Source organism: Camelina sativa, chromosome 13 (genome assembly GCF_030686135.1).
Source record: "Camelina sativa cultivar CO46 ecotype springtype chromosome 13, ASM3068613v1".
Lineage (NCBI taxonomy): Eukaryota > Viridiplantae > Streptophyta > Magnoliopsida > Brassicales > Brassicaceae > Camelina > Camelina sativa.
Window position 1 is genome coordinate 14,108,314 of NC_141892.1, and position 63,212 is coordinate 14,171,525.

The following is a 63,212-nucleotide window of genomic DNA, read 5'->3' on the forward strand; positions in this document are numbered from 1 at the left end:
TTCTTGCTTTATCACTGTTTCAATCATTCAGTTTCATTTGCATCTAGTTGTTAGTTCTTGTAGTTTATTTTCTGCATTTTACATTTTCTTCCTAGGATTGTTAGTGACAAACAATCTTTACATTTGTCTTAACTTAGATTCATATGCATATCTTAATTGTTCACAAACACTCATTTAGGATTGATACCTCTTGTACTGCAATAGCATAAGGGGAATTGAAACACCCATCCATCATTCCATTCATATCTCACCATTGCATACATCATCATTCACACCACAAAAAAAAACTTGTTTCACTTGTTCTCTAATGAAAGAGTCTCTAAAAGAACAGCCACATCACTCAATATCCGTTACGGGTTCTACGTGTGAACCTCTTTTCCAGAGTCCTACAGACCAGCCTTGTAGCAACCAAAGTCTTCATGCTTTCATTCTCCCCCTTTTTATCTGAATGTGACAACTCAAGCTCCATATGTGAATAGTACTAGAATCTTCCAAAAACATAAGCCTCAGCCACATATTCAGCTACAACATCACCATCATCACCAATATCATCATCTCATCATACTCCCCCAGCGTGAGTGCACATTCATATAAAGAAAAAGATGGAGACATATATGCAGGGGGACACAACAAGCTTCCTATCATGCCTTGTACCAAAAATAATCCTCAAGAGCTTTTATAATGTTCTTAGGTTCAACCTGTGAAACAAAACAATGTCAGCTGAACATGACGAACGGTTTGCTCAACAAATGCAACTGCAGCAGACTAATTCTTATGACCTTGCAACTGTTTAGATGTATCTAAGACTCTTGATGATTCATCATTCCAATCATTGCTATTTGATCTAGTTGATTCAGTTGTGACTTTTTCTTGTACAGGTGGTTCTGCAACATGCTTCTGTAGAACCTGAGGTTCAACCCAACATCATCTTCAGTGACTATCTTTGAGAGATTGCAACATAGGTTGATTTCCTCAGTTTCCTGGATTACTTGATTATATTGTCTTTCATTATGTTCAGAAACCTTACTGTAAAGATCCTTTTTAGCAACCCAGACTTTGCAAAAGTGAGATGGATCGATAAAGCACTTCCTAGCCATCCAAAGCTCCTTGATCTTGTTCTTAAACTTGTAACACAAAGATCTGACATGACCAAGTTTACCACAATGAAAACATTCATAAATCCTACGTCCTCACTGGGATTTAGTCCAACCTTTTTGCTCAGGAGCCGATATAGATTGAACTTGTGTGTTCCTGGTTAGTGCTACAGGGGCTTCCTGTTGAACCACTTTTCCCAAAATACTTGACTCAGCTTCATGATTTACATTGCTTCTAACGAAGCTTACTGATTTATCACGAGACAACAGCTCAACAGTCTCCTCTATGTGATAACCCAGACCTTGATGTTGAGATCCTACAATTCCCATAGATAGTATCTCATCAAGCTTCTTGCCACCATTATTCAACATCCTAATCTTCTTGTGATTCTCATTCAGCTCTTTTTCTAGACTTGTTGCTCTTTTTTTTCCAAACCATACTTTTCTTGAAGTGCCTTCAGTTTATTTTCTAATACTTCTTTCTCAGAAGAAAGAAGTTCCTCACCAGTCAATCCTTCAGAATTATTTTCGTCAAGCATATTGACTTTGGCTTCCAAACGCACCTTTTCCTTTATAAGAACCAATTTTTCATTGCACAATTGGACCCAGTTGTCGTACAAAACACAATAGCTCTCTTTTGAAATCGACTCTTCACCATCATCATCTGAGCTTTCATCAGCCATATCATCACTCTTAGCACTGTATGCAAAAAGATTCAGCATTCCTCCTTCTTTTTCATCCCCATCACTCTCTGATTCTGAATCACTAAAGCTAACATATGCCTTATTATTTCCTTTCACCATGTTTGGACATTCAGATTTTAAATGTCCAATTCTTTTACATTCAAAGCACTTCATCTCCTTGCGCTTAACCATTGGATACTCAGGTTTGTAATGACCAAAACCACCAGATTCAAGACACTAAATCTCTTTTCTCCGATCAGCTTTTTCTTTCTCAGATTTATTTGGCCTAGAACAAGACCTCTCTGTATCATTTCGATTCCAGCGAGATAAATCTCGTCCCTGTCCTTTTTTCAACACGCTTGAGAGCTTTTCCAAAGTTTCTTGCCATCAAGGACATGTTATCTTTTATCTCTTGCAACTGATCACTCATGTCATCTGCCTTGAATGCAATTCCTTTACCATAAATTCTCAGTTCTTCAGCAAATTCCATCTCCTCTGATTTTAGCATACCAACAAGATCCTCAAACTTCAAGGTGTATGTGTTGCCAGATACCCTCATAACTGCTTTATGGGCTGCATACTTAGAAGTTAAACATCCAATTAATTTCTTAACCAGCTTGGTATTTTTATAGATCTTACCAAGATTTTTTGCTTCATTAGCAATAACACTCAAGTTTGCACTGAACTGTGAAATTGACTCTTCTGGATCCATCCTTAAGACTTAAATTGAGATGCAAGTTGGTCTAATCTTGTTCTTTTGACACTTGAGTTTCCTTCATGAGTCTTCTGCAGAATGTCCCAAGCATCTTTTGCTGATTCACAACCTTGAACAAGCTTAAACTCATCATCATCAATAGCTCCAAAGATAGCATTAAGAACCCTAGCATTGTATTTAGACAAGTTCTTTTCTTCCACTGTCCAGCGTGCCTTAGGTTTAGTGATCTTGTCACCAGCTTAGGTTCTCTCATATGGAGGCTCCCAGCCTTCTTCAACAGCCGCCCAAGCATCCTCACCTATATTATGGATCAACTGAACCATGTGGACCTTCCAACAACCATAACTTTGTTCATCCAAGATCACAGCCCTTTGAAGCATCATCAACTCATTACCCGACTGCATCATTATCCCAAGATCTCAACCTGTAGCGAGTATAGAGCTCTCGTCGGTTCACTGCTCTGATAACAATTGTAAAAACGAAGATGCAACCAATATTGAAAAGACCTTCTTATCTTATTAAGAATCACTTAAACAATCTTACAAGATATATTTAATCAGATCTACACACAGTCAACATGACTTGTCACTGACCAATTTTTAATCTAACCAAAATCCCTAAGAACCCTAAAAGCTTATTCGCTTAGTTCTCTAAAATTCTTCTTAAAAAGCCAAAACAACATGTTTGCCCAATAACACAATATATAGGATACCTCCTATGACCTACTTTCCAAAACAAGGATAAGTCCAATCTTCTTAATCGATATGATAATAACTTGTTCTGTAATCAAAGAGTCTCTAAAATAACAGCCACGTCACTCGATATCCGTTACGGGTTCTACGTGTGAACCTCTTTTCCAGAGTCCTACAGACCAGCCTTGTAGCAACCAAAGTCTTCATGCTTTCACTTTTCTTCTTCTTTAATCTCTTAATGCTATCTATTTTATTCATGATTTGTGTTCTTACAATTATGTCTGAGTAGATCTGCTTGTTAGGTTTAGGGTTTCTCATTAGGGATTTCATGGATTATTAGACTGATTTATTTTATAATCGTGTATAGAGTTCAAGAACGGTGCTTATTTGTTGAATCCTGCTTGCTTAATTAATTGATTTGATTTTCCATGATTTCCTGAGAATTTCCCTAAGCCTAAGCGTTTAATCCTACTGAATTTTACAACTCTTTTATTTTTCTGTTTTATTTTGCAATTTAATTACAATATTTCTGTTTAGCATAAGTAAAAGATTATTAAATCTATTGTGTGAATCTAGAGTCTATGTGGATTCGATCCCTACGTACTACATTGATCTATTAATTTGAGAGAGTAACTCTAGGGTATATTTCAGCATATCAACTACAAATCTTTCCATAAAACTTTCTATTATGAAAACTTTCTATTTATAGAAACTTGCCATTTATAAAAACCCTGAGCTATTTCCTTTTTCCATGACACCCATCAAAAAATGAATACTCATCTTAATAATCATAAAATTTCATAACTGTTTTAACCTCAACGAAAATACATAATGAAAAATAAGATACAACGATACTAAACCAACATCCCACATCCCGAGCACCACCTCATCTTGGTTCTTAGTCGCACAACTAACCACCCCTAAGCGACCAAATATCAAGAGAGATGGGCTGGAATACTCTGTTCGCTCCAGCCACAGTCTTCTAACCATCACGACACTGGGACCAAGGTTAGGCAAGCTCAAGCCTTGACCTGCTTCTCAAACCAATTCTTGAACCTTGCCTTCATCCTCGGCTCTAACACACCGTCACAGTCCCATAGGAATCTCATCAAATGAATCTTGTTCCACCGAAGTTCCTTGTGTAACATCCGCGAACCGAAATCCCGGTTTAGGGGATTGCATCGGTCGATGCAGGTTCAGTGTTCTGCGGATTGACTTAAGTTAAACACTGCGTTTTGGGTTAGGAAAACCCTTAAGTCGTGTTTTGTCTCATTAGGCGAGTTTGGCCGCTTTTGAGAGAAAGGAAAAGGAGAAAAAGTGTTCTTGAGTGTTCTTGAGGTTTTCGGGAGATTTGAGGCTGTTCCTGTAGAGATCTGTAGTTAGGATCGTTGTATGAGCTTCCTAGGAACGTTCTCTTCATGTGTTTGGGTCGAATTTCTTCTATGGCAAAGGTAAGTGCATGACCATGGCTTATCTATGCTGGAGATTACTCTGATCTGTTTGTTTTTGTGTTGTTAGGCTTGTTAGAATGTTATTTGAGGCGTTAGGAAGCTTTCTTGTTGATTGGGATCGATTCTTGTGGTTGCAGGAACGAAGATCCGGCGAGAAGCTTCGGGGGAAAAAAATGATGCTTGGCATGTGCATCAGTCGATGGACTATGTGCGTCGGTCGATGCTAGTGCGAGGACAGTGCAGATTGACATAGGAGCATCGGTCGATGCCATGTGGAGGCGTCGGTCGATGCGATTAGGGTTTTCGCGTGATGTCGAGCATGCGTCGGTCGATGCAATGGAAGCATCGGTCGATGAAAGTTTTATGTGCATCGGTCGATGCATATCATGCGTCGGTTGATGCAGTCCCCAGGCGGTGTCGGTTGATGCAAGCCTTGTGACGGCCGTTGCAGAGTCTGGTTTGTTCGTTGTTTGTTGTTTGTGGTTAGAGTATCTCTACTGCTTGTGTGTATAGCCCAGTAGATGGGAGGATTGCCTTACTGAGTGTTTATAAAATACTCATACATTGCAATTTGTGTTTGTGATGCAGGTAAAGGCAAAGTGTGATGGTGGAATCAAGACAATGAAGAGGAGGATTTTCTAGGGACTCGATTGGATGGTGTCTGGCATTGCTAGGTTGCTAGAGTTGGGTCATTATAAACATTGCTAGAATTGCCGGTTTGGTGTTTCTTGTTATTTGGTATTTGGATATTGTTATGATTATGATATTGGTTTAATATTGGTTATTTATTGATATCGGTTATTCCGCTATTGGCTGTGATTGTGGTTAGGTGGCTAAGGGGTATGGGACCACTAGTTGTAGTTTATTATATTATTATTATTATTATTATTATTATTATTATTATTATTATTATTATTATTATTATTATTATTATTATTATTATTATTATTATTATTATTATTATTATTATTATTATTATTATTATTATTATTATTATTATTATTATTATTATTATTATTATTATTATTATTATTATTATTTATTATTAAAAAAAAACGGGTCAGGTCGTTTCACCTTGATCTGCCTCTCGCGAATCCTCACCGGTCTCGCATCAAGATTCTTGTTGGGCTGAAGATCTGTAGGAATCTTAGCCAACACCTCGTCATCATTGTAAAGACACTTCCTCAGCATCAACACATGGAAGACCTTGTGGAACGCATGCATAACCTCATACAACTCCAACCTGTATGCAACCAGTCCCACCCACTCCACAATCCTCAAAGGACCCATGTACCTCGGACTCAACTTAGTCTCTGAGATAGACCTGTTCGGACCCCGCAACACGGCCATCTTGAGGTACACTCTATCATTCACCTGAAACTAAATGTCCTTCCTTCCCTGATCAGCATAACTCTTCTGCCGATCTTGAGCCTTTCTTATGTTCAGCTTGAGCACTCGGATCTTCTCTGTGGTCTCTTGAACAAAACTCGCATCCAATATGCTCATCTCCCCCACAACGCCTCATAAAGAGCCATACCAATACTCGCTTGATAGTTGTTGTTGTAAGCAAACTTTACTAGGTTCAGGTGATCGGCCCAATGACCACCATAGCCTAGCACACACATCCTCATCAAGTCCTCTAGAGCCCAAATCGTCTTCTCTGACTGTCCATTTGTCTGGGGATGGTAAGTTGTACTCATGTGCACCTTATAGTCCAACTCTGCCTGAAATGCCCTCCAGAACGCTGAAGTGAACTTGGAGTCCCTGTCTGACACTATGCTCACAGGCACACCATGCAACCTCACAATCTCCCTCACATATTTCTTAGCCAAAACAACTGTTCCATCAGTCTTCTTAATGGCCAGAAAATGTGCAGACTTGGTCAGATGATCCACAATCACCCATATAGCATCCATAGTCCACGACACAGGCAAACCAACCATGAAGTCCATCGTTATCATATCCTAATTCCACTCTGAAACGGGTAAACTCTGCAACAGGCCACCCAGCACTTGATGCTCAGCCTTCACTAGCTGGCGTGTATCACACCTCGAGAGCCAGATAGCGACATCCTTCTTCATCCCAATCCAACGATAATACCGTTTGAGTTCACGATACATTTTGGTCGCTCCAAGATGAACAGAGAACTTGTTCCAATGAGCCTCTCTCATAATTTTTCTTCCTCAAACCCTCATCCTTGGGCACAAAAACCCAACCATGCACTAGGATAGTCCCATTAGCAAATATCTGATACTCAGAACCCACAGCCTTAGAGGCATTCACCAGCCTCACATCACTCTCTTGAGCCAACCTCACTCTACTTAGAAGGTCCGCTTTATAAGTTGCGTCTAGTCCCAGTGGCTCTTGTGAAATAGCATATAACCTTAAAGTACTAATCTCACTCACCAGAGACACCATATCCTGCTCCTGAGCAGAAGCCTTCCGCTTCCTCCTCAGAGCATCCACCACCAAATTAGCTTTACCGGGATGGTATGCTATATCCCGATCATAATCTGCCACTAACTCCATCCACCGCCTCTGCCTCAAATTCAGATCAGACTGAGTGAAGATATATTTCAGGCTCTTATGATCTATGAACACTTGTACCTCTACGCCATAAAGATAATATCTCCAAAACTTCAAAGCGAAAACCACAGCTGACATATCCAAGTCATGGGTAGGATAGTTGCCATCATTCTTCCGCAACTGTCGAGAAGCATAGGCAATGACCTTCCCCTCCTACATCAGCACACACCCCAACCCAACTTAGGAAGCATCTGTATACACCACATACAACTTATCGTGCTCCGGCAAGGCCAATAATGGTGTACTCATCAGCATTTGCTTCAGGTTTGCGAAAGCCATCTCGCACTCTGGTGACCACACAAAGGAAATGTTCTTCCCTGTCATCTTAATCATTGGTTGTGCCATACTCGCAAAACCCCTCACAAACTTCTTGTAGTAATCTGCCAACCCAAGGAAACTCAGGATCTCTGTGGTGTTCCGCGGTCTAGGTCAATCCCTGATGGCCTGAATCTTCTCTAGAAACCCATCTCCCTCTGCCAGAAACTTCACTTTCTCAGCTTAGCAAAAGCTTCTGCTCCTGCAGCTTCTCTAGAACTGCTCTCAGATGGATCCCATGCTCCTCAGCACTCTTGGAATACACCAGGATGTCGTCGATGAAGATGACGACAAACTCATCCAGAAACTCTGCAATACGCTGTTCATCAACCTCATAAACGCAGCTGGATCATTGGTCAAACCAAAGGAAATCTTCACAAATTCATAGTGCGCATACCTCATCCTGATATCCAGCTCATCTATCGGTATCTGATGGTAATCAGACGCCAAGTTAATCTTGGAGATTCAAGTAGCACCCCTCAGCTGATCCAACAAATTATCAATCAGCGGGAGAGGGTACGTGTTTTTCATAGTGACTTGATTCAGACCCTGATAATCTATACACAAGCGGAGACTCATGTCCTTCTTCTTAACAAATAACACCGGTGCTCTCCACGGTGAAGTACTAAGACGAATGAATCCCTTGCCCAACAAGTCCTCCAACTTATTCTTCAGCTCCGCCATATCTGTTGGACCCATCCTGTAGGGGGCCTCGGACAATGGCGTAGCCCATGGTTCCAACTCAATCGTGAAGGGATCAGATTGAGATGGTGGTAACCCCTGTAATGACTAAAAAAACATCCTCAAACTCTCAAACCACAGGGATCCCACCCATAATAACCTGCCCTACAGACTCCAGCATCGAAATCGTAGCCAAATACGCCTCCCGACCCTTCCTGATCATCTTTTCTGCCTGCACAACTGAGATAACCAGACTCCCCGAGGTCGGCCTCACTTCCTCATAAAACCAACTCCTTGCTTTGGGCCTCTCAAATACAACTCAACCCCGATGACAATCTAGATGGACTTTATACCATTGTAACCAATTCATGCCCAATATCACATCATACAGCTCCACTGGGCTGATAACTATACCTGCCGAAATCGACTATCCAACCACCTGAATATCCACACCTCTCGCCCGTCCATGAATATAGATCATCCCGCCTCCAGCATCCTTAACGGTCATGCACCGCTCTCTTGGATCTCCACGAATTTTGTCCTTCTCGATACACTCCGGGATAACAAAGCAATGAGTAGCTCATGATTCGAGCAACACATAGGACGAAAGTCGTCCCACCAATAAGGTCCCTACACAAACCTTATGCACTAAGAACCCTAATATTCATCACAAACACCCATAATATCCAAAATGATAGTAAACCACAAAATCGTGTTTAGACATTATACATGTGATCACGTTAGCACTGGTTCCTCTTGTTTCCACTGTTGTGTACAGACGCGGTGCCTTTGGCAATGACAACGCCGTATGTCCCACATGCTGCACTCCTGGCTGCACCGTCGCCACATCCATCAGATGCAGCTTGAGACACGCCAATCTGAGATGCCTTGCCTCCCTGCAGTGGTAACACACTCAAGTCATCGGCAGCTCTTGCTGGTTGCCCCTTTATGGACAACTCATCACCTTGTGCTCCAAGCTCCCACACCTGACACATCCCGCACCACTAGACCCTGACCTCTGCATGGTATCGAACTTCTACTTCTGCCCCTGCGCAGGCTTACCGCCCTTTCTAGGAATAGAATGCGGCTGAGTCCGTTTTGGCTGCACCAAAGGACTGACCACCACCACGTGCGACCTAAAGTCATCCTTTATCCTGGCTATAGTCTCCACCAGCTCCACTCTCGTAGCGTTGTTCCTCACCCTGCTCTGAGTCCTAAGTTCATCACGAAGAGCCAACAAAAATCTCCGCACCTGAGCCGACTCTGGCTCCAAAGCCCAGCCTGCATACACCACAAGCCGACTGAACTTCTAGTCTAGTTCACGCACAGTATGTTTCCCCTGGGTCAAACCCAGGAACCACAACTCCATGAAATTTAGTGCCTCCTGTGGAAAATACTTGGTGTTGAACTCCACCACAAAGTCCATCCAAGTCATCTCCCGTTGAACTCTCCGGGCCGTCACCAACCTCCACCAAACCCGCGCATCTCCCGAAAGGTAGTGCGCTGCCAAGTCCACCCAATACTGGTCAGGACACCGGAGCGACGGGAAGATATCCTCCATCCGCTCCCTCCACTCATCCAATGCACTAGGGTCCGTGCCTCCCAGGAAAAATCCTGCACCCACATGTCGTAGCTGCACCAGCATCTGAATATAATGTGCATCTGAATATACTGTGCATCCACTATCTTGGAACCCGGCTGCATGCTTTCCCGTCAACTCAGCCACAGGCTGCACCATTGGACCCTGCCCACTAATGACTGGCGGCACCACCAAAACCTGCCGACCAACCGTTGGCGGCACCACATGAGCCTGCACACCAGCCGCTAGCGACACCACTGCTGGAAGCCGTACAAACACCAGAGCCAGCAAGCCTGCAAAGACATCCTCCCTACCTAGAGCACCATTCGCTGAAACCCCCACACCCGGGGCAACACTGGTACCAACACCGAGCCCACTAGCCCCTCTGATACCATCACCAATGATACTAAGATTTTTGTGTCTCCTAGAAGGTTCAATTAACCTTATGTAGTTGTAATACTTAAGGTGTCAATTCTGTTGGGAAACTTCACTAACAGTCAAGATGCAATCTAGAAATCACAAGTCAAGCCAATTTAAAGAGAGTGTTTGTCTAACATTCCTAGAATTATAAGAATGCAAAACGGAAATGTGTTCTAGGATTAGAAATGAAAATGCATGACAAGAAGCAAAAATGAATAAAAACAAAAACGAGTCTAAGCATGAACTAAAAGGCAATAAACGAAACAGTCTCAGGAATGTAATTAAAATCAGAAAGAAAGAGGTCCTAAGGATGGGAGTAATTGATGTAGGTGGAGTCTCCTAGTCTACAGAGTGTTTAACATGCCACAAGCGATCCATCCCTAAACAATGAACATCACAACTTAGCTAATCCAATCTCTTGGCAAAAGCTACTCAGACTCAACCACTTCCATACCCAGCTCTCGCTAGAGAAACATGGTTGAGCAGGCATGACAAACAAGTTCGTTCATGTCAACAAACATCCTAGACAACTAATCTCTTAGGCTAGGAACGTAAGTCTCTGGCACTAGTTGGTCAGACATTTCATCAAACACCTTTTGGGTGTGGAAATGTCTCGAACCTAGTTCCAATAGATCAGAGAGAAACTAGCATTTCTAACACTAGTCCAGAAGGGAATCAATAAAATCAAAGCTTAAACACTCTACATCCTAAGATCCTCCACCTAATCTATCCCATCCTCAAGGACTACTACACTACTCAGATCCGAAAATCATTATCAAGGACGCAAACACAAAAAAAACATTGAAACAAGCATTATTAGGTAGATAAAAAATAAGATGAACAACTTTGTAGAAGGAATCAAATGAAAATACTGAATAAACTCAAAGGTGTCGGAATACAAAGTCTGAGAACGTTTTTTGGTGGCTACGGTAAAAACCTTCTCGGAAAGAAAACAATACAAGAATAAATGATAAGATGTTCCCCAGCCAAGACTTAACAAAACGTATTTATAGTAAAAACATGTCAATCCCTAAAACTTAAAACGACAAGGTGAAGAGTCGGTTTGGGAATCTCCTAAAACGTGTAAGACGGAACGTCTTCCTGACATGTTCGAACGAGTCGGTGTGCGTCCAGTCCTCGATTGGTATATGAAAGTGGCTCGAATGGTGTGAGTGAAATTGGCTCGAGCGTGGTCGGTGAAAGTGGCTCGAGCTGGGTGATAACTCTTTAACAACACCTTCGATTGGTTTGAAATAAACGGCATTGGAAAGATGACTCAATTCTACAACTTTGGTGAAGACGTCGAAAGCTAAATCCCATTCGAGTGGAACGGCTCGAACGGAGTGGCTCGATCGAGCGGATGAGACTTGCTCGAGAGACGGTGCAACTCAACTGGTGACTTGAGAGTGGCTCGGTCGGACGCTGGGGAGCATGGCTCGGACGGACGCTGGGGAGCATGGCTCGGACAGACGCTGGGGAGCATGGCTCGGACGGACACGCTGGGGAGCATGGCTCGGACGGATGCGCTGGGGAGCATGGCTCAGACGGATGCGCTGGGGAGCATGGCTCAGTTGGATGTGCTTCCAATTGTCTCCTCAATACCTGAAATACTCCGAAATGCACAATATATGCAATGATGATGCAAAAACTACCTAGACATGCAAAGAGTATAGAAAAGACTAGAAAATGATGCAAAACAATCAGTTATCCTAGCTAAATGCATGATAAATATATGCTAAGGAGAGGCAAAATATAGACATGTCAACCAGCCACGTCTCTAGGCACTCTAAGATGAACCGGCAACTCTGCCACCTCCTCACTGGCCATGCTCTAGGTCACACTCACACTGGCCTTGGGAACTCTTCCCCGGACCACGCCCACGCCCACAACCATGACGACGCCCGCGTCCACGACCAGTAGTTCCCTCACCTCTAACCATCTTTACCACCAAGAACATAAGGCTAAGCAAACAAAATGACTCCTACTACACAAAGAACACAACTCACCGTGGAATTACAAAGCATGCTCGAAGAGGATGTTCTAGGACCCCATGCCACACACAAGAATTCAGTCCAACATCCACAGCACAAAGCACACAGCTAAACCCAAACCTAGAACCGTATTGGCTCTGATACCAAACTGAAACAACCCGACCCGTTTTTTTTTTTATATATCCTACTAACTAGTGATCTCATACTCACTAGAAACCTAACCCCAATCAATAACAACAGCGGAAAACACATGAACCATTCCAATAAACCAATAACAAATAATGAATAACATGAAACCAATTCCAGCAACAATCCAAAACATAACAAAGTCATAGAACTAGCAATCCTAACAACCGTTCTAGACAACTAAGTTACGCTCTAACATCCTATCTAATACACAGAGAAAAAAACCGAACCTCTAGAACATCCTCCTCTTCATAGCCTTGATTCCACGAGCACACTCTGCCCTTACATGCATCACAACACAAAAGAGAGGCGTAAGTATTACCAGAAAAACTTAGTGAGGCAATCCTTCCATCTACTAGGCTATACACAGAAGCAATAAGATCTCTCATGCTACAGTCAACAAACAATTAAAACAATCCAGACAATAAACAAGACATCATCATTCGCTGCCAACTGGCGAAGGTTGTGTCGACCGAGACACGACATTCGACACCGAACACCTTGCGTCGACCAACACACGCCTTGTGTCGATTGATGCATGCTCGACATTTCATGAAATCCCTAATTACATCGACCAACACCTCCACATGGCATCGATCGATGCTCGTAGGTCAATCGCGCCATCCTCGCATTAATGTCAACCGAGACAAGCCTTGTGTCGATCGACACTCATGCAGAGCATCGCTTCTTCACGACCAGAAACTCCAAATCTCGTCTCGAAGCTTCTCCCTTTCGTCCTACACGATCTCAAGACCAGATCTAAGCCTCAAGAGTCACGAAAAACGCATAGAACTCACAAGAAAACAATTACACATCACACAAAATCAAAGAAACAAAGATCTTAGCTTAGATAAGCTATGGTCATGCAATCACCTTATCTAAACAACGAGATCTAGCACCACAGAAACCTTCTCACACGTCTCTAGCCTTAAAACCTCATTCTCTAGGAAGAAAACCACTAACAAGGACAAGAATCTCCAAAAAATCAAGAACACTCTTTGGAAAAACTCCCCCTTCTCCTTTTTCTCTCTGTAAGTGTGTCGACTTTCCCTTTTAAACTAGGTTCTAGGGCTCTCCTAAACCAACCATTCAAACTGGAGAAATTATAATCGAACCAAACACCCGATCAAACTCTGTGTCGATCGACACCACTAACTGTGTCGATCGACAAACCGCCCAAAATTCCACTTTTTGGTTCACGGGTGTTACAAGGGTAGTAGGGTTAGGAAAACAGAATGTATTCTAGGAAAGGGTACCCAGCTCACTGAGTAATACTAGATTACTCATGATAATATTTGTTTTACAGGAAGCCTAGGTTAAGTCTAGAGCTTGGAGCAAACAATAGGGTGTCGGATAGGAAGTTTTATGTGTTTTTGTACAAGTATATTTTTCCTAATATGTATTCCTTGGAAAGGATCCGACTTAGTATGGCTTTGATAACTTATTTGATTGTAATAATTTACTATAAATAATATAAATGATTTCTGGGAAACATGACAAGTGAATTTAATATTTGGCCTCGTTCGGGTTAACACAACACACCAGACTGCAAGGGTTGCAAAGCCTAAGCATTCTTTGTCGTGGGTGGAATTGTGTCAAAGGAAAACCAGATGGGAAACGGCAGCTTCTATTCCTCGACTAAACCACCTCGGTGCAGTTTTTATCGTAGCGTCTCGTAGCTGTCTGTTTGCTTGTCCGGTCATAGAACGGTTCAGGGACGTTATATGTGGGAGAGAAGAATTCTTCATGCTTGTTTTGTTAATAAATACTGATTAAACCCCTTTAAGCTTTCAAACTTAATTCTCCTTTATCATTCGTTATATGTAATTTATTCCAACTTAACCAACAAATCTTCTTTTAGTGTTCAAAAGAGTTCCGCCAAAGGTTAGACACGACATTAATTACTTTTGAACAAGCGGTTTTTAGCAGTTTGAATTAAGTCATGGCATATACTTGAGCCATTGCTACTGCTTTAAGGAAGACATCCTTTCCACTGAAAGAAGAACTCCTTTCCACCCAAAGATAAGGTGCGATCAAAACAACCATGTAACATAAACTTTTAGTCTATCAAAGTTATAATCTAGAATTTTTAAACTAATCAATCTAATCATGAATAAATGCTGACACATTTCAGAAGCGTAAAAAAATTATAAGCCTTCAAGTTCAAGAGATGTGATGAAAAGACTTAAAGAAGTTAAGGAATATAAATTAAAAGCGTGCATCCGCATTTAATGCTTAAGTTTTCCAAGCTAGACAGCTCGCGATAATTTGGGGCCAAAGGTTGGACCCGGATCCTTTATTAAAGCCTTTTACCAAAAGGAGAGTAACATGTGTCACCTGAGGTGTCAAAAAGACAACTCGAAAAGGGGATGGTGGAGCTTATAAGGGCCGAGGTGCTTGGGAGATTAGCGAACTCTTAGAAAGCTGGGAGAAACCGAAGTCAATGAGATAAAGTGCTCGAAAATGGGTCTTGAAGGAGATGATCTGGAGGAAATCAAGTCGATTTAAATCCGAGCATTACAAAGTAATTGTGGAATCAAAACAAGCGCATTTATGGAGATCTAATTACATTTCATGTCTAAATTAATTGCTTGTTATAGTATAAATACCATGCATTATATTCCCAAAAAGGATATTCGATCACACTCGGAAAAGCTTAATACAACATAATTTGTTTATCAAATTCATGTTCTCTTTATAGGTTGTCCTTTATTTATAGTATTTTAATTATTTGTTACTTTTAAACAGTGTTCAAGAAAGCGCTAGGCGGTATCTGGGCGGTGACCCAACGCCTAGCGCCTAGAACACTTAGTCGGAGTCTAAACGATTTTTAGGCGGTTTAGGCGTTTACAACATAAAACATTATATATAATTATATTAAAATATATGTTATAAAAATAAAAAATTTATAAATTATAAACAACGGTAAGAAAAATATATTTATTTAAGTTATATTAACAACATATAAATGTTTATAATTACATATATAGATATAAAACATAATAATTTAATTATATGTAATTTAAAAATCAAAAATAAATATTAAAATAAAATGTATGTAAGTTTAAGCGGGTTAGGCGGTCATCTAGGCGTCTGCTGAGCGCCTAGCGCCTAGACGGCGCCTAGGCGGCCGCCTAGACCGCTTTCTTGAACACTGCTTTTAAATATCTAATCTTTTCTCAACCAATGAGAGCATCAAGTGTGGGATCCGATATCCACACATACCAATCAGTATGTGGCATCATGGTACCGACCAGTTACAGCAAAACACCGTTTCTTCTCCAAAACACTATCTTTTCACCAATCGTGTGTAGCAATCTCTAAAGACTCAAAAGTATCAAATACACAAATTCTCAATAAAAAGACTCATGATTTAAATATAAATAGACTTTAAAAACCATTAGAAATATGACTTAACAATATCAACTAATAAATTTAAAACTATTTAATAATAATAAAAATTTTCAGTTTAATACTATTATTTATTATATATAATAAGAGAAGGTTTCTTCTAAACTTTGTTTAGACGATGACATCTGGCGCTTTATATAGCTGACACGTGTCCTCATATTAAGTTCAATTTATAATTTATTATACACAAATGTTTAAGATCCATTGCTAATTAAATATGGCCACAATTGTCAACTTAATCCCTTGGTAATTAAAAAAATTGCCTAACAAACAAACAAATGGAATCTGAACTTGATGCCCCTATGTTTCTCTTCGTCCCATACGGTATTTAAATTGAAGCTCAAATTTAGTTTTAGTTTTGCATTCTGCTTTTGAAAACGTAACGTCTTGCCATCAAAGTAAAATAAGTAATTTGATAATTGCTTTCTTATTTATTTCTAATTAAATATTAGTAATCTGTTTTCCATAAAATTATACAATATAATTCAATATCTGATTACTTTTATTATTATTATAATCTCTTTCCCTCACTACTGGGAATCAACACCCCCACACACTAACTACAATTTTAAAAATGGTACAACCTTAAAATATTGCTCTCTACTCTACTCTAGAGTCACTCTCTAACGATGACCACCGGTAGAAATAGGATTGTTTTAGGGAAGCTCCATACTTTAGAAGAAACAATCTTTTACTCAGCTTTAAAGGTCTTTTTCCAGACAAAAATGTAAATCAACTACCTAATCCACACCACACCTATCTCACCTACTATATATTAAAAATTTCCACTCTAACTAATTTTTTACTTGCTTTCAGGCATGCAACTCGCCTATCTAAGTTCGCAGATCTGTTGATTCGGGGAAAGCAGTGTCTCTCTTTGGGAAAAACTTGCCATTGAAACACATGCCAAACTTCTTACATTTTGGGCAGACTATTTATATTTGAATGCAACATCGTCAACCCACATGTATTTTTAACTTCAACAATTCTGGTAAAGGTATTATATTTCATATACATCTGGTTAATTCTGTATTTGTTTTTTCCCCATTCTCCCACATGTAATATATATTGCTTCCAATTAAATCAATTTTTGTCTTACTTTTCACATCAGTTTTTCCTAATATTCTTACAATAATCTTCTAAAATGAACAACAATCTTATAGTCTTTAATATTTTCCCTAGTAACTATTTCAAGGCAAGTAATGTCCCGTCAATTTTAGTTGACAACATTTATTTAGACCCAAAAGATTTGTACGTGATTGACCAAATAGAGACTTACGTTAGACAACAACGATGGAGGCCAGGTAATATGACCAATTTTTATTTTATTTTTACTACTATTACTTAAAACATTGTCTTGATGTTTTTAAGGAACATTTTGTTTTTGGTGTAAAGCAAAAGTGGTTGAAGTTGTGTATTGTGCAATGGGTGGCATTACATTTCATGCACAAACTGTAATTTGAAGATGAAAAAATCTGGTTGAACCATCACATGTCACATTTTCCTCCATCCGAAGCTGTGGGAATACTCCGGTGTGTTGTTTTCAATGAGTCTGGAGTGTATCAATCCATTGTTTCATAGTTCTTTTCATATTTTTTTTATTTTATTTTGTGTACGTACTAACTATTTGAAGGTACTATTCAAACTAAAGAAACAACGTTCTGCCAGATATTAAAATAAAAAAATTTCCGTTGTGTTGTTGTTCAAAAAAAAAAGAAAATGTAATTCATATTTAATTTTAAATTTTAGTTATGCCTTCACTCACTCAACAGGAAAAACAAAGATGAAGGTGATTTTGCCCTTATCAATGTCGAAGAAAGAACTCCCCAAAAGGTGATTATCTCTAAGACAATATTTCTTCTAAATTAGGAACTTCCCGATAATGGATGATCCGAACAACGATACTATTATTACCGGTATTTTGTTGTTCGTTGGAGATGAATCGAGGATAGAATAGAAAGTAAATATTTTAGTTTTCACAATAGTCTGAAAGAGGATGTGTTTGTATGGTAATATGTTGTTTTTAGAAAACTAAACTTTATAGAATGTTTGAGCCTTTAAGAAGGAGAAGGGATTGAAATCAAATATTAATGATCATAAATTCGCAAGTATTTCAAAATAATAAGTTTTAAAATGAGAAGTAATATAAACAAAAATGAAAATTGAGGAAAATAGTGGGTATAAGGCAATGCACAAAATGATGGTATTATTTCAAAACATAACTGATTAAGTTCATAATTTATTCTGAAATTCCTAATATGAAACTTCTAAATTTTATGTAATTCAAAAATACCAAAACGTTTGAAATAATTAGTGAGAATCGAACTAAAAATTATAGATAGATCAAAACCATATCATAATCTTACTTAATTTTCCAGAAAATAAGCTCAAAATTTTAATTTTATATAAAAAAAAATTTAAAAAAATTAAACTAATTTACTTAAATAATACCTACCTACCATATTACTTATTGATTCCGTTTGTGCCTGTGAAAATTATAGAAGATTCAAACACAGAAATTAAACCCAAGAATTCAAACCTATAAATTTAATTAAATGTTGGTAAATCATCTAGAGGGGATGTGTTAGAGACCTAATCAAATTTAAGTTCCAAGATGAAACCACCCACAGACTGATATAAGAATGAAGGATATGTAGATGAGTTTTTTTTGGGGGTTGCATATGTTTCTAATTAAAGAATGAAGGATATGTAGATGAGTTTTTTTTTTTTTTTTTGGATTTATGGGCCTGTAGTTAATTAGGTTTAAACTATAGTTAATTAGGTCCAAACAAAAAATACAGGTGTCAGAAATATAGTAAGCCAAATGTCATCTCCTTAGTACAGTAGTTAGAAAAACCTTCTCATATTTTTTTTAATTAGTTAGAGAGGAAGTTTTTAATATACAGTAGGTGAGATAGGTGTGGTGTGGATTAAAACCACCACCCCACACACTAACTACGCTTTTAAAAATGTTACAACCTAAAAAAATTGCTCTTTACTCTACTCTTGAGTTACTTTCTTATTCATTTCCAATTAAATATTAGTAATCTGTTTTCCATAAAATTATAATCCAATAGAATTCAATTTCTGATTACTTTTATTATTATTATAATCTCTCTTCCTCAATCTACTGGGAAGCAACATCCCCACCCCACACACTAACTACGCTTTTGAAAATGTTACAACCTAAAAAATTGCTCTCTACTCTACTATAGAGTTCCTCTCTAACGATGACCACCGGTAAAAATATGATTGTTTTTGGGAAGCTCCATACTTTAGTAGAAACAATCTCTTACTCAGTTTTAAATGTCTCTTTCTAGACGAAAATGTAAATCAAGTACCTAATCCACACCACACCTATCTCACCTACTGTATATTAAAAACTTCCTCTCTATCAAAATATTTATTCACTAAGTAAATAAAAGCCACTAAATGGGGTTTGATTGGGTTTTAACATTACTGGTCTAATGTTGATAGGAAATACAACAACAAAAGTAAAACAACTTCTGATGTTGGGAGAAACCAGCAGGCAAAGGGAAGAAAATCACTTGTCGTTTCATGTGCAAAGGAAAGACTTATACAAGCCATATAAAAAGAAGACAATACAAATTTCAAATTTCACCGTATATGTATTACAAATTGGTAGCATCCCAAAACAACACATTCTAATTGTAGAATAGGGAGATATTTTAATCTTTTCTACATTTCGTTATTTAATAAATTAAACAAGAGTAATTAAACATCAAGGTTTGCTTTTAGTAATGATGTGACACTCCAGTTTCAAAGACTTGCGGAGAGGTTTAAAAGACTTGATTTGGTCACCTATGTCACCAAAGTGCACTTATTTTTTTTGGTCAAGGGTCCTGAGAGAACTCCACAGTTAAGCGTGCTTATGCTGGAGTAGTCTCAGGATGGGTGACTTTCCGGAAAGTGATTGTAGGGATGGTAACAAGTCTTTAAAGCCTCTCAGATGTAGCAAACCAGTCGTCGGATATGTATGGGCTCACATGCCTAATGAGAGCATGTGAGGCCCATTAAGGAAGGTGGGCCCATGGACTGGGATTGGACGTGGGACCCACTAAGAGGTGGCGGTCGGGGCGTTACAAGTTGTATCAGAGCCGAACCCAGATAAGTGTGGAGTCGAGTTGGCTCACACTATCGGGGGTGACGGTTTTGATGAGCAACGAGGACGTTGCGATCTGTTAGTGGGGGTGAATTGTGACACCCCGATTTCAACGACTTGCGGAGAGGTTTAAAAGAATTGATTTGACCACCTATGTCACTAAAGTGAGCTTATCTTTTCGGTCAAGGATCCTGAGAGAACTCCACAATTAAGCGTGCTTATGCTGGAGTAGTCTCAGGATGGGTGACTTTCCGGGAAGTGATTGTCGGAACTGTGCGAGTGAGGACAAAACACAGAAAAAGATCATGTGGTGATTTGTAGGGACGGTAACAAGTCTTTAAAGCCGACGAATATGGATGGGCTCACGGACCTAATGAGAAGAGATAAGGCCCATTAAAAAAAATGGGCCCATAGACTGGATTGGACATGGGGTCCACTAAACGGTGGCGGTCGGGGTGTTACAACTAGAGTGTCGGTTGGAGTTTTTTTTCAATAATTCAATATATGAGGTTTAATTGTAAAACAAAAGTAAAAATTAACCCGCGCGTAGCACGGGGTAACCTCTAATACTAAAAGAATATTATTTTCAGTCTAATAATTGGTGGTGTAGTTGGAGAAGAAAACTGTTCTAGCGTTAAAATTTAAAACTACACCAAATATAATGTTATTTCAACATTAAAATCGTGTTACGGTTGGAGATGCTTTAGAATGACATATACAAATGTCCAAATATAATTTCAAGTTTTCTTTATCCCGAGGAAAGAGGCTATAGGATTCCCACGACAAGGATTGGATTTCAAGTAATAACTTTTCAATGTCATAATATCATGGGGTATGAGAACACATCCTCGTCAGTCGTCATTAATAGAACCGGTCCTATGTTCCACCTATATTTGTGAGGCCCACTGCGTTATGAGAACCCATTAAATCGATCGGTGACTTTTTCATTTTTCATAGTTTTTGACTTTTTGTATATATACATTAATGGTGAGGTGAGTTTTTATTGGATAACAAGGTACAAGTACAACTACTAGCAGGCACCAGCATTATCACCCCCTCCATCAATGATCAATGCACCTCAACAAACTTTACACATTATTCTCTTACCTTTATCACGTACAGATTTTTATTTTCTAGTAAACTGAAATGTTCATCTTTTGTTTTCTTTATATATAAGATGTGTTTCTAAATTTCTCATAGACACACTCAGACCAATATACACAGTCTCTTTTAGTTTTGTCTAACTTTTTCTAAATAAAAATGGGTATCGTCCAAGAGAACCGGGTCGAAGTCAAGTCAATGCTAACTGCGGTATCCAGCAAGCCATCTAGATCTGGTCGGGTACACCCGTTTACCACTTTAGACAACGCCATGAGTCGACACACTCTCCACGTCATCGTTTACTACCCTCGTAGTCCATTCGGGTCCTTTGACCTCGACTCCGTCCGGATCTCGTTGTCTGAGCTCCTCTCTATGTACCCGCCTGTTGTTGGTCGGGTCGCTAAAACCCCGGACGGGATCTTGGAGGTGAAGTGTAACGACGCCGGACTGCGAACCTTGAAAGCCAAAGTCTGTGTTGGTATTGATGAATGGCTAAGATCAGCCGATGGACATGATGAAAGTGATTTAACGGCTTGGGAAGATATGCCAGAAGATCCGAGTACTTGGGCACCGTTTCGTCTACAGGTTCATTTACACATAATATAGTATAAGTTTGTTTGTCTAAGTTCATCAGTTTGTTTCGGTTTGGAACTTCTAAAAATTGGATTGAGAAAGTTCTGTCAGTTTTCACCAAACATAATCTAGGTTCTGTCTGGTTTCATTTTGGTTTAGGGTGATAAAAGAATAGTAATTATTATAAAACTATAAATTTGTTTTGGTTTTTAGGTAAAATTTCAGTTTTTAAGTATTTTAGGTATATTTTGGTAAATTGACTAAATTCAAAGTAATTTTTGGATCTTGGGAGCCAAAGTTTTTGTTGGTAAATTGTACTTCTATATCATGAATTTGGTAAGTTTAAATCTTAGAAGTTATTTGTGCTGATAAAATGCTTAGATGTTATAAGTATGGCCTGGTTTATCAACCGAGATTTATGTACAATCAAAGATATGTATATAAGTTACGGCTTATTTTGCACAATAACTTCGTAATCTCTATATCGAACCAAAAACCGAATACTATTGATTTCCCAGCCTTTGATATTTTTAAATTTTTTGTAACGATTTTGGCAGATAAACGAATTTGAAGGGGGAGGAGTAGCAATAGGCCTAAGCTGCCCACACAGGCAAGCAGACGCAACAACACTTACTGTTCTCTTAAAATCATGGACAGAAGCCCAACGCCGTCGATGTCTCGTCCATCCTCCGTCCTTCTCACCACTACCCTCCATCTTAACTGATGATACTGACGCCGTTAAACCCAACAGTGCGTCCATTTCTGAGCCCATTTCAACAAAAACAGCCACCGCAACGTTTCGTTTCTCTAGCTCCGCCTTCAAGAAATATGTCGAAGAAGAGGGTATATTCCCCAAAGCCTCACCGTTAGATGTGTTTGCCGCTCTTTTCTGGACACGTGTCGCTCTAGTAAAGCGCAAGAGCCATGATCGAGTGTGTATGTGTGTGGACTTCAGGAGGCTTTTGCCTAATCCACTTCCTTATGGCTTCTTCGGAAACGCTTTAAACTTTTCGTCTCTAGAGATGACTAACGTGGCTGATCAGGGGATTGTACATGTTGCACGTTTGATAAACGACCACGTGACGAACCTAACCGTGGAGAAAATCAGGTCTGATCTAAACCGGGTTGGGGAACAAGAGCTGATGTACGGTAGAGATTTGACGATTGTGAATATGGAGCATATGATCGTTGAAGGAGACCCGATGATGTACGACGCTGTGTTTGAGGACGGTGTTAGGCCTGTGCATGTAAGTTACCGGATCGGAAACGTTGGTGGAGAAGGGGTGATTATGGTGATGCCGTCCCCGGAGAAAGGGTTTGGGAGGGTTGTATCGGTTACTTTACCGGAGGAGGAGATGTCGAAGTTACTTGTGGATCAAGAAATCCTTCGATTTGAGCCCAAGATTATTCTAAGTGGTGTGAAGTAATTTATAAGAAGGCTCTTTGAGAAAAAGAAATATATTATGAATATCAGAATATTGTTCTTATCAAAGGCGCTTGTGATATAACAAAGAAGGAATAAAAGAGTGTTTTTTATAAGGATTTTTTTTTTAAAAAAACGAAAGCTAACATTTTGAAAAAAAACAAATTTTTTATATCTCTATTATATATTTCCTCTATTCCTAAAAACTTGATTTTGAAAGTTTTTACATATATAAAATTAAGAAAAAAAATGAAATCATTTTTCATACACATTTTTCATAACTATATGAAATTAATATTTCAAATATTATCATTTAATATTTTCATAAATTATAAGCATTAATTAATTAAAAATGAATTTAAAACATAATAAATAGTTATACAAAAAGCATAAATCTTCTGCAAACAATATATTTTAACCGGCCGAATGGCCAATTGTCAACTCTCGAACTTCTTTACACATTTTGCGGCAATCAGAGAAATTAGGGTTTTTTCTTAGACAATTGAAGGTATCTTAGGTTCTATGTGTTAATACTGGAGATCTCTTTCGTTTCTAGAGTGGATTGGCGAAGGTTTTTCGGAGGTTTTATTTGGCAAGTCTTGATTCCGAGTGATGGGGATTTGATATGGCGAATCTTCCGATCTGGATTACTTGGGATTTCGCGGACAGATCCGGAGGATTATGGTTTTATTGTCTCTAATCTGGAATCGGATTCCTCTGGAATGTTTCGGATTTGTGGGTTTCTATTTCCATTTTTGTGCGAATGTGGTTTGGCAAGGTGGATCTGGTGTGGTGGGGCCCGAATCCTGTTTCTGTTGTTTTGGGATCGGAAACTCAGTGGGAGGTGAGCGTATCTCTGATGAAGGGGTGTTTAATGGTTAGGCTTTTATGCTATTTGCTTTCCCTTTTTGGATCTGGGATGGAGATGTCTCAGCGATTGGAGCATCTTAGGTTGCGATCTGATTTGAGCATGAGATTTGAAATGGGATTCCTAGCATTTACTCCGAGGTGGAGGAGACGAGATATAGGATTTGGGATTCTGGCTATGGTATGGTTCCAGGTTCAGGGTGTGGATTTTGTATCTTTATTGAATGGCATGTATCCTTTTTCCTTTCTTGGAAATTCTACTGGCTTTTTTGGAACTACACAGGTGGATCTTTCTCATTTAATTCCCCTGCTAGGAATGATTCTAAGGTGTTGCTCGCTATATAAAGGTTTCGTGGGAGCCTTTGAGATGAGGCAATTCTCTCTTGTTTGCTTTCCTTTCTCTCTTATTTTGGCTATGTTTTCTATCTATTCTGCTTTTTCGGGTGGGTGTTCTGGGGTAGCAATGTCACAGTCTGGTTTATTGGGGAAGGGGTTAGCTGGACAAATAGTGGGTGAGTCTCAGCCGAGACGCAAGATCAAAATCTCCTATTTTGATAACTCTGCACTGATTGCGGGATATTCCAAGACTGTTGTGGGGAGGTGTTTTAACCCACAGATGCAAGATATGAAGTCATTGCTGTTGATGTTGCCGCATATTTGGCAAGTGGAGGGGAGGGTTGCAGGTGCTGATCTGGGGTCAGGTAAATTTCAGTTTTACTTTGATGAGGAGGCTGATATTGTTGAGGTTTTGTCAATGGAACCCTTCCATTTTGACTCTTGGATGGTGTCTATGGTGAGGTGGACGCCAGTGGTGGATCTAGCGTATCCATCTTCTCTCAAGTTCTGTATTCGAATTTCTGATGTTCCCATTCAGTTTTGGGCAGAACCGACGTTTCGAGACATTGGTTCGGCGTTGGGGGTGGTCAAAGCTGTCGATATTGATATAGGTAAGATCCAAGTCACCATTGATGGGCTTAAGCCACTTTGTTTTGACATGGATATTGAATTTTTCAATGGGGAGGTCACGGTGGTCAAGCTGTTCTATGAGAAGCTTTATGGTTGGTGCAAGCGCTGTTTCAGTCTTTGTCATGATGAGGAGGTTTGCCCTTTAACCAAACGTGTGTCTCAAGAGGGGTGGTCAGTATGGAGGTGTGATAGACAGGTTTTCACCCAGGGTATCAATCCCCTATGCAATTGTAGTACAAAGGGTTATCAATCCAAATGGTTGTGTATTGCTAGCAGGAAGGATATGATCTGAACAATGCAAGTCAAGCCAAGCAATTAGGGTTTTGGCTCTAACGATTCCTAAAATAAATAAAGTAAAAGAATATAAACAAATAAACCACACGACCTAAGCACTCGATGCAAGCAATCGAGTACAAGATCGAGTGGGGTGATCGAGTATGCAAGTGAGATATGAACAACTTGAGGTATTACTCGATACAGGTTATCGTGTACCTGATCGGGTAAGTAGTCGAGTAAGTGAAAGAAATGCAAATAAATAAAATACGAAAGTTCCTAAGGATGGGGGTAATCGAATCATAAGTGTTCTATACCAGTACGGATGCCTTACATGCCTCAAACAATTATTTCCTAGACAATGAACCTCTAAGACCTTGTCACCACACTTTCGCACTAGCAACAATCAACCTTGAACACATTACCACACTGTCGCACTAGCAATATGAACAAGCAGGCATTAAGAACGATTCATTATTGTTAGTAGACTTAAACTCATCTAATTTTGTTACTCATAGTTAAGTAAACCTCTAGCATTGGCTAAATCAAGCATTTTATCTACTCCTTTCGGCCTAAAGCATTTTTAAACGCCCTAGATCTAATCTCAACCTTTCGGTCTGTTGACAGCATTAAGAGCACCAATCTAGAAGGAAATCTATCAATCATTTACAATCAACTAAAGAATCCTAACCGATCAAGAACACAAAATCATCTATCTCATCCCTAGAAACTTTACTACACTACTCGGACATAGAAGCGAATAACAAAGCAATCAAAATGAATGAAAATGACATTGTATTAAAAGATAGAGTATAGTAGAGAAAGTAAAGGTTAGAAATCTAAGAAAACTACAAAATAAAAATGCAAAACAATAAGAAAAATGTTGAGTCGCCCAGTTCTCTCACAGGAGCTCTCGCTCTCTGGTTTGAGGGTCTGCGGCGTGCTCCTTTGCAAGCTAGGGGAAGAGGGGGTTTATATATGGAAACCCATTTGACCTAGCTTCCCAGACCTGCCCGATGATCTACTCGATGGGGTACACGAGGGTGAAGTCGGGTTACTCCTCGGGTGGATCTTCGGGTTACTCGTCATGCTCTTGGATCCTCCTCGATCGTGTTGGGGTTCGGACTTGTTCTTGCAGCTCGATGGCTCCTTCGGGTACATGCTCGAGTTATCCTTGTTTTTCCCCATTTTTGGCTCTTTAGCACCTGTTTTCATCCAAAATATGCAAATGCAGAAATGCAACACCCTAAATGCTCTAAAAGTGAATTCCTACAGTAAATGACCTAAAAATGCTAAGTTAGAGGTATGAACAATGCAAAATATGGACAAAAAAGGATGCTAAAAACATGTAAATTAGAGAGTTATCAAGGTGCTCGTTCAAGGTCAGACTACGGCTCGGGGGTCCCGTCTTGGCAGAAAGGCTATTCAAAGGGTTCTTCCAGTCTAGGAGGTGCTCATGATCAACGGGGAAATCTGGTGCTGCAAGGGGACCGCCACGTCAGCGTCCTGAACATGTTTTGCCATTGGCTGCTGTTGAGGTAAGAGCACCGGTGAAAGAGGAAAGGAAGCAAAAGTCTGCGAAAAAGGCTTTGTTTTAGGAACACTTGGGTAATGATGGTCCCGGTTCTGATCTGGTAGAAGAAGGTCAAATAATGGAGGAAAAAGAGGAGGTTGTGGAGGAAGCGGATGTACCAATTGATTCCGGATCAACGGATGGGCAAGTGGTGGCAAACTCGGAGATTCTGGTGGAGGAGATTGGCGTGCAGAAATTGGATCCAACACTAGTCATTGTTGTGGGTGAAGTGGAGGCGAACAGGGAGGGTGATGTGGTCTTGAAGGCAGGAGAGGGTTTCGAGCAGAGTGGCTTGTCTCAGGAGTTGTTGCTATCGAATTCAAATGGCGGGGGCAAGGTTGACACCGCTGCTACTATTGGTCATGCCATGGGGAGCATTTCGGTGGGTGAAGCAGTCGATGCAGAGGTGTCTACGGGAATAGATGGGGAGGAAGCGGATATGGAGGTGGAGGACTCTTGTTTGGAGGAAATGCTAGTTGATCCATTACTAGGTGGGCAAGCGGCTACCGGAGATCAAGGTGGTGATGTGGTTATTGTGAGTGCAGATGTTTCTCAAGGAGGGTCTAGCAAGGTGGTGATGGGAGGCAAAGGGAGGAAGGGGAAAGGTGCCTTGGTGCTAAGAGGGATCTCTACTAAAAAGCGGAATGCTAACATGCTCTTGTCACCACGGCGGAGACCTCCTTCCAGTGTTCAGGATCCTGGTGTAAGCGGAACTACCCTGAAGGCTCAGGAAGGCGCTGTGGGTGGTCACGGTGGGGCAAAACCACCTAAACCAAACATTTTAAAATGAATATTCTAAGTTGGAATTGTCAGGGGTTCGGAAATAAGGCTACTATCGGACATCTTATGAAAACAAAACAATCTTATATTTTTATGGAACAATTTGTTTGTCATTTTGGTTATAAAATTTTGAAAACGGTGGAACCTATTGGTTGTAGTGGAGGCTTGGCCTTATTTATAATAAGGATGATTTTAATATTTCAATTTTATTGGTCACAAACAGACTAATTGATATTGAGGCAGTTCATAATGGACGGGTTTTTCACATAACTTTTGTGTATGGGGATCCTGTTCCCAAAAATCGTGAGGTGGTTTGGGAAAAACTATTGTTGATTAGTTCTTCAAGGTCCACACCTTGGTTGGTGGTGGGTGATTTTAATGAATTGTCAGGGATTCATCAAAAACGAGGGGGTAAGTTGCGCCATGCTTCCTCGTTTCAGTCTTTTAACGGGATGATTCAAGATTGTGGTTTCTTGGAATTTCCTTATCTCGGTGACTTTTTGTCTTGGCGGGGCTGGCGGGATAAGAAACCAATTCGGTGCCACCTGGACAGTGCTTTAGGAACGGAGGACTGGCATGATCTGCTTCCAGATACGGTTACAGAATACTTGCCAATGATTGCTTCTTATCATAAACCTCTGGAGGTCAGTATTGGTGCCAAGCGATTGCAGGGGCGACAGTGCTTCATGTTTGATCGACGGTGGATACACAATCTCGAATGGGTGGCGTGGAGATAATGATCAGGAATACCCTAATCTTCTGACCAAAATTGGGAATTGTAGACGCGCCATTTCTCAGTGGCGTAAATCAAAGGTTCCGGTCGTTAGGGACACGATTGAGGATCTTAAACAGAAATTGGAGATTGCTCAGGCAGATGTTGCGAGTCCTCCGAGTGTAATTTATGATCTGAGCTCTCGGTTGCGGGAGGCCTATCGTGATGAGGAGATTTACTGGTATCAAAAGAGTCGGAATAAGTGGATGCGCGTGGGGGATAAGAACACACAATATTTTCATGCTCAAACCAAGCAAAGGCGGGCGCGTAATCAGATTAGTGGTTTGTATGATAAGAATCATGTCTGGTCGACGAAGGATGAGGATATTTGCACTACTGCTGTATCATATTTTGAGGATTTGTTTACTTCAATTAATCCAGCTACTTTCGAGGAGGCTTTACGTGAGGTATAATTGGTAATTACAGAGGAGTTAAATGAGCGGTTAACGGCCCCGACAACGGAGGCAGGTACAAACGGCCCTGTTCATGATACACCCGGATAAGGCTCCGGGGCGGATGGAATGACTGCTTTGTTTTTATAGAAGGTATGACATGTTGTTAAGACGGATTTGGTTTCTATGGTTAATCAGTTTTTTGAGGAGGGAGTTTTCGATAAGAATCTTAATCGCACGGACATTTGCCTCATCCCAAAGGTCGCAAGGCCGACCCAAATGGCGGAGTTACGCCCAATTAGTCTGTGTAATGTGGGGTATAAGATTATTTCAAAGATCTTGTGTCAACGGTTGAAAACAGTTTTACCAAGCCTTATTTCAGAGACGCAATAAGCCTTTGTTCTCGGGCGCTTGATCTCAGACAATATTTTGATTGCCCAAGAGATGTTTCATGGTCTCCGAACAAATCCGTCCTGTAAAGGAAAGTTTATGGCCATTAAAACGGACATGAGTAAGGCCTATGATAGGGTCGAGTGAGGATTTGTTGAGGCTCTACTACGGAAAATGGGTTTTGCGGAAAAAAGGATCTCATGGATTTTGTTTTGTATTACTTCGGTTGAGTACAAAGTCCTTATTTCCCTAATAAAAAATGGACAACCTAATGGGTTGATAGTCCCGAAAAGAGGTTTGCGGGAGGGAGATCCTCTTTCTCCCTATTTGTTTATCCTGTGTACGGAAGTGCTAATTGCTCAAATTAACAAGGCAGAAATGGACAAGCAGATCACGGGTATTAAGGTCGCTTATCGGTGTTCGCCAGTAACACATTTACTATTTGCGGATGATAGTCTTTTTCTGTAAGGTGGATAGAGATCAATGTGGGGTTATTTTGGATATTTTAGAAAAGTATGAGGCGGTCTCGGGACACAGATTAATTTCGATAAATCTTCGGTTCAATTTGGGCATCTGTTGATGAGGATACAAGAAGGGAGATGCATGGGGTACTTGGAATTTCGAATCTGGGTGGTATGGGTTCTTACTTAGGGATTCCTAAGAGCTTGGGAGGGTCCAAAATGAAGATTTTCTCTTTTGTCCGGGATAGACTTCAGAGTTGGACGACGGGATGGACGACAAAACAGTTATCCAGAGGGGGTAAAGAGGTAATGATAAAGTCTGTGGCTACTGCGGTTCCGACATTTGTTATGTCTTGCTTCCGGTTACCAAAAACAGTTACGTCTAAGCTTACTAGTGCAGTGGCGAATTTTTGGTTGAGTTCGGGCCAGTATGGGGGACTACACTAGTTAGCCTGGGAGAAGCTTTGTGGGAGTACGCAGTTGGGGGATGGGGTTTTAAGAATGTTGATGATTTTAACTATGCATTGTTGGCAAAACAATTGTGGCGGTTGATCGAGGCGCCGAAATCCCTTTTTGCTAGGGTTTTGAGGGACCGGTATTATCAGAATTCGGATCCTATGGACCTGATCCGATCATACTCTCCATCGTATGGGTGGCGGAGTATAGTCTCAGCTAGATCTTTGATAAACAAAGGGCTTATTAAACGGGTTGGTTCTGGAGAGTCCATTTCTATATGGACTGATCCATGGGTACCGACTCAATCCCCAAGACCAGCTTTGAGCAAGGGACCTCTTAAGGACCCTTCGTTAAAAATTTCTCATTTAATTGATTATGGAACAAATTCATGGCGTATGGATATGCTTCTAGCGCATTTTGATTTGGAAGACGTGGCACTGATTAGGGTTATACCTTTGGGTAGCACTCAGATGGCAGACTCTCTTGGTTGGCACTTTACGAAATTGTGGAAATATACTGTCAAATCAGGGTATGAAACGGAGCGTGCTGTCAAACAGCGAATCATCCAGGTTATTCGATATGGCCCAGATATTACTCCCCTCCTGGCGGCTGTTTGGAGGGTGTCCTGTCCACCAAAACTGTAGCATTTTATGTGGCAAGTTTTGTGAGGTTGTATATCGGTATCGGCAAATTTGAGGAAGCGGGGAATATATTGGGATTCGGGATGTGCTAGATGTGGGGCGGAAGAGGAAACCATTCATCATGCTCTTTTTGGTGCCCACCTGCCCGTCAGGCTTGGGCCTTAACTCAGGTACCGGTTGGCCAAGTTTTGTTCCCAACGGACTCGGTGTACACTAATATGGACCACTTTTTGGGTAAATCTAATCTGGGGTCTCAGGTGGAGGCTTTCCCATGACTCATGTGGTATCTCTGGAAGGCGAGGAATGCTCGTCTTTACGAGAACCAGGTAGAAAAACCGGAGGATGTTTTAGAGTTGCGGTTGGGGAGGCGGGTACATGGTTGCAGGCAAAAGTGTCAGATGTGGAGGAGGATTCTTCCATTATCCCCATTGACTCTAGGGCTCGGGTAAGGGGGCCCATGAGTCACCTTCCTATTTTGTTTACAGGTTATCGGAGTTTCGTCGATGGATCTTGGAAGGCTGGCGATGCCTTTGTAGGTGCAGGATGGGTGTGTTCATCCTTTCAAAATCCGATACCAATGAGGGGAGCCACCAATTTCCGACGAAGTCTTTCTCGATTACACGCTGAAGTCGAAGCTTTTGTTTCGGCTATGCGGTGCATGATTGGACATGATTATCGGGATGTGGCTTTTTATACAGATTGCTCAAATTTGGTGAAGATGGTGTCTTCTCCACATGACTGGTCGGCTTTCAAGACGTAACTTGACGATATAAAGATTGATAGGGAGGAGTTCTCTTCTTTCTCTTTATCTTTCATTTCAAGAAATGCAAATGTAAGTGCGGATTCTTTGGCACGTCAGGCGCGTACCTCTCCGCAACCTATTTTGTTTATAAACGATTTTTCTATTAATTGGTTTATACGAGCTAATCTTTTGTTGTCAAAAATATATATATATATATATATATATATATATATATATATATATATTTTTTAACTGTTAAATCATTCACTAAAAGTTTAATACTGTTTAAACTGTAATCGCATGCTTCTGTGTAAACTCTTATAGTCGTAACTGCTGCGTTTAAACCTGTGAAATCTATAATAGCATCTCGGATTTTATTTTTTATTTATTGAATTACAGCTAAACAAATATATTTTTTTAAGTTATACGTACGATGTGTACCAATCAAAATGTTTTTATTAGATGTCAAGTTTGAGGAGGTGTGGCATTTGGAAGTGCTGAAAAAACCTGATTTACGTGTCTCGTGAAGAGAAAAACATTTATTGTACTGATGATAAATTTATTTCTGTCATTTTATTGCTACTTTTTTCAATAATTTAATCCACGTAAGTGTATTACAGCTCCAAATTTATCAAATTAATTATAAGATAATTATTTTAATAGAAGTAAAATTAGGATAGGGGTTACGAAACCTAAGCCCCATTTTTGACTTTCGATAACACTACATAATTTCAGTAATATCTATAACAAACTCAGAAACCAATCCCTATTCCCTAGTAATCAGCTTGAACATAGTTACATACACACTGTGTGATGATTGACTTTTTCCTTTTACTTCTTCTCTCTGCAACAAATCTATAAACACCATCAAAAGTATTTTTCATTTCTTCTCAAAACCTAAGAACAAAAAAATGGACATTGAATCTTCTTCATCTCCATCATCACGTGCTCTTATTAAGAAGGAGAAAGGAGGATGGAGAGCTATCAAGTACATTATTGGTTCGTTTTTTACCTTCTTCATTATTTGATATTCTTTTTCTTTGGGTTTTATACTTAAGTAAAATATTTTTATTTGGGGTTTATGAAGCAAATGAGTCGTTTGAGAAGCTGGCGTCAATGAGCTTAATAGGGAATCTACAAGTGTATCTCACAACAAAATACAATCTCGGTGGTGTCTTCTTCGTGAATGTCATCAACATTTGCTTTGGTTCTTGCAACGTTCTTAGTCTCGCCGGTGCTTTTGTCTCTGATGCTTACCTCGGAAGATTTTGGACTCTTCTCATTGGTTCCATAGCCTCCTTCATCGTAATTTTCCCTTCCTCTCTCTTCATTTTCAACACCGTAAAAAGCAGGGACCAAAAGTGTGTGGTTAAGTGTTTGCTCTAGTGGGTAGAGCACTTTTGTTCTATGTTAAGACTAAGGAACTTTTAGGATAAGCTTTGTGGTTTTATTGAACATTTTTTCTATGATAGGGAATGGGAATAATTGCTCTAACTGCGGCTCTCCCACGATTAAGACCGGAGGCTTGCAACGATCCATCGAATTGTTCAAACCAGCCCACGAAATGGCAGCTTGGGGTTCTTTTCTCCGGTCTAGGTTTACTAGCCATTGGAGCAGGAGGAATCAGACCGTGCAACATCGCATTTGGAACAGATCAATTCGATACAAGCACTAAAAAAGGCAAAGCTCAGCTTGAAACGTTCTTTAACTGGTGGTACTTCTCCTTCACTGTAGCTCTAGTTATTGCACTGACAGGTGTCGTTTATATACAGACTAATATCAGTTGGGGCATTGGTTTTGTGATCCCCACGGCTTGTTTGGCACTCTCTATCACCACCTTCCTCATCGGTCAGCACTCTTACATTTGTGCAAAACCTGAGGGCAGTGTGTTCGCAGACATTGTTAAGGTTGTTGTTGCGGCTTGTAAGAAACGTAAGGTGAAACCTGGAGCAGAAATAACGTTCTACGTAGGCCCTTCTGATGATGGATCATCCACCACTTTGGTCCGAGACAAACATAGGTTAGTTCGTTACATTAATTAGATTATTTATTTGCTTCTAGAATAAATTAAAATTATACTTTTAATATATAAAATTTTATAAGTAGTAATTTTTATCTTCTGAAATATTTTTTTTCTTTCTAAATCAATTATTTTAGACCAAAAAAAAATTATTAATGTAAATTTGCAGAATTATTGGTATTTCCAAACGAAGAAAGTTTCTTCAAGAAACACTTGGCGATATTATATGGCTAAGACGAAAACATAATTAGGAACTTTGGTTTATCTTTGATATTTGCGGTTACAGTTTAAACAAATTTTTTATCAGAAACCTTTTTGTTGTCAAAAAAAAGAAACCTTGTTTTATGCTCGATATTTTGCCATTACAATTCTAAAATTTTCTTTTTCTTTTTGTCAATAAAATATTACTATATAAGAAGCGAAATTATTATATTTGAAAAATAAGAATTGTGTCTCACTTTATAGTGCTTGGAATTTGAAGGTTTAAACAATTACATTAATATCTACATTAACATTTTTTAAGTACATTTTGTGTTTTACCTTTTTAGTTATGGTTATTTAAATTTTTATTTACAATTTTAGTCCCTACAAAATTGGACTAAAAGCAATAAGTGAAATATGATAAATTGACAAAATCAAATTTTTTTTATAGAAACTAATTAATTCTACCTAAATTCCTTATTAATAGCAAATTTGTTTCCTATATATGTGTCCAAAAATAAAAATAAAAGAAAAAACCAATTGTTAAATTGTATACCTTAGATATTATATGTCTTAGTTAAAAATTAACAATCAATTAAACTAAATAGTTATACATTATACAAAAAATAATAGTATTCTCTTAAATAAATACAAAATATTATTCTTATTAATTATACATTATACAAATAGTAATTATTCATAGTGTTTTATCCTGATAAAAATTATAATATTTTAAGAATAATGGTGCCACAGGTTAAAATATAAAAAGACTAAAACTTAAAAATTGGTCATTTTATTACTAAATTAAATATCTAAAAATCTAACATTATTATATATAAAATTAAATAATTGACCCGTGGTTAAATTTTAGTATAAGTGTAATATGTAAAATCTCTAATCTTTGTTAGATGTTTCGGTGTGACAGGTTAAGGTTTGTTGACAAAGCATCGGTGGTAACTAATCCGAACGAGTTAAATGAAGATGGTAAGGCGAAGTATAAATGGAGATTATGTACTATGCAGCAAGTGAAAAACATCAAATGTGTGACCGCAATTTTACCTGTATGGGTCACGGGGATCGCATGTTTCATGCTGACTGACCAACAAAACATTTACGGAATCCTTCAAGCTATGCAAATGGATAAAACATTCGGACCACATAAATTCCAAGTCCCTGCAGGATGGATGAACCTCGTCTCCATGATCACTCTTGCCATTTGGATTTCACTTTACGAGTGTGTTATCATACCAATAGTGAAACGTATCACGGGGCGGAAAAAGCGGTTAACAATGAAACAAAGAATCGAGATAGGTATTAATTGCCTCTCTTTTTTTTGTTAAAATATTTACAAAATTATAGGTTTAGATATAGTAGATAGGAGTGATACAATGTCTTTCTTTTCGTTTCTGTTTTAGTTTCTCACATTTGTTGGTTGTATTAGGTATCATAATGGGAATCACTTGTATGATTGTCGCGGCATTCCAAGAAAAGAAGCGAAGAGCTTCCGCTCTAAAGAATGGCTCATTCGTGTCGCCGGTTTCTATTTTAATGCTCCTTCCTCAGTTTGCTCTCGCGGGTTTAACGGAAGCGTTTTCAGCAGTGGCTCTTATGGAGTTTCTAACTGTTAGGATGCCCGAGCGTATGAGAGCAGTTGCGGGAGCGATCTTCTTCTTGAGTTCATCGATTGCAAGTTACATATGCACGCTTCTTATAAATGTGATTGATGCCGTGACACGCAAGGAAGGGAAATCGTGGTTAGGAGACAAAGACTTGAACAAGAACAAGCTTGAGAACTATTTTTTCATAATAGCCGGCATTAAATTCGCGAATCTGCTCTATTTTAGGTTTTTTGCTTCAAGGTTTGCTACTGAGAATAAAAAAGGACACTAAAGGTTTTTTCTTTAACCTTTCTTGCGTATTTGGACTTATTTTTCTTTTAAAAAAATTATATTCAAAAGGGTTATTGGTATCTCTAAAATGTTATATTATTTTGAGATGCTATATTACTTTATGTTTTATGTAATTTTTTGTGTTACCCCATTTTAAGATCTGGTGCTAGTCAAAATGTTATGTAATCCTGTTAAATTCTAGTATATATTACTGAATACTGAATATAATGTTTGACATTTTGATTCATAAAAACATAACTTTGAAATATTATGATATTCATCAAAATTTTGGAATGTTTCAAATAAACAAACGTCGGTTATAAACTGACTCTAAGAACTTTGCATTAGTTACTAAACCGACTTAACATTGGGTGACATAAAATATATTTGCTTCACTTAAACAAACGACGTTATATTTTTTTTCTTCTGGAAGTGTTAGAGTGGTTCACAAACTTAATAAATATTGGTATAATAAAATATAAAGTCGGTTAACCAGACGACGCTAAAACCGTCCCATTTTAACGTTTTGCGTCAATTAAAGAAATGATTTAGAAATACCGACGTCTCCTAAGCATGTTTTTTGTAGTGATATATGTATATGTTAATGTTTTTTTTTAATTTGTGTGAAATATGTTAAAATAACAGAGTATTCGATAAAGTTTTTTATATATTTTTTTGACTTTTTAAATCAGCTAGCTCGCTCAAATAACAGTACCTATAAATCCATACGTTCATTTCAAACTAGGTATGTGCGGGTTGTTGTATTAGTTATGTTACTTTATTTTAGTTTATATAATAATCATAAAATTATGAGAATTTTCTGAGAAGATTTTTTAATCAAGTTTTTTAAAATGGTATTTCTGAAAAATAGTATTGAAAAATATGTATTTTTGAAATTCTCCTTAAAAATACATATCTAACAAACAAATTTCCTAAATATCAATAATTAACATTACTTATTCAAATCATAAAAATATACCAGTTATGTAAAAAAATATTGTTAATGATAAAAATAAAATTTACTATGATATTCAAAATTTACCTAAAACATTTAATAATTAAATTGCAAAAATATTTTTGAAGTATCAATTAAATAGATTTCCTACAAAATCATATGAAATGCAATTAAAATCCCAAAAATTGCAGTATAATGATGAGTATACAAATTCTCAAAAAAAAAATTGGAGGTAAGAGAGAGTTAAAAATTATGATTTAATAATCCTATTATAATAGTTAATTTTGTTAAAACATTGCATACTTTAAAAATAAAATAAATATACATGAATGAAGATGATTTCTTTATCTTGATTCCCTCGTTGGGTTTTGATTGAAATTAGTGTTATTGAATCTGCATCGATAATTGTTTGTTACAGTCACCAAAATTTTATTATACATTTGTAATTGAAAATTGAAAATAATAAGAAGAGAAAGAAGGAAGGAAAAAAATACATAAAAACAAAAAAAAAAAACTTGAACAAAATATAAGATAAATCTAACAAAATATATAATCACACTCTTACCATGAGTTTTGAACCCATGCAAGAACATAAACAAAACAAAGAAAATATTTAGAATTTGAGATATGGTGGATGATGATGTGAGAATAGTTATTTATAGGATTTCAAGGGATGCAAGTTACATTTCTAAAATATTTTATATACATAAGCAATTGAAAATTAATAATAATAAGAAGACAAAGAAGGAAAAAAGAAATACATAAAAACAAAGAAATAAAATTGAACAAAGTATAAGAAAAATCTAACAAAATATATAATCACAGAATTTGAGATATGGTGGATGATGATGTGAGAATGTTTATTTATAGGATTTCAATGGATGGAAGTTACATTTCTAAAATAATTTAGTTAGAGGAGTTACAATTATAATTTATAGTGTATTTGAATGAAAATGAATGAAAAAAATAGTCAATTCATAATTTATGTAATTTCAGTTACAATTTAGTAGTAAAGTGTGGACTTAAAATATAAATTAATGTATATTATTACATTTTTGTTTAATTAAAAATAAATATTATTTTTTAGAAATTAAATGCTAAATGGACCAATAAGGATAGAGTAAAACCTTATTTTTTTTTTTATGTATATGATTTTCAAAAATTTATTCTCATTGGATCTGTAATGGACCTGCTAATAAATTAATTATAAACTAGATAACAAAAAAGGGGCATGTATATTAAAAGACTGTTGAGCTTTGTCACAATAGTTCTTTTTAATCTCGAGAGTGACTAAAGAATATGTTTCATTCTCTATTAAGGAATCCTCAGAAGAAGAAAACACTAATCTAATCGTTGTAATTTAATCGCACAAATTTTATAAGACTTAGAGTTTAATGCCTCAGGAATCTTAAATCTTTCTGGGATTTTCATGTATATATCATTATCTAATGATCTATATAAATATGCTCTCACTACATCCATAAGGTACATTTCTAAATTCATAGAAGCCGTTAAACTCATTAAGTACATGAATGTAATTGCATCCATGACTGAAGAATATGTTTCTTCATAATCAACTACAGGTCTTTGAGAAAAACCTTGTGCAAAAAGTCGGGCTTTATATCGTGTGATTTCATCTTTCTCATTTCTTTTTTGCACAAATACCCACTTGCAACAAACAGGTTTTACATCTTTAGATGCAGTGACAAGAAATCCAAAGAAATTTCTTCTATTGAAGGAGAGCAACTCAAGTTGCATAGTATTTTTTAGAGACTGAAAAAGAGAATATTCCATTATCATTATCGGTTTCATCTCTGTACCATAATATTCCAATTTGGGCATAGTTAATAGAAATCTCATATTTTTCTGTATCGTCCTGAGAACTTTTCTCTGTATTTAGTTCTTCTTGAACCTTTTCATCTCCCATTTTCTTTTTCTTTCGAGGTTTTTATCTTTAGAGCCCATTGGCCTCCCCCGTTTCAATTGAACCTTAAGTTCATTAGCTTTGCTTCCATCGAATTCCTCTCAACGAAATTTAACTCTTGTTGGTGTATTTGCAGCGGGGATATATGACGTTGTCACACTTTTTGTATCTATGAACACATCTGATAATTGATTTGCCAAATTTTGTAAATGTACAATTTTCTGAACTTCTAGTTCACGTTGATTTGTAGGGGGATCAAAATATATTAAAGATGGTGTATACTGGAAATTCATCTTCATTAAAATGACAGTCGGCAAAACGTGCCGTAAACATATCACCAGTTTGCGGTTCAAGATATCGAATTATACTCGGTGATGCATAACCGACATATATATCCAATCTCCTTTGTGGCCCACTGAAACGACCCGACCCTTTTTTAAAAAAAAAATACTATATATATAATTAAGCATCCCATATTACTTAATTAAATCAACTCAAACCACAAAACATCATTTAAACCAGCCATAACCATCTTACACAGCGGAAACGTACAAACAATACCAAACCAACATAACCTTAATATAATAACATTCCTAACCATTCTATCCAACAACCTATCATAACTCTAACCAAGGTTCCAACACATAACCATAAATAACCAACAACACACAAATGAGACCCTAGATCATCCTCCTCCTCATCGCCTTGATTCCACGTTCACACTTGCTTTTACTTGCACCGCAGACACAAATTGAGATGCATGAGTATTTAATAAACACTCAGTGAGGTCATCCTCCCATCTACTGGGCTATACACACAAGCAACTGAGATTCTATTATTAAAGCCAACAACCAAAACACAAACAACACAACAAATCAGGAAAACAAGACTCAGTCAAGTCTGGTGTCGACCAACGCTAACGTGTCACTGGTGTCGACCGACACTAGATCGGTGTCGACCAACACTCAACCAACATGGTGTCGACCGACACCACCTTTGCAGAATCGATCTGCACGAAGCCGAACGACGAACCTCCGTTCCAAACCGCTTCCAAACCCTCCCAAACTCTTCCAAACTTCTCAGGAACCTATGGGAAGATGAAAACAACCAACCCACACAAGCAAAACACCACAAACACAAAGAAACAGTCAAAACAACAGAGATCTAAGGCTTAGATCAGCCATGGTCAAGCACTCACCTCTTTTGCAGGAAGATTCTCACTCAACAACGACGAATCCAACACTTAGAAACCTTCTCCTTCGTTCCTAACACAAGATCTTCACTCCACAGTAATAGATCTCTCAATAATAACAAAGGATCTCACAAATCTCTCTCAAAAACGTTTTCTCCTTTTTCTCTCTGCTTCTCTGTCCAAAAACGGCTAAAAGGACGAAATAAGTCGAATTCCTCTTTTAAACTCGAGTTTAGGGCTTCTCGTAAACTAAACTATGCAAACCGGACGATTAAAATCGAACCAATTGAACTGTCAGCAAACGGACAGAATTTACTCGATCCCAAACCATCATCGCATGGAACCAATAAAAAAAAGGGTCCATTCGATCTTATTGTTCGCCGCGCCGGACAGAATTTACTCGATCCCACGTGCGAATACGGGACCACTATTTTTAAGTAAAGCCGATGAACACGTGGCAAACATCGAGTGCTCTCCTCTAATTCTCCGTTCAATCTAAAACCGTTCATTGTGTGTTAGTTTGAGAACATCGTACCAACCTGTCTGCTGTTTGGAAAGTCCTATTTGTGGCCATCGAAGAGCCTTTTTTTTTTAATTATCTACTGTGACTCTGTGAGTTATGTGAATTCTAATTTTTGTATAGTTAGATTTAATTTTAATTCTTTATTGAATATTTATCTATATATATACGTCTAAATATAGATTCATTTTAGGTTGAGATTTTTGACTAATTATACCACATTCTCTAAGCATAATTTTTTTAGTATGGATTTGATTATTCATCACATACAATTGTCTAACTTATTATGTTCCGCAACATGTGGTTCCTCAATCACTAAATGTTCATCTAACCAAATTTTATGTGTGTTTGCTGTCATCAAAGAAATTTTACAAAAGTATCATTTGTTCATGTCTTTGTTCATCAGGTCACATACCCAACTTTAATTTTTATAACAACATGTCAACATTGATTGTCATAAAACAAGAACTTTAACTCTCATATTGAACAGTTTGGTTCAAAGACAAAAGTGGTAAATATATGTAAAGAGTTTACTGGATACCATGTTCTATATAGTGCTATTTTCACCTTTACAGCTCTCTTTTTTTTTTACATATAATTAACCACTTTTGAACATATTAGAACGTTGCATATTTGGAAAAAGAAAAATTCTGATCAATTCAAAAATTATACATTTTTGAGTGATATTTTTTCAGAAAGTTAATGGTAAAAGTTGATTTTATATTTAATGTGTTTCTGTTGTAAAATTATCGTTTAATTTAGCCATGACTCATGAATATTGATATACTAGATAAAATGTAGAATCCGTAACATATACAAGATTAAAGTGAAAGCTACGTTTGCATAGTTCTGGACTCATAAGCCACAACTCTAGATTTAGACGAAATTGTAAGTCATGGTTTTTATTTCTAATTTGCTAATACTAAAATCAATAATCAATTGAAAAGAACAAGTAGAGTCAATCATTTATAAGGTGGCTCCTATGCTAAAGCAACATCGAAAGTCAAAACAGTGAATTCATATTCATGGACTTAGCAAAACAATAATAAGCATTTAATAACAAATTGATGTCAGATGACTTCGCTCATCTAATCTTGCGACTACAACACCTATCAGCAGCGACCAATCTTACTCTATTCTCAAATCTGAAACTGATTAAAAAGAGTATACAAAAAATGTTTCTCAACAATTTGTATTGTCAACATCAGGGTTGTGTTTTCTTATTATTTAAAAGTTTATTAGTATATATCACAAAGCCTTACCATAAAGTAATCATACGATTAGACCCAACATACTTATACATATATACATCTACGTATCTGCTCTTTAATATAATTACTCATATAAAAATCACTGAAATATACGAAGATATCGAAGTGTTTCCTAAAGTCTCAACCATCATCGCATGGAACGAAATGACTAACATATATGATCAAAATTATAGCAGAGTTAAATCAATTGATCATCATTAAACAAACCCACATGATACACACGAACCCTAACTGTATCAATGAATCAAACATCGTATAATATCTGAAATTAAATATGCAATAAAACACGAAGAACATTTATAATCAGTCAAACACTTAAGCATAAATAAACATAGTTTAATCTTATTCATAAACAACTAGTACAGAAACAAAAGCATTGATCAGTGGATAACGTAAAAGAAGGCTTTACATTAAGCACATAATAGAGAAAGGAAATAGGAGACAATACATATAGAAAGGGGAAAATTATATAATATAATCATACAGTTGCACCCGAGTAATTAGCCATCAAAGACTGACCTTGTTGTGGCTGCTGCTGTTGCTGTTGCTGAAGCGGTATAGGCGGCTGCGTTTGCGGTTTCTGCCTATTGACTCTCTTCCTCTTCTTCTCGTAGCTAACACCGCGAGCTTTGGCCTGGAAGTCTCTAACTTCACGGAGGTATAACCTGACGGCGCGTGAGCCGAATGGGTTAGCTTCCGGAGGGCCACCGTTCTCCTCGTAGGCGGCTCGGAGACGGCCGATAAGGGCGTCGAGGGAGCCCCAGGCTTGCCGGAGAGGGCAAGGACAAGGAGCGGGAGGGTTAGGGAGGCCAAAGAAGGCACAGTTCTGGTGGTGGACCTTTGTTTTCCCGAACTGGTCGAGGTAGCGGAGGAACTCAAGCACGTGTGCGCCGCTGCACGACGGGAGAGAGAGCGGAGGACGGTGGTTCCGGAGGTACTGGCAGAAGGTGTTCCAGTCACGGCGTTTCTGGTTCTCGTACCGGCTTGAGGAAGGAGGTGTTAATTGTGTTGAGGGATTAGGGTTCTTGTTCGGTTGGTTAGAGATCAACTCCATGGCTTCTTTTTTTATTGATCTTGATTTTGGAAAAGTTGAAGAAGATGGAATCTTGATTTAGGGTTTGTTTCTTTTATATGGATCGGAAGAAAGATTAGGGTTCTTTTTTTTTTTTTGTAGATCGAGAGCTAAGATCAATAATTGAGCAAATAGAGAAAAAGTGAGAAAGAGCGGAGACTTAGCTGGTTGTGATGATGAGATTGATACTATAAAAGGTATAGATTCATCTTTTGTAGATCAAATCGAACAAACACTAGTGAGCAGAAATGGTGAGGCAAAGAGAGAGAGAAGTGAAGTTTATTTTGCTGCTTATTATAGAAGAAGATGAGAAAAGGGGATATATAAGTGGAAGAGATCCTTTTTTTTCCTTTTTATTATTTTCTAGCTTTTCTACTTTGGGAGATGATGGAGAGACAATACACAAAATCACACTTGTCAAGACTCAAAAGTGTAGTGTAGCTTCAAGACTCAAGACGAGCATTAGGAGGTCATTTAAGGAGAGAGAGACTGAGCAGATGAGTACAATAGAGGAGAGAGAGAAGAAGAGGACTAAGTGTTACACAGCGTAGAAAAGGGTAATTTCATAGCTGAAGAGAGAGAGTGTGTGTATGACCAATGGGTCAAGTGGGGAACTTGAAGTTGAACATTGACATGACATGAGGAGGGAAGAGTCTGTGTTCTTTGCCTGCAATTTGCAGCGACATTTTCATTTTATCATATTATTATTTATTTTTGTTACTTTATGCGTTGCGACGTTGCGTTTATTTACTTTCTTTTCGCATTATTCTTGTTTCCTTACTTCACTTTAATTTTTTACTTTGATAACGACCTGATTAACATATAAATATCTTCTTCTTTTTTTTTTTTCCGGAAATCATGGGTTATGAACATAGAATACACTACTTTTAAACACAAACGTTTCTTGTGATAAACGGTGGATTAGTACAATACCTCTTTGTTGACTATAAAACCGCACATAGGCTTTCGAAGCAACAACATGTGTTCAGTATTTAGCATATATATATTGATGCGTTAGTGTCCGTACCCCAGAAATTAAATTCGTTCTCAGAAACGTTTTTATTTCCTACAAGTCGATCGAGAGAAGTTTAATGTATACGGCTTTTGTCTCAATGGTAAAGGCTGCCAATTGAGCATCATGTAGACATCGTGTTAACTTTGGCAATAACTCCGACTGTATTTTTAGAACCAAAGTATTTAGACCAAACTTAACAAGTTTCTGTTGATGGATCATTAAAAAAGAATATATACTTCATAAAGAATAAATATCAAAGAACATTATTTTCTTGGTCAAAAACATGTATCCTATACTTTTAATTTAATTTAGTGGTAAGAAAACAACAACATTTTCAAAAAATCACATATAAACATTCTATGATCTTGCATTGGATTTAATAATTAAATATTTAACATCTTTAAAAACTTAGTTAAAAAAATCAATGTCAAAACCTTTCACCATTGGGTTTTGGCAGTGTGGAATCGACAATCTATAGCTCTTATCTATCGCAAGCGTAACCTATATTCTATATATATAAAAAAAATCAACTACAATACCAAATGTCACACTACCAAAGTATTCTATTTTTATTTTTTATATCATTCAATAGTTTTAGTTAATACCTACTAGTATATAATTACATTATATATTTTTCTAAGAAATACATCATAATGTCCATTACTTCAAAACATAATAATATTAAAATAGTACAATTAAATAAATTATTTTCTACATATAATATTTGAACAAATCTATTCTTTTTATCATTTATTATCTTATTTAATGTATATTTATTTTATTTTTGTTTTATTAATAAAATAAGTAAATAATATTAGGCTGTGAATAAAATCATATTAAATTGGTGTGATACTTAACATCAAACATATGTAAGAGTAACTCTAACCACAACACTAAATTTAGTGTGCCTTGGTGTATATCCTAGAGTACTTCGAGAACACCAAATAGGCCTATTAATGTATTCTTGGAGCATGTTGGGAGATTAGTTGCCAATTCAAAGAGCTCTTCTAAAGCTTGACGAAGATGTTTCTAGTATCCCAAATCTTGTTTTCATCTCCAACCACAACGCTAAATTTTAAGCTCAAAAAGAAATTTACGTTATTATAATATTAAATTCTCTTTATTTTTATTGTTTTGATAAATAGTTAATATTCTTATGATTAGTTATACCTTAAATTTATCAGTTAACTACTACACAAACGTGCTGGAAGTACACATCGAAACTATTGTAGTATTTGAGATCTTTCCTACAGAAAATTGTCTACTAAACCACAAATTTTAAAGAACATTAATTAAGCTCAGATGAAGTATAAGTATAAAGATCTGTTTTTTATATAATTGTATATTTTCACTTTAGAGAGAAAACTAAATTGACCCAAATTAAGAGTTTAATTACTAAAATAACTCATAAAATGTGAGGGTTATATGAGTTGTTTTTTTGCCTAAAATATCCTTTTTTGCTTTGTTAGTAAAAAATAAAGTCAAATTTACCCTCTTAGAAAAAAATTTAAGAAAATTAAAATATTTTCAAAAGTCTCTCGGACTAGTTGTGACAGATTTAATTGTCTATAACAGATTTATTTTTGTATGACAAATTTTTTATGACAGACTTATTTTAGAAAACAGATTTTTTAACTACAGTTATGACAGATTTATAATTGATGACAGAATTATTTTTCACGACATACTTATTTATAAAGACACCACAGACTTTACAATATATGACAGATTTGATATAATGTCTGACAGATTTATTTTACACAGTTATTTCAGATTTATTTTATTGATTAAAAATCTGTCATGTTACGACAGATTTTTCTACAGAAAAATAATTACTAGGTTGACATCTATTGATAACAGATGTGTTTTAAGTTACGACAGATTTTTTAATTTAACTAAAAATCTATCGTTTGATAACAGATTTATAACGTTTTTTAAAAATTGCTAAAATGACCTATGTGAATATCATATGTTATGACAGATTTATTTATGTTATGACAGTTTTTTTGTTTCCCTCCAAAATTCTGGTGTTTGATAACAGATTTATTAGATGTAAAATGTAAATAAAGTGACAACAAATTTATTTTAAGTTATATTTTTTCAGTAATATTGTTATTAATTATATTTTTTTATAAATCATATTATGAATCATATTTTTAAACTCATATATTTAAAGCATATTTTATACATTTTCATTTTCCTAAATCATATTAAAAAATTAACATCATATTCAAAATCATATTTTTATATATTATATTATATTTTCATAAATCTTATTTTAACATTTTTTATATACATTATTTTTTAGTTATAATTTCATACATTATACTTTTTATAAAACTTATTTAAACTATATAATCTTAAACTTCATATCTCTATACATAATATTTTTATAAACATTTTTTGAATATTGTTTTTATACATTATATTTTAAATCATATTATATTTTTATTATTATATTAAAAAATAAACATCATCTTTTTTAATCATTTTATATTTTTAATTAATCTTATTTTGAACCTTACACAAGCAAGAATACGCTCCTAGGAAGCTCCTACAACGATCCCAACTACAAAAATTTACAGGAAAAGCCTCACACTCCAAGAACTTCTCAAGAACACTCTCAAAACTCTTTCTCTCTTTCTTTCTCTACAGAAACGACCAAACCTCGGCCACAACACGACAAATCCCTTTTATACACGATTTAAGGGTTTTCTTCACCCAAGAAACAGCATAGAGCTGTCAAAATGGGCTGTCCACGTCCATTTTGATCCGTCCAACATTTTCCAATTTGATTTTGGCCAAATATTTGACCGTGTCCATTAACGTCCGATCCATTAGCGACCATCCCCACTAATGACCATATTTTTATGGGCTGTCCATGGGTGTCAATTGGACAACATATAACATATTTTGTAAAATGAGAAAAAAACACACAAATATTCAAAAACATATTTAACTTAAACTCGTCCGCACAAAACCGACTTTGCATCGACCGATGCATCCCCTAAACCGGGATTCTGGTTCGCGGATGTCACAACACGTGTTAGTTTTAACGATCAGAGATCAAAGTTAAAAACTCACCAGATCGTGACATGTGTCAATTTTAATGATTAAATATCCAAGTTAGCAACTCATCAGATAGTGACACGTGTCAGTTTTAATGATCAGAAATCATAGTTTCCAAGCTTGGTAAAACGATGCATAAGATCATTGTGATCTTATTATACTAAATTTTTTTTTGTTAATCCTAAAAGAAAAAAGATCGTAAAGATACCCTTCTATATAAGCATAGAGATGATGACATATTTTTCACCCAACAAAATAATACACTTAGCTTTGTTTTTTTTGGTAAAATTGTCTTCTTTGTTTTTATTAACCTTTTATTTGACACATCATTGTTCTTGAACAAGTCTCGAAAGCAATTTGTTTGTTGTCTAATCGAAACAACTATATAAAATTTCTAAATATTACCACGTGTTTTTGTCATCGTTTCTTTGAATTTTGTTTCGTTTCTCAATTTCATAATGCTTACTACGCAATCTTTAACTTTGAAGTGTTAACAAAGTTTCTTATGCATAATAACTAAGGTTTTTGGGATTAACAAATTTCTCATGGTGTTATTATTTTTTTGAATAAAATATAAAATTTATTCGAAAAAATCGTTTTACATCAGCGTTTGTTTAAAGGGTGTTAATTGTTTAAACTATGACTTAGAATAGAAAATAAAACAGAGTAAAAACAGAGTGAAACACAGTGTTATCTTGAAGCTAGCCACATTCCCATTGCAGCCGCATATTTGCCGTTGTTATGGGTGTAGATGGATAGCAATCTGTCTCTGATGTTCCAGTCCAGTTGTTTGAGAAGAAGAGGAGCTGGGTTTGGAGTTTCCCCTTGTCTTCTGCCATTTTGTTCCTTCCAAAGAGTGTGGATTGTGGCCTGAAAAGCGTAACGCAAGAGATACAATGTGACTGAGTCTAGTGCTGCATCTCTGAGGATAGATAGGAGGTGTCCCCATTTTGTCGAGAATCTATTGGTAACGATCTTTGCAGTGAGCCCTGTCCATATCTCCGTAGAGAAGGGACAGGGAAAAAATAGATGGTCTCTTGTTTCAAGTGAACACGGGCAAAGGGCGCAAGACGTTTGGAAATTACCGCCCCAAGATTGCATACGGTCTCCCGTCGAGAGTTTGTTCAAAGTGGCTAGCTGATAACTCTCTAATTTACATGTTTTTAGCATCCTTTTTTGTCCATATTTTGCATTGTTCATACCTCTAACTTAGCATTTTTAGGTCATTTACTGTAGGAATTCACTTTTAGAGCATTTAGGGTGTTGCATTTCTGCATTTGCATATTTTGGATGAAAATAGGTGCTAAAGAGCCAAAAATGGGGAAAAACAAGGACAACTCGAGCATGTACCCGAAGGAGCCATCGAGCTGCAAGAACAAGTCCGAACCCCAACACGATCGAGGAGGATCCAAGAGCATGAAGAGCAAACCGAAGATCCACCCGAGGAGTAACCCGACTTCACCCTTGTGTACCCCATCGAGTAGATCATCGGGCAGGTCTGGGAAGCTAGGTCAAATGGGTTTCCATATATAAACCCCCTCTTCCCCTAGCTTGCAAAGTAGCACACCGCAAACCCTCAAACCAGAGAGCGAGAGCTCTTGTGAGAGGACTGGGCGACTCAACATTTTTCTTCTTGTTTTGCATTTTTATTTTGTAGTTTTCTTAGATTTCTATCCTTTACTTTCTCTACTCTACTCTGTCTTTTAATACAATGTCATTTTCATTCATTTTGATTGCTTTGTTATTCGCTTCTATGTCCGAGTAGTGTAGTAAAGTTTCTAAGGATGGGATAGATGATTTTGTGGTCTTGATCGGTTAGGATTCTTTAGTTGATTGTAAATGATTGATAGATTTCCTTCTAGATTGGTGCTCTTAATGCTGTCAACAGACCGAAAGGTTGAGATTAGATCTAGGGCGTTTACAAATGCTACAGGCCGAAAGGAGTAGATAAAACGTATAAGTTATGAATTATTTTGACGAAAGGAAAAAAAAAAACAATTTGTTTAGCCAATGCTAGAGGTTTACTTAACTCTGAGTAACAAAATTAGATGAGTTTAAGTCTACTGACAATAATGAATCGTTCTTAATGCCTGCTTGTTCATATTGCTAGTGCGACAATGTGGTAATGTGTTCAAGGTTGATTGTTGCTAGTGCGAAAGTGTGGTGACAAGGTCTTAGAGGTTCATTGTCTAGGAAATAATTGCTTGAGGCATGTAAGGCATCCGTACTGGTCTAGAGCACTTAGGATTCGATTACCCTCATCCTTAGGAACTTTCGTATTTTATTTATTTGCATTTCTTTTACTTACTCGACTACTTACCCGATCAGATACACGATAACCTGTATCGAGTAATACCTCGAGCTGTTCATATCTCACTTGCATACTCGATCACCCCACTCGATCCTGTACTCGATTGCTTGCATCGAGTGCTTAGGTCGTGTGGTTTACTTGTTTATATTTGTTTACTTTGTTTATTTTAGGAATCATTAGAACCAAAACCTTAATTGCTTGGCTTGACTTGCATTGTTCTGATCATATCCTTCCTGCTAGCAATAAACAACCATTTGGATTGATAACCCTTTGTACTACAACTGCATAGGGGATTGATACCCTGGGTGAAAACCTGTCTATCACTAGCCAAGCAATGAAATAGTACTTGGGGGTTGCCAGAGAAAACCAAATACCCTTGACTTCTTTAGTACCCTGAGATTCCTGAAGCTGCGACCATGTCTCTTTGCTTATAAATTTCTGAGTAAAACGCCCTCCTTTCCCTTTCCATAAGATGATATCAACTTCATCAGTGACCCCCTGTATACGTATCTCTTCCAGAGCGGACTCTATTTGGTTGAGATAGTCTACAAGGTGTCTTCTTCTTCGATGGTCTAAAGCCTCCGCCACTGTGGCATATAAAGGTATCCCCATATCAATGCAACCTCGCAGACATGTAATATCCATTAAACAATCCAGGCTCGACCACTTATCATACCAAAAAGAGATACCTCTCCCACTCCTGATCTCATATTCGATATAATCTGAGGCAATGTGCCTATATTTCAAAAGTTTTCTCCACATCCAAGAGCCCGCGGCAGTGTTATCTTTGATCGACCAAAATGATCCCTTTCTCATCAAGTAGATCCATAACCACTGTGACCACAGTGAAGTCGTTGATAAGAGACGCCATATGAGTTTCAAGCAGCTAACTATATTAGCTTCTTTTAGCGAACGTAAATCGAGTCCCCCCTCCTCCTTCGAGAGACACACATCTTTTCAAGCAACCTTTGCTTTCTTTGTGTTCAGGGTTGGGCCTGACCAAAGAAATGCAGAGCAGAGGCTATCAATCTCGTTGATACAGAAATTGGGGAGGCAAAAAGCAGACATCCAGAAGTTGATGAGACCATGGAGGACTGAACTAATCAGTTGCAGACGTCCTGCATAAGATAGGTGGTGAGCTGTCCAACTGCTTACTCGATCACCCCAACAATAACCTGTATCGAGTAATACCTCGAGCTGTTCATATCTCACTTGCATACTCGATCACCCCACTCGATCCTGTACTCGATTGCTTGCATCGAGTGCTTAGGTCGTGTGGTTTACTTGTTTATATTCTTTTACTTTGTTTACTTTAGGAATCGTTAGAACTAAAACCTTAATTGCTTGGCTTGACTTGCATTATTCTGATCATATCCTTCCTGTTAGCAATACACAACCATTTGGATTGATAACCCTTTGTACTACAACTGCATAGGGGATTGATACCCTGGGTGAAAACCTGTCTATCAATTTGGCGCCGTTGCCATTTGGTTGTTTTACTTTTGCTACGTTTCGGATTTCAGCGCTTGCTAGATCAAGTTTGTTTGTTTATATTTGGTTTGGATACTGACTTGTTTGCTTTCGCATTGTTTGTTTTGAATCTCATGTACAACCCGAGCACCCACCCGACCCTTCACTCGATCACCTAGATCGAGTTGATCCTCGTGTACACACTTGGACACATACTTGTGCATGCAAACACGATCCAGAGGTAGCCATAACCTGAGTCCTTTCATCGACAACATCGACAGACCTCGGCTACTCAGACAACAACAAGTTCAACATGAACCATCAATCATTGAGGAGACGATGAATAATCAGAACGGTCCACCAGCTCCTCAAGCACAGACCAATATAGGAGCAGGAGATGCTCCATCTACTCACACTCAAAGGAATGGCATTGTGCCACCAGCTGTGCAGAACAATAATTTTGAGATCAAGAGTAGTCTTATCCAGATGATACAGAGCAATAAGTTTCATGGATTGCCAATGGAGGACCCATTGGATCATCTGGATGAATTTGATAGGCTCTGTAGACTCACTAAAATCAATGGAGTCAGTGAAGATGGATTCAAGCTCTGGCTTTTCCCATTCTCTTTGGGAGACAAAGCACGAATCTGTGAGAAATCGCTCCCTAAGGAGTCCATCACCACTTGGGAAGCGTGCAAGAAGGCGTTCCTGGACAAATTCTTCTCCAACTCCAGAACCGCAAGGCTGCGAAATGACATTTCCGGCTTTGTTCAGAGGAACAACGAAACGTTCAGTGAAGCTTGGGAACGTTTTAAGGGATACACTACTCGATGTCCACATCACGGCTTCATAATGCTTCATTGCTGAGCACACTTTACCGAGGCGTGATCCCCAAGATACGGATGTTGCTGGACACCGCAAGCCATGGTAACTTCCTCAACACAGATGTTGATGAAGGTTGGGACCTAGTTGAGAACTTGGCTCAATCTGATGGCAACTACAATGAGGAATATGATCGCTCTGTGCGATCTACAGGAGAGGAAGATGCCAAGTACAAGAGGGACATGAAAGCCCTCAATGACAAGCTCGATCAGCTCCTCAACCAGCAGAAGCATGTTCATGCTATATCAGAGGAAGAGCAGTTTCACCAACAAAATGGGGAGACTATGTGATGTTCATATAATTTACCTTGTTTTCCCTTAGTTTAATCACAACTTTTGCATCTTTTGCTATCCATTTAGGCCATTATTGTGTAGCTTTAGGACTAATCATGCATTAGAGTATAGTTGCATTGCATTTGCATCTTTTCATGCATAAACAGGTGATTTTGGAGCTTAAGGAGCATGGAAGCAATGCTGAGGAGAAGTGAAGCAATCCTGAGGAGAAAACAAGAGAGTTAAGGCTGTAGAATCAAGGTCCGGAGTCCAACTCGACCGCACCACTCGACCGTGTGCTGAGGAGGACTCGACCGAGTGGAGAATGCATGAGAGAAGCCAGCTCGACCAGCCACTCGACCGAGCACTGGTCGAGTTGACCGAGCCGTTGACTACTTTGACTTTTTGTATTTTTAGGGCTTCCATCTCACCTCCTATATAAGGCCCTTGTACCTGCAGCCACCAAGGAGCCCAGCTTTTTAGAGAGTCTAAAACCTAGTTTTCACCTTTTTTAGATTTTATTCCTTTTGCACTTTCTTTTATTTTTAGATTTTGTACTTGTTTGAGAGAGAAAGACTAGATTCTTATATTTTGTTTGTTTCATAACTTTCAAAGTATTAAGATTTCGAGTTTTATTCCTTCATCAATATTGTAGATCTCTGTTTCATCTTTCTAATGATGCAAGTTTCATTATTTTCTGGGTTTTTGACATATTTCACCATGTGTTCTTGTGAGTAGTTTGCTTAGGACCTTGAGGATGGGTTAGGCTGGGTTGATCTTGTGGTTTGTTTGATTTGGTCAAGCTTGATTGTTGTAGATCTCTTCTAGGCTAGATGATCTTAATGCTGATCCTATATCTGAGAAGGTAGGGTTTGATTTCAAGCATCTTAGCATCACACCAATGTCTAAGGAGCATAGATAAGGCTAGATCTAGAGCTTACCATTAGGCTTGCTAAGAGATTAGAAGTCTTGTTTGGTTTGAGATGTATTGCTTAATGCCTGCTTGTGTAGATTCTTTACTTTGTGAGAACAAGTCTAGAAATGCATAGGTTTGATTGTTTCTTGCCATGAGAGTGGATTAAACATGTATTAGAATAGTATGTCTAGAGATCAGCTCAATGTTTGCTTGAGATTTGTTGACCAAGTTAGATAACCACAATGATTAGCTTAGCCCATGAATCCCTCCTCAAGGCCTTCTTTGTTTATTGAAATCTTAGTCTAAATATCATTGCTTGCTTGTTGTTTGATTAGTTTCTGCATTGCTCTGTTTTTCTTGTGTTGCTCTGTTTTCACGTTTAAGTCTAGCTCGACCACGTACTCGACCTACACTCGGTCGAGTGCTGCTCGAGTTCATCCCCAGAACTTGTGTTTTTAATCTGTGATTGTCTTGTTTCATTCCTGTTTCATTTCCATTGCATTCACGTAGTTTCCTGTTCATTACTTGTCTTGCATTAGTTCATAAGCATAGTGTCTATCTCTGTTCTAGTTTCATTATAGCTTTAATTTGTCTGTTCTGTTTGCATTTAGTATCTTGTTCTAGTTGTTTTTACTTTCTGCATTTCATATCTCATTTTAGGATTGTTAGTGACAAACAATCTTTACAATTGGCTTGACTTAGACTCATATGCACATCTTAATTGTTCACAATCACTCAGATAGGATTGTCACCTCTTATACTGCAACTGCATAAGGGGAATTGAAACACCCTGACTTCTATTCATTCCATACATCATCATTCCATACATCTTTCTTTCACCACACCACAAAGAAAGTCAGTTTCAATTTGGCGTTATTGCCCATTTGAGTGTGTTTTGTGACATTTAGGATCATTATTAGTCTAAGATTAAGTTCGTTTAAACACTTGTGAAGTTACTGAACTCGAATCTTCCTTTGCTTGGCTGTTTTGTGTTTTAGGTACCACTCGACCACCTACTCGACCACCACTCGACCGCTGTGATCGAGCACTTGATCGAGCCAGAAGCCGGATCTAAATAGCCATTACTTCCCAGTCGACTCGACCACCCACTCGAACGTGTGCTCGACCGTGTACCTGTTCGAGTCTGTAGTAGAGTTTGTTGCTGCACACAAGGTCAAAAGGCAAAGACAGTCTTCAACAGCCTATTGACAACATTCACAGGCTACAAAAGGGTTTGAGACATAAACAAGGAAGAGTAGTTCAACAACAACAAGGTCAAGACATCATCGAGCAACAAGCTATCCATGAACAAAGACCAAGGCACATTGGTGCAGGAGATGCACCCAATACCCACAACCAAAGGGCTGGAATTGTGCCACCTTCAGTAGCAAACAATAACTTTGAGATCAAGAGTGGATTGATCTCAATGATCCAAGCCAACAAGTTTCATGGGTTGCCAATGGAGGATCCACTGGATCACCTTGATGAGTTTGACAGAATATGTGGACTCACTAAGATCAATGGAGTGAGTGAAGATGGATTCAAATTAAGGCTCTTCCCATTTTCTCTTGGAGACAAAGCTCACCTTTGGGAGAAGACTCTTCCTACTGGAGCTATCACCACATGGGATGCATGCAAGAAAGCTTTTCTGGCCAAGTTCTTCTCCAATGCAAGGACTGCTAGGTTGAGGAATGAAATTTCTGGGTTTGCTCAAAGGAATAATGAGAGCTTTTGTGAAGCTTGGGAGAGGTTTAAAGGATTCCAGACTCAGTGTCCTCACCATGGCTTCAACAATGAGTCACTTCTAAGCACCTTGTGTAGAGGAGTGCTTCCCAAGATAAGAATGCTTCTTGATACAGCCTCTAATGGCAACTTCCTCAACAAGAATGTGGAAGAAGGATGGGAATTGGTTGAGAATCTTGCTCAATCTAATGGCAATTATAATGAGGATTATGATAGGACAATAAGGAGCTCCTCCACTGATCAAGAGGACAAGTATAAGAAGGATTTGAAGATGGTCAATGAGAAACTTGACAAGATACTCCTCAGCCAGTCCAAGTCTATTCACTTCATTGGTGAAGAAGAAGCTCCAGTTCAAGAGGGGGAGCCTGAATTTGCTGAGTTGTGCTACATGCAAAACCAGGGAGGATTCAAAGGCTACAACCAAGGAGGTTTCAAAAACAACAATCTCTCTTATAGGAGCACCAATGTGGCCAATCCTCAAGACCAAGTGTATCCACCTCCTCAACCTCAACAACAGCAACAAAACTACATCCCCAAGCAACAACACCAAGTGTTCCAGCCCCAATTGTGTCCCCCACCAGGGTTTCAGACTAACCAAGGCCAGGAACAAGACTTAAGAGCAATGATGCAACAGTTGTTGATTGGGCAAACACAAGGCAAAATTGAGGAAGCCAAGCAGTTTGCTGAGTTGAATCAAAGGCTCACATCACAGTACAATGATCTGAACATGAAGTTTGAAGGTCTCAACTCCAGAATGAAGTATATGGAGAGCAACATTGCCTCTACTTCAGCTCCTAAACCCAACCAACTCCCTGGAAAAGCTGTTCAAAATCCAAGGGAGTTCACTGCAAAAGCCATTCATATCTCTGATGAGGAAGTCACTGAGGACAGCGAAGTCCAAGTTTGGGGGAATTCATTAGTTACTGAAGCCCCAAGTGACGTTTGTGCAAAGCAACTCGAGTCCGTTATTGCACTCGACCAGGTACTCGAACAGCCACTCGACAGAGTGCATGCTCGAGTAGTCGATCGAGTTGCAGACTCAGAAGCTGTCAAGCCTGCTAAGTACATTCCTCCTGCTTACAAGCCACCCCTTCCATTCCCAGGACGTTTCAAAGCACAAAAGATTAAGGAGCTTAGGGAAATCATTGAGAGAAAGGAGATGATGGCTAAGCAACAAGAGGAAGAGAAGGCTTTGAAGGAAGTGGTTGTGATTGAGAAAGCTGTGGTTGAGGAAGTGTTGGTCATACAAGAGATCACCATTGCTTACCAAGAAGAAGAGAGAGGACCTGCCTTGGAACAGTATGATCCATATCCTCTCTACAAAGATTTTTTGCTTGATTTGTCAAAGAAGAAGGCTGAAGCTCAAGATGAGAAGGATCTTGAGGACCTTGGAGGAGTTATCATTCCAATCAAGCTTAAGGATCCAGGTCCATTCTATCTGCCTTGCACACTTAGCTATCTTCACTACAACCAATGCCTTTGTGATTTGGGAGCTTCAACAAGTGTGATGCCATACTCCATAGCACAAAAGCTTGGGAGAACTGATTTCAAATCCACCAACCTTCATATATGTCTAGCTGATGGGTCAAACAAGGAGATAGTTGGAAGGTTGGAGAATGTTCCAGTCAAGATAGGGAAGGCAAGGGTTCACACTGATTTTGTGGTGTTGGAGATGGACAAGGAACCTGAAGATCCAATCATTCTTGGAAGCCCATTCCTAGCCACTGTTGGAGCAGTTATTGATGTCAAAGAGGGTCTTGTGACCTTGAACATTGCTGAAGATATAGCCATGAGGTTTAACATCTATAAGCCAACCAACCTTCCTACCATTGATGATCAACCTTTTACTATCAAGGACAAAGGAGGTCAAGAAGGTTCAAGTGGTGAAGCAACTCCAAAGGCTAAGCTCTCCTTTTAAGATGATTCTGTGGAAAAGCTTAAGAGGTCAGTTCAAGAGTTGACTAGTATGGTTGAGGATCTTCAAGTTAAGTTGAACAAGAGGTCCTTAAGGAAGGCAAGACCAAGGCTCAAAATCAAGAAGAAACATGGTTTGTGTGTTAAGGGTGAGGTGATCAAGGATCAACTTCACAGTGATCAAGGATCAACTTCACAGTGATCAAGAGGTTCCAGGGAGGATTTCATCACCTCTTTGGTATCTAAACAAGGTTTAAAAAGGACACCAAAGTCAAGCTTAGTGACTTTAAACAAGCTCACTAGGGAGGAAGTCCCTAAGGTATCCTTTGTAAATATGGTTTATTTTCCTTGTAGTTTTTGATGTGTTTTCTTTTATGTTTGTGTTGGACAGGCCTTTAGGTGAAAATGTAGTTGGGTAAGGAGAGATTTAGACTTGGAGAAGGAGACTCGCAAGCCCACTCGACCTACCCACGAGAGGTACTCGACCGAGCTAGGAAGGAATTGAGGCCCATTTGATCTTCAAATCGCTAGAACGATCTAGTGGAGGGAAGAACAAGAAGAAAAATTTTGAAATTTCAAAATTTAATCAAGGTGTTCGACCGTGTACAGTGGAGTGTGGGGTCGAGTGGCAGCAAAAAGCAGGTCAAAGATTCCCATTTCAAATTTGAATGGTATGGACGCTCCACCCTTGTCTCTTTGTCCCCTTAGCTTCTTTATATAGACCTTGCACGAAATTATACCTCTCACATTCTCTCATTTGCTCAAAACCATTGAATTCAAGTTTTAAAGTCTCTCTCATAGCTTATCTTTTGCTCAAGCTTAGTTCTTTCAAGTTTTTGGTTCACTAACCTATTAACTTTGAGCTTTGAGTCTATTCCCTTCAGTTCTATTTGAAAAATGTCTTCAAGAATCACTAGGAAGTCTCAACAAACCGCTGCAACCTCCATGGAACGTCATGATGCTAGCCTTGAATCAAGAGGAGAAGCTGGAAGGGCCACTCGACGCCCCACTCGATCATGCACTCGACCGAGTGGTGGTTCGAGCAGCCGGTCGAGCCAGATGCCGTGTCCAAGGAGAGAGAGAGTTGAGGAAGATCCTGAGAGGACTGAAAGTGAGGAGGAAAGGGAGTCAACTCTCAATGAGTTCATGAGGAGACACAAGGCCAAAGGGAAGAGGCCAGCAGTTGAGGTTGAACAAGAGGAGAGTGAGAATGAGAGTGAGGAAGAAAGTGAAAAAGAAGAGATAGAGGATGATGGAGAAGCTGAGTCTTGTGGGTTGTCAAAGAGGCAACTTTATGATGCTTTCATGAGAATGGAGTTCTTAGGGACTAGATATCCACACAAGGAAACCATGGAGAAGCTAGCCATTGGTGAAGATGTGGAGTATCTCTTTGAGAAGAGCAACCTAACTAAGTTTATGGGGCTTTGCATGGAGGGCTAATGTTTTGAGGCCAGTAAGGTTCTGCTGAACCAAGTGTAGCAAGGAGTTGGTGGAAATATGGGAGTTGAACAAGAAGTTTGCAATTGGAGGCAAACATTGAAGATGGAGAAGTCGATAATTTCCTATCAAGATCATTTGATCAAGTCCAGAGTTGAAGTTAATAAGGGACGGTGATTGTATAAGATAAGAAATTGGAGTTCAAGAAATTCGGGAGAGAAGCTATGCGGAGCCGAAGAAATCAGAAGAAGTTAAAGATCTACAGAGCGCAAAGTTAAAAAAAAAGGGGGCCAAGAAAAGTGTCAAGAGTAAGCTGAAGAAAGAGAAGTGTCGAGTCGAAGCATCTAAAAGAGATGAACGAGTCATGGTACGTTAAGGAGGAAGCCTTAGTACTGAAGGAGTTTGAAAATGGAGAACCAAGTGGATGCTGGAGATGAAGAAGCTTTCCCAAAAGCATTAGCCAAGGGTGTAAGCGGAACAAGTGTGGAATTGAGTAAGGCTATGGCACCAAGAGAGCCAAGGAGAAGTGAAGGAAGATTAGTTTTCCAAAAGTGTTTCAATGAAGGTATCAATGTGATGGTAATCACAAGACAAGGATACCTGTACCACGAAGTATCGACATCACAAGGAGAGACGAAGAAGACCTGAGAATTCGGGGACGAATTCGTATAAGGGGGGGGGAGAATGTAGTGACCCTCACCAAGGGGTAATTTTTAAAAATAAAAACCCCTGGCCAAAGGACTGGAAAGGACATAAAGGGAAGGCAAGGAAGGAAGATAGAAGAATTACGGAAAGAATGTCCGAGAAATTCTGGACAAATCGAGAGATGGTCAATGGTACCATGTACCATATACCGTACCAGACGTACGAGCATGTACAGACGAACACCGAACGATCAAGGACGCGTGCGGACGTGAACCAAGGATGGGAAGGAGCCCACTAAGGGAGGATTATTTTAATTAAATTGGAGTTAGTGGAGGATTATTTTAATCAAATTGGAGTTAGTGGAGGATTATTTTAATCAAATTGGAGTTAGTGGAGGACTATTTTAATCAAGGAGGAGTTAGTGGAGATTAAACAAAGTTTTAGTGGCCAAGTGTTAATGTTAAACACTCACAAGTGTTAAGCAACATGCACTAAGGAAAAAGAAATGCATCTCATGCATTGGCCACCTCCACCGCCCAAGCTCTCTATTAATAAGACTTCACCCTTCTCATTTTCGCAAAAGAATACAAGGAGAAAGGAGAGAGAGACGTCTGGAGTGAGACGCTGACGGGACGAGGAGGGACGCTGTTGCGGCCGAAGAAGGACAAGAGCGGGACGCTGTTGCGGCCGAAGAAGGACGAGAGCGGGATGCTGTCTGACGCGAAAAGAGGAAGTTGTCTGTTCCGCGGTGCAGTGAAGTCCGACCATCATCGGCTGTGTAGGGTGAGTTCTGCGGTAATTGTGTTTAGGGACTGCATAGATCTTTAGATCTTTGCATGTACCCTTTTGCTTGTTGCATTTATACTAGATTCATGATAGAATCAGTTTAAAGTTGATGCATGCGAAATATGGTAGGATTCATGTTAAGGGAACATCGAATTGGAGCTAAGAATCACCATGCAAGATGAATTTGGATCATTTTAAGTAAAATTGGAACGCTTAAAAGTTGGTTAAGAGGATTGCATGCATGTTGAGATTTAGCGAATTTACTAGCAATATCTCTTGCTTAAAACCGGTTGCATGCATGATTAAATTGGGAAGTTTGTTAGCAATTTTTATTGCGTAAAATCGGATGAGGTTAGCTTGCATGCTTAATTGGACTTAAAGGATTTAAATGGGTTAAATCGCTTAAAATGGATTGCATTCGTAATCGAACTTGTTGCATTAATATGCTTAAGTGGTTTAAATGGATTGCATGCTTGTAAAACAATCTAAGTCGCATGAATTGTTATTCTATTGCTTGTTGATTGTTGCATGTTTTCTTGCTTGTGTTGCTTGATTTTCTTGCTTGATTGGTTGGTTTATTTTAGCGAAGTCTCTTGAATTTGTTTCTCGAGTCCTATCTAGAAATAAGTGTCGATCTTCTGTTCCAAATGCGGTTCTGTCTCGCGAGAGTTCCTGATGACCACTCGTGCGGGACAATGTCACGGCTAGCTAGCTACTAGCGTGACCGTTACATGACGATGTAACCTTTGGGGGCTCATGCTGGTTACCTTTATGGTTTCAGCATGGGAAGTGTTGTGGAATGGAACAGATTATCGAGGGCCCATAGGTGAAGGAGTCTAGGGTATTTCAAGCGTCCCTTGTTTTATTCTAGTCGTCCTTGCAAGTCGTGTAAGAGTTAAGAGTCTATTGTGTCCAAGTGAGCATGCCTATGAGCAGTCCTTGTACCTCTAGTCATCTTTCTCTGTGTTTAGCGAGTATAGTTCGTCCGAGTAGAGTCGTGTCGTTCTAATTTCTCTCGCTTGTTTGTTATTTGTTGCTTCTGCTTTGTTTCTGTTGCGTTACTTTGATTACTTGCTTGCTAATTTGCCTTGCTTATTTTATTTGCTTGCTGGGGTAGTCGGGTTGGGAAGTAGAATCCTGTTTAGGAGAAAGGGGTGCCCAGGCTCACTGAGTAATCTTAGATTACTCATGATATTATTTTGTTTTGCAGGAAGCCTAAGTGAGTCTAGAGCTGGAGCAAACATTAGGGTGCCAGATAGAGTTTTCTTGTGTTCTTTGTAAAACCCTATATTTTTATAAGCGATTTGTGACAAGTTATCTGACTATCTTTATATATTGCTTTAATGATTACAAAGAACACAAGAAAACCCTATCTGGCATCCTAATGTTTGCTCCAGCTCTAGACTCACTTAGGCTTCCTGCAAGACAAAATAATATCATGAGTAATCTAAGATTACTCAGTGAGCATGGGCACCCCTTTCTCCTAAACAGGATTCTACTTCCCAACCCGACTACCTCAGCAAGCAAGGAAAACAAGCAAGGCAAACTAGCAACCAAGTAATCAAAGCAACGCAACAGAAACAAAGCGGAAGCAACAAATAACAAACAAGCGAGAGAACTTAGAACGACACGACTCTACTCGGACGAACTATCCTCGCTAAACACAGAGAAAGATGACTAGAGGTACAAGGACTGCTCATAGGCATGCTCACTTGGACATAATAGACTCTTAACTCTTACACAACTCGCAAGGACGACTAGAATAAAACAAGGGACGCTTGAAATACCCTAGACTCCTTCACCTATGGGCCCTCGATAATCTGTTCCATTCCACAACACTTCCCATGCTGAAACCACAAAAGTAACCAGCATGAGCCCCCAAAGGTTACATCGTCATGTAACGGTCACGCTAGTAGCTAGCTAGCCGTGACATTGTCCCGCGCGAGTGGTCATCGGGAACTCTCGCGAAACAGAAACGCATTTGGAACAGAAGATCGACATCACTATTCTAGCTAAGACTCGAGAAAAAAATTCAAGAGACTTCGCTAAAATACTTACAACAACTCAAGCAAGAAATCAAGCAAAACAAGCAAGGAATTTCAAGCAAGAGAACATGCAAAAATCAACAAGCAACGAGGATGATAAGTCAAGCAACTTATGATCATTCTACATGCATGCAACCGATTTATACAACTTAAGCAAATTAATGCAACAAGTTCTTTTACGCATGCAAGCCAGTTTGATTTAACCGTTTAAATCCTTTATGTCCAATTAAGCATGCAACTAACCTCAACCAAATTATGCAATAAAAATTGCAAGTAAATTTTACCAATTTACTTCATGCATGCAACCGATTTTATGCAAGAAATATTGCAAGTTAAACCTTCACAATTTAACCATGCATGCAATCTCTTTATCCAAATTTTAAGTACTCCAATTACTTAACATTCACCCAAGTTCATTTTCTCATGGTGATTCCTAGCTCAAATTCTATGTCCATTTAAACATGAACCTAGCATTAATCCTACCATATTTCGCATGCATCAAATTAAACCGATTCTAACATGAATCTAGTCTACATGCAACACGCAAATGGTGGCCGCAAGGATCTAAAGATCCATGCAGCACCACACACAATTACCGTAGAACTCACCCTTACACAACCGATGATGACCGGTGATGTTCACATATTTTACCGTGTTTTCCCTTAATATATTCACATCTTTTGCATCCTTTTCTATCCTTTTTGACCATTATTGCATAGTTTTAGGATTGTTCTTGCATTAGAGTGTAGTTGCATTGCATTTGCATCTTTTCTTGCATAAACAGGTGATTTTGGAGCCTAAGGAGCATGGAAGCAATGCTGAGGAAAAGTGAAGCAATCATGAGGAGAAATCAAAGGAGTTAAGGCTGGAGAACCAAGGTCCGGAGTCCAACTCGACTGCCCACTCGACCAGACACTCGACCGTGTGCTGAGAGTGACTCGACTGAGTGGAAGGAGCACAATAAAACCCAACTCGACCGGTCACTCTACCGAGCACCGGGTCGAGTTGGCCGAGCCGCCTGGCTATTTTGTCTTTTAGCATTTTTAGGGCGTCCTCTACTTTTTCTATTTAAAGGCCTTGTACCCTGCAGCCACCAAGAGTCTAGCTTTTTAGATAGTCAAAAACCTAGTTTTTATCCTTTTGGGAATTATTCCTTCTGCACTTTTATTTTTAGATCTTGTACCTCTTTGAAGGAGAAAAACATAAGATTCTTGGATTTTGTTGGTTCCATAACTTTCCAGATATTAAGAATTCGTGCTTGATTCCTTCTTCAATATTGTAGATCTTTGCTTTATCATTCTAGTGATGCAAGTTTCAGTATTTTCTGGGTTTATTACTTTGTTGTTCATCATGTGTTCTTGTGAGTAGTTGCTTAGGATCTTGAGGATGGGTTAGGCTGGGTTGTGTTTGAGGTTTGTTTGATTTGGTCAAGCTTGATTGTTGTAGATCTCTTCTAGGCTAGATGTTCTTAATGCTGGTCCTATAACCGAGAGGGTAGGATCTGATCTCAAGTATCTTCGCATCACACCAATGTCTAAGGAGCATAGATAAGGCTAGATCTAGAGACTATCATTAGGATTGCTAAGAGATTAGAAGTCTTGTTTGGTATTTGACATATTGCTTAATGCTTGCTTGTGTAGATTCTTTACTTTGTGAGAACAAGTCTAGAGATGCATGAGTTTGATTGTTTCTTGCCATGAGAGTGGATTAAACATGTCTTAGAAATATATGTCTAGAGATTAGCTCAAGTTGTTTGAGATTTGTTGACCAAGTTAGATGACCTCAATCATTAGTCCAGCCCATGAATCCCTCCTCAAGACCTTCCTTGTTTATTGATTTCCTAGCCTAAATCCTATTGTTTGATCGTTGTTTGATTTGCTTTTGTATTGCTCTGTTTTTCTTGCATTGCTCTGTTTTCCGGATTTGTCCAGCTCGACCCTGCACTCGATCTACACTCGATCGAGTGCTTCCTCGAGTTCATCCCCAGAATTCTTGTTTATGCTTTGTAGTTGTCCTGTCTTGTTTCCTGTTTCATTTTAGTTGCATTTCTGCTGCATTCACTTAGTGTCCTGTTCATTACTTGTCTTGCATTTAGTTCATTACTTGCATTATCATAGTTCTATTTCTGTTCTTGGTTCATCATAGCTTTGATTAGTCTGTTCTCTTTACATTTAGCATCTATCTTAGTAGTTTTTACTTTCTGCATTTTACATTTGTGTCAATAGGATTGTTAGTGACAAACATCCTTTACATTTGGCTTGACTTAGACATTTATGCACATCCTGATTGCTTGCAAACTCTCAGATTGGATTGACACCTCTTATAC

General features: G+C 38.4%; 3 protein-coding genes, 2 non-coding genes and 2 pseudogenes across 6 annotated transcripts; 2 read left to right on the plus strand and 5 right to left on the minus strand.

Annotated features, from left to right (window-relative positions):
* Nucleotides 1-20,880: 20,880 nt before the first annotated feature.
* On the plus strand, nucleotides 20,881-23,138 carry LOC104736815 (acetyl transferase 1-like). The gene is made up of 2 exons (XM_010456870.3): nucleotides 20,881-21,613; nucleotides 22,159-23,138. Exons 1-2 carry the CDS (start codon nucleotides 21,188-21,190, stop codon nucleotides 23,026-23,028), a joined length of 1,296 nt encoding a protein of 431 aa, XP_010455172.1. The 5' UTR covers nucleotides 20,881-21,187; the 3' UTR covers nucleotides 23,029-23,138.
* A 9,005-nt stretch (nucleotides 23,139-32,143) lies between these two features.
* Nucleotides 32,144-35,581, plus strand: LOC104736816 (protein NRT1/ PTR FAMILY 2.8-like). Its single transcript, XM_019234567.2, has 5 exons — nucleotides 32,144-32,336; nucleotides 32,425-32,642; nucleotides 32,810-33,357; nucleotides 34,484-34,869; nucleotides 35,000-35,581. The coding sequence occupies exons 1-5, from the start codon at nucleotides 32,249-32,251 to the stop codon at nucleotides 35,446-35,448; spliced, it is 1,689 nt and encodes a 562-aa protein (XP_019090112.2). The 5' UTR covers nucleotides 32,144-32,248; the 3' UTR covers nucleotides 35,449-35,581.
* Nucleotides 35,582-41,624: 6,043 nt separating this feature from the next.
* On the minus strand, nucleotides 41,625-42,909 carry LOC104736817 (protein LIGHT-DEPENDENT SHORT HYPOCOTYLS 1 pseudogene; annotated as a pseudogene). Its single transcript, XR_015577419.1, has one exon. The product of XR_015577419.1 is annotated as a protein LIGHT-DEPENDENT SHORT HYPOCOTYLS 1 pseudogene (transcript).
* LOC109128328 (uncharacterized) lies at nucleotides 42,446-43,067 on the minus strand (annotated as a pseudogene).
* Nucleotides 43,068-47,155: 4,088 nt separating this feature from the next.
* Nucleotides 47,156-49,388, minus strand: LOC147929543 (uncharacterized). The gene is made up of 2 exons (XM_087480654.1): nucleotides 49,151-49,388; nucleotides 47,156-47,454 (listed from the first exon to the last, which is right to left on the minus strand). The coding sequence occupies exons 1-2, from the start codon at nucleotides 49,386-49,388 to the stop codon at nucleotides 47,156-47,158; spliced, it is 537 nt and encodes a 178-aa protein (XP_087336780.1).
* A 1,599-nt stretch (nucleotides 49,389-50,987) lies between these two features.
* LOC147929544 (small nucleolar RNA R71) lies at nucleotides 50,988-51,094 on the minus strand. Its single transcript, XR_015579047.1, has one exon. It is a non-coding gene; the product is annotated as a small nucleolar RNA R71 (small nucleolar RNA).
* A 2,903-nt stretch (nucleotides 51,095-53,997) lies between these two features.
* On the minus strand, nucleotides 53,998-54,104 carry LOC147929545 (small nucleolar RNA R71). Its single transcript, XR_015579012.1, has one exon. It is a non-coding gene; the product is annotated as a small nucleolar RNA R71 (small nucleolar RNA).
* Nucleotides 54,105-63,212: the final 9,108 nt, after the last annotated feature.

Excerpts from the sequence above, each read along its gene's own strand:
- LOC147929543 (XM_087480654.1), bottom strand. The coding sequence starts at position 49,388 with ATGGGGATACCTTTATATGCCACAGTGGCGGAGGCTTTAGACCATCGA. Across the intron at positions 47,455-49,150 it reads GGGTACTAAAGAAGTCAAGG|GGCTCACTGCAAAGATCGTT; the intron begins GTATTTGGTTTT and ends AGATATGGACAG.
- LOC104736816 (XM_019234567.2), top strand. The coding sequence starts at position 32,249 with ATGGACATTGAATCTTCTTCATCTCCATCATCACGTGCTCTTATTAAG. Across the intron at positions 32,643-32,809 it reads GTTCCATAGCCTCCTTCATC|GGAATGGGAATAATTGCTCT; the intron begins GTAATTTTCCCT and ends TTTCTATGATAG. Across the intron at positions 34,870-34,999 it reads GAAACAAAGAATCGAGATAG|GTATCATAATGGGAATCACT; the intron begins GTATTAATTGCC and ends TGGTTGTATTAG.
- LOC104736815 (XM_010456870.3), top strand. The coding sequence starts at position 21,188 with ATGGGTATCGTCCAAGAGAACCGGGTCGAAGTCAAGTCAATGCTAACT. Across the intron at positions 21,614-22,158 it reads GGGCACCGTTTCGTCTACAG|ATAAACGAATTTGAAGGGGG; the intron begins GTTCATTTACAC and ends CGATTTTGGCAG.